The sequence below is a fragment of the Chenopodium quinoa genome, unplaced genomic scaffold (genome assembly GCF_001683475.1).
Source record: "Chenopodium quinoa cultivar QQ74 unplaced genomic scaffold, ASM168347v1, whole genome shotgun sequence".
NCBI lineage: Eukaryota > Viridiplantae > Streptophyta > Magnoliopsida > Caryophyllales > Amaranthaceae > Chenopodium > Chenopodium quinoa.
Window position 1 is genome coordinate 5,014,271 of NW_018742205.1, and position 72,089 is coordinate 5,086,359.

A 72,089-nucleotide genomic window follows, 5' to 3' on the forward strand; every position below is an offset into this window, starting at 1 on the left:
TCTCCAGAATTTTTGGAAAGTTTGTACACAGCTCGGAGAGGCTTTTCCCCTTGCTGCCGCGCCCTCTCTTCTTGCTCGGAGAGCCCTCTCCAGGCCTTCTCCCAACCTTCTCCAGCAACTTGGGCATTTTGAACAAAGCATCAGAGAGGCCTCTCTAGGGCTTTTCCTAGCCAACTCTAGAGATCTTGGGGAGGATTTTGATTTGCTAGAGAGCTCTCTCCGGGGCTTCTCCGAGGCTTTTCTAGAAGACGAAGGAGCATAGATGGTTTGAGGGGGGGCTTTGAGAGCCCTCTCGAAGGCCTCTCTTATGGCTCCATAGCGCTTGACTTCTCGAGGCTCGTGAACGGCTTCCCGAACTTCCCTCTTCTTTCGATTTCCACCTCTTTAGCCTACAAAACACAAGAAATACTCCAAACGTAGTACAAATAGGCAAATAAGAGGGGAATACGAAGGGATTAGCGTAATGATCGAAAAAAACGGGGAAAACCGAGCGAACTAGGCTTAAACAAGCGACAAGCGTAGGGGAATGACATGGAATTGAGGCCTAAATAGTGGCATAAATGCCACTTATCATTCATCAAAATTGACAAGTTGGCCATGAGTAGGACTTCACATATACAAGTACTATTCAAGATAGTTCTCCTTAAAGAAAAAACTTTTATAATATCTGCAAATATGCTACTACATTACTGTTATATGCAAGTTATTTGTGAACAATATATTCAATGAAATCGTTTCATGGCTTATATTGTGTAATTAAAATCTTAATCAAATTGGATTTTATGGATTAATATATATTTATATACGAGTATTTGTTTCTTTTTGAATATTTTAATTTTTAGAGATGACTCTTGTGAAGTTGTGAGAGAGTGTTTATGCCAAAAATCTCCTAAAGAGACAATATTTGGTTGGGATGCCGATAACTAGATTAAAAGAGATGTGAAATGTAAACAATAGAGATAAAAAGAAGATAGACACCATATGGTGATGCGAAAAGCCCCAATGAAGGTGAGTAAAAATCGCGGGTGGCTACTTGTCCACCAATTCAATATGATACGGGCGTTATAGCCATTATTGATACAAATACAATGATTATTCGGGCACCTAAGGCCAAAGATAGTAAAGAAATACATAAGGACAAGAGATTAAGTATACATTAAAGCTGTTGAGAAGAAGTATAAACGTTGGGTTGATCATTGTAGCTTGTAGAATAATCGGATGGGACATGTCGTTGCTTAGATCATCGAATGGAGCCTCATGACGTATCTTTTGATGATGTATTTTGTAGTGTATTGAATGTGGGTGTTTATATTTGGAATATGGTGTGAATCCTCTGCCTTTATGGCTGGTCGTTGCCCCCCTTTTATAGGCCTTTCGATGGTATAAATCGGTTGAGGAAGATAAGGGTGACTTCCTTGATTCTAGGAAGTAGTTGGTTGACTTCAAGACTTGGTCCCTTGATGAATGTAGACTGATTTAGGCTTCATATTCATGATAACAACTTCCTTGACTGGTTAAAGGCTGGTAGAAATGCTCTCCTTATTTATAGGAACCACTAGTGACAACCTTTACTTGTTCCATAGCTTTCTAGCGTCGCACTACGAGACGCATCCTGTTCGAACGTCGGGCGTCGGCATTGTGCGTCATCTTCTGACGTTGTCTGACGGTGTCACGTCAGAGGTCACTGGAGGTCGTCGGAGGTCAATGGAGGTCGACGGAGGTCACTATAGTTGTCGGGCGTCAAGTATTGACGCCCGTCACTGAGGTGCGTCATCACTAAGATGCGTCATTGACGTCAATTGTTGCTTGGACATGGACACTAGTCTCCTTGGCATTCTCCACCTAATTCAACCTTGAACACCAAGACTCATCTAACACGCGACTGTCTTGGTAATAGGACAACCCTTCGGACTTCACTTTGTGCCGTGGGAATTACGCCCATAACAGCGAGTTTTACATACAACGAAGTATATCTTATGCAATACCATACAAATTATACGGTACTACAGGATAGACAACATTGTAATTTACGGATAATGAATTGAATGTAATACACCCACCACACACTAAACGTATGTAAACAATTTCTCATTTTCGGAGATTCTGAACAAAATCATAACTAATAAAATTTATCAACTTGAATAAATCAATGTAGCTCTAAGATTATTGAAGACTATGCAATAATCTTACCTTGACGCCTCCTTTATTTACATAGCCAAAAAAAAAAAAAAAAAAAAAAAAAAAAAAAAAAAAAAAAAACAATCGATTACAAATAGAAAAGGAATGGAAAAAAAAAAGTCACTACTTTAATTTGTTATACACACTTTTGCTTCTTTAAACCCAATCTTTGTTTATCCAAATCATACTCAATATAGAAATTTTGTTGTTGATAATTACCCAATATCATACCCGGCCCAACGTGCACACTAGGCCCATCTAAGCTTGCATCGGTAACAATAGTTAAGCACCAAACTCCCAAATCACTAACATACGAGAAGTAATTATCCACTGGCATTAACATCTTTGCTCCACCCTTGTAGTGAAATACGAGCTTCGGGAACGAAACATTTCGTGCTTCCTTAATTTCGTAGCAAAGCCCTAAACCCGATAAGGCCTCCGCGTTGTGTGCCCGCTTGTTATGGGTTATTCACTTATTTGTGTAACCAACTCTTACAGCTCAAACAACGGTTGCTCCATAAAAGTAAGGGTAGACGTAGAGTGCACTATGGTACCCCCGTTCCCAGTGCGGCTGGGGACAAGATACTTGTATGATGACTTAACACGTTTTTTACATACAGTAATTTTTCTTAAGTTGACACAGTAATACTCATTGTAGGGGGTCTTAGTAGGGTTTTTATAGTTGCTTGTTAAAGAAATTTTAACGGCCAGTGATTTCAGGGGCTATTTTCAGAGTAATTTGTGATATGAATGGAGATAGCCTGCAGTTATGGTTGACAGTGCTGCAGTGGTTGCAGGGAGCGAAGGGAAATTGGTTCTGCACTGTAATTTTCTCTATTTTTTGTTCTTTTTCGTATTCAATTAATTTACAAATTTTTTGATTCTATAATTGTATTGTTCTAATTATTGCTCTTTTTTTTTTACTTTTTATTTTGGTGATTTTGTTCACAATTGCTTTTTATGAAATAGATTTTCTGAAATTCGATTAACTATGTTGAAATTCATGAATGATCCTGAATTCCTTATGCTTTACATTTGATATTTGTTGAGCTATTGAGTATGGGGTTTATAATGGGTATGCTGTGAATAAATGCACATAAATTCATTCTCTACCAAATCGAATGATAGGAAATTATAATGTTTTTTATGTAATATCTCATTTAATTTTTATTTTTTTTTTGAATAAACAGAATTTCCAGAGGCTAGCAATGAGGAATCTTCATAGAAGGTGAAAGAGTTGGAGTTGAAGCTGGAAGAAGTGACAACAAAGTTAGCAGCAGAGAAAGTGAAGGTCCCTTATTCTTAAAATTTTTGTTGTTTTTTAAGAAGGTCCCTTGTTTTCAAAAGGAATTGTAAGATATTTTTTTGCTAATTGTGATAGTTTTATGTAGGTTGCTAAGCTCACTGTTGAGAATGATAAGGAATACCACCTGATCCACCTTATTCGATCACTCAAAGAGGCTGATCTCAAGTTGGAGCGATTGATTACCAAATAGGTGGGCTGTATTGATTTACGAGTTTATTAGATCATACTATTAGTATGAATCTAAAAGGCATCTATCAAGCCGTATTGAAATTATTATTATTATTTTTTTTTTTTTTTTTTTTTAAACTGAAAGTGTAACATTACAGGCATTTATTAATAAAATCTCTAATTCTATATTTGTACATATATCTATTTAAGTCTTTGTGTATCATTTTAATGTGCAATTTTGACATTTTTAATAGTGCAAATAAATGTTTTGATCATATTTTTTGTGATTGAATTGCAGTGATTTGGACATTATTTATTAATTGGGGTTAATGGTATAACCGCTGCAAATCAAATGAACATCGTTTTAGGATATAAACTAGTGTTTAGTCCGGGCGATATCCCGGATTATACGTTATATATTATTGTATTATAATTTTCATGTATTATACTTATGTAGATGAATTTGACAGGCCTTTTGCCCCCGGATGTATAAGGTAATAGTTACATTGAATACATATTGAGTTTATTTTTTGAGTATCTTTTTTTAAAAAAAAACTGAGCCTTGTGCTTTTTACTTATATAAATTTTTTTTTATATATTGATAACATGGTTGATAATTGGCTTAGATGGTTAAATTGGTATCCTTGTTATAAGAGGTTGAGTGTTTGATTCTTCTTAACCTTATGTTTTTATATGGAGTAATGTTGGTTTCTTCGGTGACGTGGCGTAATAGTTAAGATTATTAAAGATGACGTGGCATCATGAGATGTTGGGAAGCTGATGTAGCGTAGTTAAGAAGAGTCTACGTCGCACATCGACGTTTTTAGGAACGTAAAACGTCTTTTAATATATTAGTATAGATTAAACAAAATTATTAAAACAATTAGGAAAAAATGACTTGCTTCACATAACCTGTTAAGGATTTGTTTTAAATCAACACTAGTTTAGGTCCCGTATAATGTACGGTATTACTAATTTCTTTAAAGAATAATAAAGAACTTACTTCAACCACTCATTATAAAAATAAATGTAAATTTTAAGGAAATCATCTAAGCTGTATGGATTAAAAGTACCAAAACTTATCGATCAGTTCACTTAATTATGTTGTCATTGTAAAAGTTTTATTTTCCATGGTTCCAGTTTAAACAATTGACAATCTTTATTTTAGAAAAAGATAACGAATTACTGACAAATGACGATAAAGTAATTCAATAATATAACAAAAGTAAATAAATAAGAGAATCCATTTTTGTATTACGTAAAATAAGATAATCCTTTTCAATTTTATTATTATTATTACTACTCCGTACGTATTACAATATAGAACCAAATTATTTAGGTATAGAAGGTACAGTTAAGTACTCTTATTTTAGTTACTTACGAAGTATATGTTAGTGTGCTGTCAATTAGCAAACTTTTTATTGTCATCATCTTTTATGTAAAACGGTCATTGAAACCAAATAATCTAATCATTCATTTAATATATAATAAACCCAATTTTATTCAAACAAAAATAAAATATAACAAACCCAATTGCCTTAATTACCCTTAGTTTTTTTCACCTTCATTAATATTTGCTTGTATATTACCATAATACACATTGTCATTTGGCTATTTATACATATCCTTACATTTTTGTCATTTATCTTATTAGTTTTATTTTTTCCTGCGGTTAACATATTATCTTATACACTATGCAATATCCATATATCTACAGGTTGAAGATTACCTGATGGGTACACCATTTTTGCAATTTAGAAGGTGTTTCGGTTGAAAACAATGGGACCTTGCCGAAGGTCCACTGAAATGGAGAAGACTGGATTCGATCCAAGCTGTGTTGGGCCGAAGGTTTCCTGCACAGTGAACACACGTAAACTAGCCTCGGGGGTATTTCCGAGGAAGGCCCCTCCGATGCTAAAGTCAGTACAATGTGTAAAAAGGAAGACACTATGCAAGAGAGTTTGTAGCTTGAGGCTTTTGTGGAGTATTTCTCAATGCAAGAATGAGCATATGAATTGGATTAATCAGTGTATGAGATAACGTATGTGATGTCTTCTTGAATGTGTTAATATGAGGGCTTTTATACCTCATCATACTTGGAGAGGTTGGGCTTTAGCCCAATTGGCTTACTTTGTGGGCTGACTTTTGACTTTTGAGCAATTGGAGAGTTGAACCTTGACCTTGGGCTTTTAATTGGATCATTTAGTGCTCAGGCCCAATTTTGACTAAATTGGACCCAAACAGAAGGGATAAATGATTGTTGTAACTTTTGTATATACTCCGTAGACCATATAACTTACACATTTGACAATATAACTTATTATAAATGACAATATAGCTTGTGACAAATGACATTATAGGTTACCTAATAGGTAATGTATTTTTGCAATTTAGAAGCAAATGACAATATATTTTATCCAAAATGACAGTATAAGACATACAAATGCCATTATACCTCTACACATTCAGGTTTTATTTTGGAAAACCGGTTACAGAGACAAAGGAGGGAAATTTGATTTTAATTTCCCTTCTCTTTAAAATTGTCAAGTTTGCAATCCGTGTATTGTAATGTGATTAGATGTTGTAAAGAATACTCAAATTTTATTGGTTAATAAAAATTCACATGGATTGGTCTTCAGCATTATGCCTTATTTTAATTCACATGGATTGGCCCCTTATTAACTTATTAAAAGTAAAACGACAATATAAATAATATAATGACATTATAATTTATAAATATGACAATATATATATATTATAAAAACTTATAACATTCATAATATAACCCAAATATAATTTACAATAGTTGACAGTATAATTTTAATACTTTACTTTATAAATGTAACTGCTGACAATATAATTTACAGAAATATAGTTATAATTTCAACGAATGGAGTACATTTTAATTTCAACGAATGGATTAAAGTTATAGTTATAATTTAAATGACCACTTAGTTTGCTTTAAATGACAATATATATGTGTTATATAGTGAAATAAAATAAAAATTGACAATATTATAAGGGTAGAGATAAAATAAGAGTATTATCTGATTCAACAAATGAATGTAAGATGTAGTTCAAAGAACACTATTTTGTGGTGTAATTGACAATATAATTAAGAAATTTGATGAATTTTGTTACATTTAATTCGTGTAGGTTAGAGTGTTCCATTTGCTGATGTAAATCATATTCTTAGAAGTATAATTATATTATTCTTCTTTATGTGAAGCTACTCATTATTCCAAAATTGTTTAATAAATTCCTTTGAACTATACCCTTTTACGATGCTCATAAATTAAATCTTCTTTATAAATATATTTTGAAGCATAAACAACTTTGGTTTACCTTTTGTTGTTGATTGAATGACCGAAAATTATACTTACCTTCGTTTTTTATAGTTGACACGTATTTCTCTTTAGGAAGTTTACTTTTAGTTGACACGTTTCCTTTTTGTGTAAGTTTTATACCTTATATTTACTAGTGTCCCCAGTTGCTTTATCATTCTCTCTCCTCTCCTTAATATGTGTGCCTTAATTGAAGGTGTCAACTAAATAGAAACGGAGGAACTAGTTCAAATGACAACGTTGTTATGAGTACTCAAAAATAAAGACAAAAACCAACATTCCTAAAACTAGGTGAAGCAGATCCTGGTATTCCCAAATGCTCATTTATGACTCCACCTGAAAATAGTCAACACTGCTTACCATTAGGGTAAACAGAGCGAACCAAAATAAATAGGAAAAAGGGATTAGTAAAATATGCTAAGTGTGATTAGTGCAAGATAATGTAAACTCAATTTATTAGCAAACATGCTTTTAAAATTAATTCCAATAATTAATCTAATAATTCCAAAACTCATGATTCAAAACCAATTTTCAATATTCTCAAACAATTCCAATAACTCAATAATTCAATAAAAACGATTTATAAAACCAATTTCTTTTTTTAAATTCCAATTCCTCACCCAAGTGTGCACGCCCCCAAAGTTAGTGTCCTTATGTAGAAGGCTATCCTTGAGGAAAGACTAGGTCATACAAATTCCATAGCCTTATCAACCAAATCCGCATAGTGGGATTAATATAATCATGCTTGCAAAGCTTTAATAAATAATTCAATAATTCTCATGAAATTCCTCTTTTGAATAAAATCAAACTTTATAATAGAATAACTCAAAAACTTCTTTTGTATTCAATTCAACAAGCTTTTAAATCAAACCTTTTTAAAAACTCTTTAAATCAATCCAACATACTTTTAAAAACCAAATTCCTTTAAACATAATAAATAGTTTCAAACCATTCAAAACAAGATAAAAATCCGTTCTCAAACATATTTGTTAAAACATGAATTCTCAAGGTTAATTTATAAATCATAATTCAAAATAATTTAATTAAAATCACACAAACATGCTTATTCATTCAACAATTTCGAAAATATCTAGCCACCTAAATGTACCTTGATTCCGAATATCAATCAACAGTTCGCACTTTCAAAGTTCAATCACGAATACACCTTGCAATTAATATAACCATAAGGTTATCACAACATCTTTAGACATAAACCCGAATCTAATGTGCATGGACTATAAAACTCTTTTAAAAATAATACTTTAATATAAAATTATAACTTTGAAATAAGTATTTATATTTTAGAAAACTAACCATGAAGAAAATAATGGAATAGGATTAAGGAAAATTGGATTTGCGTTGGAAAGAATAGGCAGAACTTGCAAATGCTATAACTCCTTCAATATAACTTCGAATTGGGTGATTCTTGAGCCTAACCTCAAGGAGTTTTCGAGAGAAATAATCTGCTGTGAAATAGAAAAACCCCAAAATTGACCAAAAGTGCCCGAAAATTGGCTCCAAAGGTATACAAGCTGATTTTCTTTTAGAAAAGAGGAGAAGAAAAGTAGGAAAAGGTTGAGGAAAAGAAGAGTAAGAGAGAAGAAGAGAATTGGGTTTTGTTGTGAAGAACATGAGAGGTATGAGAGGGTATTTATAGGCTCATGAATGAAAGAATTAATGCAAGATTTTGTAAGAAAAATTATGGTAATTTTGGTTTAAGGCATTACTTGGGAAAAGGAGTTTAAGAATTAAGGAAGGTTTTGTTTATGGTGATTAAGAAATAAAGAATTAAGGTAAGTAGCTTGATCATGAAATGGAAGGTGGCAAGTAAGCTTGCTTGGAGAATAATCAAGGAAGATTTAAGGCAAATAAATTCCATGATCAAACCTTAATGAGATGGAAAATAGGAATTAATTAAAGAAATAAGGAATTTAAGGAAGATAACTAAAATACAAAACTACCAAAATAATTAATCCAAAATTATCATGAAGTGGCCGAAAATATTGAGCCTTCCTAAGCTCATATTTTCGGACCTCATAGCTTGAATTTAGGAAATATCTTGCTAGATTTTAAGGATTAAAAATAATTGTGTAAATAATATATTTTGTACAAAATAATTAATTAGAAAAAATACCAACTAATCACTAATTAATTTAACTAAGAAAATCAGATTTTCTTCACTAAGAAAATCCGAAAATCCTAGCTAATTAACTTAGGATAATTCGGCCCTTTTAAATAAATAGGAAAATATAATTTTTGCTTAATTGAAATATCTAAATTATATATATAATCCAGTTTTTGAAATAAAATAAATGGATAATAAATCTTATCCAAAATCCAAAATAATAATTGAGTTTTGAAAATGTTGTTGTCGCCAAAATTCAAATATCATTTTGGCTCTAAAATTCAAATAGTAAAATTCAAATATGCAATCCATATTGAAAGCCAATTCCAACAAGTTCACATTTATAGCCCAATCAATTTGGACTGTGAGGATCCTCAGATTTTTGCTTCTATTTTATTTTCTTGTCAAAAGAAAAAAAGGCACATTTCATGAGGGATAATAAAAAGTTAGAAACTTACATAAGTCATCGATCTTTTCTTGATTCTCACCTATAATAAGTCTAAATTTAACTTATTTACGAAGGTGTGAAACATTTTTTTTTTTGACTTTAAAGATAAATTTGACGTTTATCTTATTAACGTAACCAAACTTTTAACCATTCATTCCAAAACAGAAAAGACTTCTAATAACTTAACCATTACCGTCAGGGTAATCAACTAGATTAATTAATTGGTTTAAATCTTAAGGGGTGGTACTTAAGAAGTTGTTGGGATCAAATTCTGTCTATTTACATAATTCATCAATTACGTTAACTGGTTTAAATCTTAATCTAATTGGATTTTATGGATTAATATATATTTATATACGAGTATTTGTTTCCTTTTGTATATTTTAAACTTTTAGAGATTACGACTTGTGAAGTTGTGAGAGAGTTTTACATATGGCGAAGTATTTCTTATTCAGTACCATACACATGCGGTATTACATGATAGACAACATTGTAATTTACGGATAATGAACTGAATGTAGTACACCACGCACTAAACGTATATAAACAATTTCTCATTTTCGGAGATTCTGAACAAAATCATAACTAATAAAATTTATCAACTTGAATAAATCAATGTAGCTCTAAGATTATTGAAGACTATGCAATAATCTTACCTTAACGCCTCCTTTATTTACATAGCCAAAAAAAAAAAAAAAAAAAAAAAAAAAACAATCGATTACAAATAGAAAAGGAATGGAAAAAAAAAAAAGTCACTACTTTAATTTGTTATACACACTTTTGCTTCTTTAAACCCAATCTTTGTTTATCCAAATCATACTCAATATAGAAATTTTGTTGTTGATAATTACCCAATATCATACCCGGCCCAACGTGCACACTAGGCCCATCTAAGCTTGCATCGGTAACAATAGTTAAGCACCAAACTCCCAAATCACTAACATACGAGAAGTAATTATCCACTGGCATTAACATCTTTGCTCCACCCTTGTAGTGAAATACGAGCTTCGGGAACGAAACATTTCGTGCTTCCTTAATTTCGTAGCAAAGCCCTAAACCCGAAAAGGCCTCCGCATCGTGTGCCCGCTTGTAATGGGTTATTTGTGCAGCTAGCTCTTTCACGAGCGACTCAAACAACGGTTGCTCCATAAAAGTAAGGGTAGACCCAGAGTCCACTATGGTACCCCCGTCCCCACTACGGCTGGGGACAAGATACTTGTATGGTAACTTAACATGTTTTTTACCTACGGTAATTTTTCTTAAGTTGACATAGTAATACTCATTGTAAGGGGCCTTAGTAGGGTTTTTATAAAATGGTGTGTACTCAATTTTACCACCTTTAACCTCGCTGGCAATTGGGATTTTTTCCCCTTTGCTTGCGAGATACAACTTACTGTTTCTTGAACCGTCATTAAACTTATGAGATATAAGACAGTAAGAGAACTTTCCAAGTTTGAGCTGGCTCGGGAGAGACGTAGGGGCTCTCCCGAACCCGCCAATCCCGGTCCCTGCCGGTTGTTGTATCGACAATAGGGAGCAACCTAGGAGGAAGTCACGGACCGGCTTGCCAGGCAAGTCAAGCGTCTCCGAAATAGCAACCCCACTGGTGGCACCCTTCCCATACTGAAGAACATAGCTCGGGCAACCCCGGGAGCAGTTCGAGCCGCATCCCGGTCCACACCGGGCTGCCTCATCCGCATCAAAGATCCACCCGCATTTCGGGTTTCGACACCCTATGACACGAGTAGAGGAGGATAACTTTGGCTGAAAAGGTTCAACTTTAGAGGAAGTGCAATTAGCACAAGCATACTTTGACGTGCAAGGGACCCAAAGGAGGCTGCTACCGGTGTCGAAAATGAGCGGCATTCTCTGCGGTGGCGTACCGAATGAGAGGTAAACGGAGTAGCCACCGTAGCTACGAGCATATAGAGGGATGCTAGTAGCTCCATGTAGAGCACTAGTAGTAGATGATGTATTTTTGTGGGGGTGTTTGAGGTGCCGAGCTCTTTCGATGGCGGTTTTAACAACGTCGGAGGTGAAATCCCATCGATTCGACGACGATTTTGATGTAGGAATAGGAGAAAGATTGAGATTAATTGTGCTTGAAGAAGGTAAGATGATTAGGGAGGAGAGGCAGAGGAAAAAACAGAGGAAGAGAGAGGCCATAGTTTTATTCTATCCTAGTTGATGTCTTTGTATTTTAGAATAGGAAAAATAATTAGGATTATATTATAGTAGTATGTAAAAAGTTTGTGTGTATGATATTTGGTGTGAAATGTGGGGAAGTGAGATTTGTTTTTATGTGTACGTTTGGTTTGCATAATATAAGAGGTTGAGGGACCAAGACAAAACAAATCAACGATTTTTTTCGGTGGAGTATGATTTCATGAAAGTAAGTAATCAGGGAGAGATTTGTGGAATTAATGAATAGTAATCTTTCCGTCTCATAATATAGGGGACATTAGACTTTTTCCATTATTTATGTATTAGTTTTGGCCATAATTTTTAACTAATATAATAAAAACATATTTTATTATAAAATACGTTGTTAGATAGGTATTAATATAAAGTTTTATAATATAATTTTTAAAATAATTTTTATTAATATTTAATTATATAAAAATAAAGTCAAACTAGTGTCTTGACATATGTACAAAGTTGACTGTATTAGATATTTTAGAACAGAAGTATCTTAATTTTTAAAATTTATATAAACGTTCAATAATAATAATAATAATAATTAAGAATTCCGTACTAAGTAAGAGTTTAATCTTGTCGTGTTTATAAATTAATTCTATTTTGGAAAATGTTTCTTAACTAAATCACATGCAATTATGGATAAAGCCTTTTGGGATTGGTTATTTTATCATGAAAGTTTTGGTTGATAAAACTTTAAAGGTTAGATTTGATGGTGACTTTAATCATGTAATTACAAAGGTGGGAGTTGTTATTATATTTATTTGGTTGCCTGCGATGTCAAAAATAAAGTGTAGTTTACACTTTTTTTTTTTAGAAAAAAAAAAAAGAAAGGTAATTTTAATTCTATCTAAAAAAAAATGTAAAGTATAAATAAATAAATTAAAAAGTTGTTTAAAAAAAAAAAAAAAAAGAAGTAAACATAGTAAAATGATGAGTCAATGTAGCCGTTTGAGTAACGTTTGGCCGGTTGGCCCCGACTAGCTAGAATTATTAGATTGCAACTTTACTTTTAGTTGATATTAGCTGTAATGACTTTTTTATACATTCTTCGCAAAAGCAAAATTGATTGGGAGAAAGTTTGCAAGGAACATTAGGTTAAATCATCACTCTCTCCGGTTTTTTTTTAATGCATTACTTTGACTTTTATATTATTCACATGTTTAACTTAATTTTTTACAATTATAAAATAAATAAATGTTATTATATAATATATCATTAGATTCATCACAATGTCTACTTTCATGATATAATTTTGTTACAATTAAATATATTAATAGTCAAAGTTATATTGGCAAATATACCGATTAAAGTTATGCATTAAAAAAAAAAATCGAGGGAGTATTATTCATGTAGTCCTAATAAATTAAATTAGGTGTGGTTTAGAAGGCCATGTGAACGTGGGGAGATGAGTATGTATGATTGTAGTCTAAATTTGATTTTCGAAGATCTTTGTGACTTTTAACCTTTTAGCATGTTGCCATGTTATATGATTATATATCTAATCATTGAATTTATTATTATTTTTATTATTTACAATAAAACGATTGAAGTTAAATGACCTAATTACGTCGTGATAGAGAACATTGTAAGAAAGTAGACTATAAATTTAGAATATTATTTTTGTGAATATTTACTATGTAATATGCTATTATGATGTCATTCAACAGCTCACTGGTAAATCTAGGGATATTTCATTGCACTTTTAGGATCGAACACTTTTGCTGCTACTCTGTAGTGTTATGACTTGGTCAAAACGCTAATCGCCAGTTCAAACAGAGCCATAATCAATGAAATACACTTCAATTTAAAGAGTTTCACAAAATCTAATAATTTGAAGAAAAAAAAAATCCTTTATTTCATTTCTTGTAACTTGAAAAGGTAAGCTGCGGTGACTACGGCTATTTAGTTCTCACTTTAAAATAAGGAGTAATCGTTACAGTGTACTTGCTTTATCAAAGAAGGATGGTGAGGAGCTGAGAAGCATGGTTGATGTACAAGTATAAGCAATGTGCCAACTAGATTTAAATGAAAGATATTGGTTAATGCACACAATAGCACGTACTTGTTAAAAGTGCAGTGTATAAAATAATTGGTTACGAATAACGAATAGAATTATTTGATTACATTACTAGCTGACCAACTCATCATCAATAAAAGCTAGAAAACATTAGGTTTTTTTTTTTTAAAATGCATGATATAATTACGTATGCATTAATAATATTACTCGCATAAAACAAATCATCAAATTTGTAAACCTCATCAGATCCAACCCCATATAGCCTATTTGATATCACATTAATTGTCATCTTATGTGATTTACAGAAATAAAAATTAATCACTCCTAAATATTTTCTTTATAATAAAGCACAATAATGGTGGTTGATTACATGCTTCAATAATAAATTAATAATGCTTGTGAAGTGAAATACAATGGAATGCATAACATTGCAGTTTGTAAGACTAAGAGAAAGATACAAATATTCGTAGTACAGTACATAATTGGCCCAAATATACAGAAAATACAAATGGTTAGGTGCAGACAAACCGAAAACTGATTGGGTTGTTTACGGCCCGTCCATTAGTAGTCGGCGTTTACGTACATGCCGAACAAAGTTCACGTGAAATTGGGAAACCAACATACTATTATTGTATAATTTTTCACAAATTCACATTACCTATGTGACCAAATAAAATCAAAATCATGTTATTCATTTATATATGTTTCATCTTTCGATCATGGGTCACTTAGCAAGTAACTATTAGTCTATTACGGATATATATCCATTTAGGGAAATTACAACTATTTCTATGCTACCTTAGCAACTTCGTTCTCACAAAAGATGGATTGTGGATATATTATTTTTGTTTCTTATTACGTGCAACAAAAGAGTATTATTTGTGAGATATAAAATATTTTTTTGTTGCACATAAAAAAACGGAGGTAGTATAACGTGAGATGTATGCTACACTCAAAACAATACAAGATGTATATTGTTGCTAAACTACTTGTCAGTACTATTGTACTCTTAATTTGTAACGTTTCAATAATAAGTAAGGAAATGCAGTGACAAAGTTTGTATCTCACAACTAAGAGGTTGTGGGATCAAACCCACTAATGACACTTCGGAGTGGGGAGTTCCTTACCCTTTTCCCCCATTTTCAAAGTGCCTAACCTGTTAATCAGGTCAGTAGGCCCCTCTCCTTACCAATCCAAAAAAAAAAAAAAAAAAAAAGGCTAAGGAAATGCCTAGGACAAGTTGTTTTTTGCTGCATGTTGCATGTATCATCTTTGTTAAACATTTCGTTTTTTCAAACTTGGGTAGGGGTTTTATGGAGACAAACTCCTTTCTTTGCGGGGAATTAAGATGAAATAGATGAAATGTGTGGGGAAAATTCTACAATAGTCATCCTTAAAATGACTATCGCTATTATTAATTCTTATTAGTCGATTTTTGATTTATTTTTATGCTTGGTCAAACTTCTTTTTTTAATTCATCTTTTTATTTTTGAAAATTAAGTTCCTGATTTTTCAAAAATCTTTTTTATTATTTTCATAATTATGTTATTAAAATTAGTTTTTTAATAAAATCAAGATTAATGATTAATTTAAGAAAATAAAAATCAAAATATTGTTTCTTTGTTGTTCTTCAATATTCTACAATGTTCTTCATCCATGGAAAAAAATAACCATCATCATCTTAATTTTTGTCTCGTAAATACACTCGCACATCAATGAATATTGAAAATATGCATCGATTTGCATAATATATGCGAAGTTTGAATTTGTTCAAAATTGGGGTTTATATGTGAATCTAAGTTATTTTTTATCCTAAAACAATATATATGTTAATTAGACAATCACAATCAATTGATACAAAATCAACCATTATATGGATGCAAAAATAGAAAATTATAAATTTTTCAAAAATCTGGGTTTGTGAGGAAAATCAAAGAAGACATTCGCTATATTTGTCTTGGAATACCGTTTGATCCGAAAAAAAGAAGGTGAAATTTTAATTTTTGTTTGTGTATACGGCATTAACCCAAATGCTAATAGAGCATTACCTGTAAAACACAAATTTATTGTTTATCTGTCTACGTATAGCCATATATTATTTTGGATTAGTGTTATAAGAAGTATGTTACATTGATTTCTTTGTATATAGTTTGTTACTATTGTTACCCAATGGTTAGGTACTACAGAGTTTTTTTTTTTTTTTTTTTTTGACACGATACAAAGTTTTTTTTTTTTTTTATTAGTTTAGTTTTTGTTTATAATTTATAGTTTACATTTTATCATTTCATGTGTCACAATTTCATAAAAAACGGAGGACATCGCTGTTGTATGTTACGGAGTACGTATTGATTGAATTCCTATATAATACGTTCGATATTATAAAGGAATAATTTAAAATATTTGGACGAGAAAAAAAAACAATTTGTATGGGATAACTTATGTATCATTTAGTAACAAATAATATCTTTTTCCTAAAAATAAGCAATCAACAACAAATTATCATCATATAGGCAGTATTCTTTAAATATAGGTCTTAAATCTAACATTTGCTATTTTTAATCTAAATTTCAATTTTGACTTAGTTGCTTTAATTTTTTAATTTTTTTTTCTTTTTCTTTTTTTTTTTACATAAATTGGTTTGAATTTCAAATTACCAAAAAAAAAACAAAAATAACTGTCCAAATCTATTTTGGTTAAAATTGATTTTAACTGAGTACATATTATATCTTAAATTAGCTATTTTAATATATGAAATTACCAATAAGACTATAAGAGGTTGGCAGCCTAAACTAAATCTGATATACCAATTAAAATTTAACAAAGTAGATATTTGGTCATCAAAAAAGTTAAGCAAGCAAGTCAAATATGTTACTCCGTATTATTTATCACCTAAGCTATCCCCTATCAATACATTTCCTTTTTTATTAGAAGAGAATCAAAGCTTTTTTCAATTCCTAAACATTGAAATAATCTTTCTAAAATTAAAAGATATTGAGTTCAAAATCTTTTTTAAAATAATTATACAAGATTCTCTTAAATCTTTGTCTAGTTTAGCATAAATTAATTGGCAACGTAGTGTAGTACACTCTAATAATTGGCTATGTGCAAAACAATATATGGTCGTAGACAAATAAATAAACAATTGTGTTACAGTCTTACAAGTAATGTCCTATTAATATAATAGTTAGGTTAATTCCTTATACACAAACACCTATCACAAGAATATTTTTTTTGGATCAAACAGGTTTTTGAAAACAAAATTTACTCCATTCTCCAATTTGTCTCATGAACCAAGATTTTCGAAAATTTGATAATTTATATTCTCGCATACATATAATATAATCGTTGATTTTGCATCCTTTGATTGTGATAGTCCAATCAACATATAATGTTTATTCTAGGATTAAAACCCTGATTTCGAACAACTCAAATTTTGCATATAATATGTAGATCGATACATATATTCAATCTTTATTGATGTGCAATTGTATTTAAGGAATTAAGGGACAAAGATTATGATGGTGGTTATTTTCATCCATTAATGAAGAACATTGAAGAACAATAATTTTGATTTTAAATTTCTTAATTCAATCTTTATTTTTTATTTTAATTAAATAATCATGAAAATAAAAATAGATTTAAATAATCATGAAAATAAAAATAGATTTGCGAAAATCAGAAAATAATTATCAAAAATAAAAAATGAATTAAAGAAAAAGAAAAAAATAAAAAAAAAAGAGTTTGACCAACATAAAAAAAATAAAATAAAAAAATCAACCAATAAGAATTAAGAATAATGTTGAATGACCAATGTAGAATCATCCGAATGTGTGTATATGTTGAAAATTCTACAATATTCACCCTTAAAACAACTATCACTATACTTGATTTTCATTAGTCAATTTTTTATTTTTTTTAATTGGTCAAACTTCTTAAAAATGATTTCCTTTTTAAAATTAAATCGCAAATCGGAGAAGACAATTGCCATTTTTGTTTTCGTAAAAAAAAGAATTTTTAGAAAACAATTTCATTTTTTAAAAGTTTGAAAAGCCAAAAAAAAAAAAACACCGACCAATGAAAATTAAGTATGATGCTAATCATTTTATGGATGATTACTTTTGAAACATGCGTTTAAATGATCCTTCCAATTAAAGCGGCAACTCATCAAACCAAGAAGACGCCAACTTTAACGACAAAGCATAAGTTATACAAAAGTGGACCTGGTGCAGTGGTGCATACGACTATACAAGTTCTGCAATTTGTGTTTAGAATTTGGTTGAAATTAATTGAGTTAAAAATTGCTTTTAGATTAGTACTCAAACACTCAGTTAATCAATTAAAATTGTTTCACTTCATTGTATTACTATAAAATGACCTACATTACTCTTCAACAAAGGAGGGTAATTAAGGAGGTATTAAAAAAAATTTAACAAAAAATACGAAGTATAAAGATTTTAACATTCCCGCAAAATCTCCAATCTTTTGGTCATTATCATTTACTCCGTATGTCACAATATTGTCACTCCATGTACATGACTGAATTTGGCGGTACCGTGTAGAATTTACCCGCGTTAGATTAAACTGCCTCGACCATGCATAGTTTGTGTTGTTGTGACTAATTTGTTCATTTAATTTTTTTGCTATTAATTTCATTATGTAAACTAAGTTTATGCCTAAGTAAAAAATAAAAGGAAAAATTAACATAAATAATTCCAACAATTGACCGCCTTCTCATTTTAATCCCAACAACACTTTAACTCAAGATAATCCTAACTATTAACTTAATTACCCTTCTCACATTAGTCTCCATGTTTGGATAATCTATTAAACAGGTTAAAAGCATAATGTGTCACTTTAAGATTGGTTTGCTTTTAAAATAATAATACAAAAAAAAAAAAAAAACAAAAAAAAAAATCTTCTTCCCTAACCTCTCTCCCTTCCCTATATTCCTGCCCTCCATAGCCTCCATACTCTACAAAACTGCCTCCGCCCCCACAAAACCGTTCATCTCCTTGAATTAACAGCAAAATACAACCCCTCAAAAACTTAAAATATTAAGAAAAAAGGCAAGTTGCGGAGTTAGGAATTGCAACATCGCGGTGTAGTTGCCATTAAAGGTTAGCTAGAGAAAATGGGTCGGACCTTTTTTAGTCTTCTTTTTGGTCAAATTAGGCTAGGAAATGAACAAAAATTACATACTTTTGCTTTGATTATCACATTTCAGGAGTTGTTAAATCCTAATCTAATCCTTAAATTCAAATCAACATTGCAGGCAGAAAAATCGAAAATTCCATCAATTGCACTATCACAACTTAATTGGTAGAATAAATCTAAATTTTTTTACTTTAAATTCAGTAGATTTCCAATTTTTGAGAAGCAGAGGAGAAACAGGGGATTAAATTGCATATGAAATCACATTGCAGACTTCGTTGCTTTTGATCTTCAAGAAGTTAGATGGAATTTGGAATGGTATTGTTTTGATAGTAATTGTGCAATATCGCAGATGTTTCCCTTTAACTTTAGAAGTGGGCATCCAAAGCAATTAACTATGAAGTACGGAGTAGTATGCAAGAGAAGGGGTTGATTGGGCCGCCGTTGGAGTGCAATGGCAGTGCTAAGGTTATGGAAATGGTGGAGGGAGAAAGAAAGGGTGAAATGTACAGAAGAGGAGGAGGACTAAAAATGTTAATCGATATCATAGATACCCGGTAAGAGAGACTATTTTAAGAAGGGCACCTAATAGTTGGGATTATTTTAGATTAAATGATAGTTGAAATTAATTTGAGAAAGACATTAATAGTTTGGATTATTTTTGTTAATTTTTCTAAAATAAAATACTGTAAAAAGTTCATAATATTTCATTTGAATGATGATAGGCTAATAGTTAGGGGTGGGACTTTTCTAACCGAACCGTGAAACCGCCCGTTACTGAACCGAACCATCACGGACCGATCCATTTATAAACCGATAAATTTAAATCGAAAACCGAACTGAACCGTTCAATATCAAACCGAAACCGAATCGAACCGCTCAATGTCAACCCGTTACGGACCGTAAACCGATAACAAACCAAACTGCTCAAATCCGAACCGAAACGAAACCGAACCGAATGGTTTATAAACCCGTTAATGACCCGAACTGTTTATAAACCGAAACCGTTTAAACCGTAAAAAAACCGTTTAAACCGAACCATTTGTAACCCGCTAACCGTTTAAACCGACCCGTTTATGAACCGAAACCGTTTAAACCGCAGGAGAAACTGTATAAACCGAACCGTTATAATCCGCTAACCGTCTAAACTGAACTGTCATAACCCGTTAAACCGTTAAAATCGAACTGTTTTCGAATCGCAACCTGTTTAAACTGATCCGATTACAAATTGCTTAATTCAAATTGAATTATTTACAACCTGAATGGTTAAATAGTAAATACAATTAATGTTAATAAATGTAGATCTAATCAAACGGCTTAGGTTTATACAAAGGTTTATATCACCTAGATCTAGTCCAACGGCATTATTAATATCGTTTTAGATTACTTATTTATTTTAATTAATATCAAATGTAACATACTAGTATTATTATATATTTATATATATACTTTAATTTAACAAAGGTAACAATAAATATAAATTTTAAAATAAATGCAATAAACATTACTAAATGTAGATCTAATTAAACAACTTAGGTTTATACAACGGTTTATATCAAATAGCTCTTGTAATCGTCTGGTTATTTCTGAGCTTAGTGTAGAATTTGATATGGTAACTGAACATATGTAGTCTAGGCGTCTAGCACATTATCATCTTCCTCTTCCTCAGAATCATTGTACTTTAATCTCTCTTCAATGCTCATGTTTCGGGTTGAATCAAATTCTCAAAAGTACAATTACAAATCTCCTAGACTATCAATACTATGGAGTTACAATTTCCAATCAGTCAATCACAATTCACATTTATACCACACCATTCAATTTTAAATTTGACCAAGTTACAATATCATTCGATTGTTAACAACTTAATAATTTGAAAATTCGAAAGACCCATTTGCCTAAGAAGAAATTAGACCAATTCACAATAAAATCCAATATTATCATGACCAAGTTTTAACCAAACCTCAAATAAGCCCAATTTCAATCAATCCCAAATACAGGAAGAAAACAAACAATTAAAACATTATTCCATAATATACAAATTAAACCATTCTTTAGCCACAATTATTTCATAACACTACCACAAATCCAGCAGATAAATAGCATTAAAATTAGAGTAATATCAACAAGCAATTAAAAAAAGTCACCATTTTCATTGATTAAAATTCACAATACATATACCAATACATAATGAAACTACTATCACTACTACCCAGATTAGATTTCAGATTTATCAACTGAAACATCATCAAACTATTATTACCATTATCACAAAACACTAACCCTAGAAATTCAAATTCAATCAAAACCCCCAATTAATCCCTCTCACCACGAATCCTTCGGGCAAGCTGAATACCCTTAAGCATAATAGTAACCCTCTTAGCGTGAATCGCACAAAGGTTAGTATCCTCAAACAGACCAACCAAGTACGCCTCAGCAGCCTCCTGAAGAGCGGCAACAACAGAGCTCTGGAAACGAAGATCAGCCTTGAAATCCTGAGAAATTTCTCTGACAAGCCTCTGGAATGGAAGCTTCCTGATGAGAAGCTCAGTGCTCTTCACTCCGTGATCTCACAAAGCGCAATGGTTCCAGGTCTGAAATGGTGAGGCTTCTTCACTCCACCGGTGGCTGGGGCTGACTTACGGGCTGCCTTGGTGGCGAGTTGCTTCCTTGGGGCCTTTCCACCGGTGGATTTTCTTGTGGTTTGCTTGGTTCGTGCCATTGTTGATGTTAAGAGAGAAAGTGAAGGTTTTAGAGAGAGAAAGTTTGGGGTTGCAGAAAATGATAGATGATAAGATGAAGGGTGGAGTGAGAATGTGAGTGATTTGGGAGGGAGAAAGAGAGCGGTTATTTATAGGGAGGTGGTTTTGAAAATCGAGGTTTTGAGGGAAAGGATGTGGAGCGTTGATTTGGGGGTATAATCGACGGTTTTAGTTAGATTTGGAGTTGGGCACACGGATTACGGATTTGGGGGCTAGTTATTGGCGGTAAAGTGGTTTAAAAGGAAATTCAAAGGATTTGGTTTGGCGGGAAGTAGAATTGGAAGGAGGGGAGGTGAAATTTTAGAGAGAGAAGTGTAATTGTGCAAGTAAAACGGCTGATAAGAGTAATAGCTCATAATGGGTTTGTAAGTTATAAATTGTAACACCTTGAAAATCGTGCACGCATTGCGTGTGCTTCAGAACTTGTAAGTTATAAATTGTAAGAAATGCAAATGTTTCAAAATTGAAATTGATTCAATACGACATAGAAAATGACTTAATGTATATCAATATTTGACATCTCTATACGTATACATATCTGTGAGTCTGTGACTGTATATGTAATAAACTAATAACTTAATAAAATAATAAGTAATAATACTAATAACTAATAAAGTAATGAAATCTAAGTCTAACCATTGTTTCTCATGGGTATTCAATCTAACCGTTGTATATTTGACTATTTGTACATTAATATTGAATAATGATTTCATCACCACTTTAGTGATTTCGTGATTTCGTCCATTTAACTTATCAAGTTGTTTGAGTTAGTAATCTAAATAAAGTAACAAACTAAATAACGAATCCATTTAATCTCGTGTAACTTATAATCTATAACAAATGCAATGTTTGGAAATGGAAATTGATTCAATACGATATTGTTAATGTATATGTAATTATGTATTAATTATTTAATTATTATGTATATCATATCGTACAAATGTACGGTTGGTATCATTATCATACTATCATTGCCTCATTGAATCATTGGTATGTACGTATAATCGATAAACATATCTGATTATTAAAACTTAAAAGTTTAAAACACTTGTTGATCGATCTAATTGAGTACTTGTACTTCCTTAATTATCGATTTATCGTATTCTAAGTATCAACTCATTAAATCATGGTCATGACGCGATCTTTAAAACAATCATGAATTCATGACCCAAACCGCTTATAAACCGAACCGGCATGATCCGAACCGTTCATTAACCGAACCGACATTGGACTGTGTAAACCCTCCCCTAAACCGACCCATTTCAAACCGAACCAGCATGATCCGTACCGTTTATAAACCGAACCAACATTGACCCGGGTAAACCTGCCCCTAAACCGACCCGTTTCAAACCGAACCGGCATGATCCAAACCGTTTGTAAACCGAATCGACATCAACCCGGGTAAACCCGCCCCCTAAACCGACCCGTTTCAAACTGAACCGGCATGAACCGAATTGTTTATAAACCGACCCGCTTATGACCCAAACCGAATTTAAACCGTAAAGAAATAAACCGAAACCGAACCGACCCGTGACTAACCCAAACCGAATTGAACCGACCCGTCAGCTAAATCAAACCGTTTCAACCCGAACCGCTCCAAACCGAAACCGACTCGCACCTAGGTCAAACCGAACCGCCAAACCGAAGTCCCACCCCTACTAATAGTTGATATTTATTCACTAGGGCATGATTATGAATAAAAGTAGGGCCTAGACTTTATTATGATAAATTGGAATTATTGAGAAATACAAAATTACAAGGTGAAAGGGAGTCAGATGGTCCCTTCTTTGCAACATATATATTTGGTCACGAAGGAGCATCTATTGTTCATCAAGTCTAAGCTCAATTTCAGGAAAATTGATTTTGGCATACCTTTAATTGATTTTGGCACACCCCTATGTGAGAAGAGCATAGAAAACTGTGTTGTCACATTGAGGTGTGCCAAAATCATGTCCCCAACTTCAGCTTTTGGAGTTGCCTTCATTTTTAGCTGCATTATTATTAGTGAGCCCATGCAATGGACTAAGCTGAGAAAATATCGTATTGCCTTCTTCCTCTCATGTACACATGATAGAATGGTAAGAAAAAACGTTCTGATCAATAGAACGATACATAATTTAACCTAACACGGCCAGACACGGGTGTGTCTTCAGTGTGTGGGCAAGACTCCTTCGAAATAACAGGGGAGAATTATTGAAAGGATTATAAGCAACTAAGGTTGTATGATTCAATCTTTACTAATAGACCAAGTATTACTTCATGTACTTGGTATTGTTTTCTTGCTATATATTGTACAGAGTAACTTAGATCTATTGCATTGGTGATCTTATTTCATACTTCGTATATAAGTATATAACAAATGAATCACCTCCTTCAACGCTATATGCTAACAATCATACTATACTACTATGTATCAATGTACGAGACTTTATAATTACTATATTAGCATGAAATTATTTAGTACAATATACGAAGTATTTGATAGATTTTGCAATATTCTAGTCATCCCCCAGACTCCCCTTAATAAAAATAGCTCAAAATAAAGCCTTTAAAGGTACTCAGAAAATGCAAAGAAAAAAAAGAAGCTATTTATTGCATATTTGTCACAGTTGAAAAACTCCTCAAAAACTGGTAACTTTAGCCTGATTTGATTTTAGGGGGTGTTTGGTATGGAGTTAGTATAGGAAACGGAATGGAAATAAACTAGGAGGGGAAAAGGTAACAAAAAGTGTTACCCTTACTAGTTGTTTGGTACATCAAAGGAAACGGAAACAATTATCACCATTCCATTTCCTCTTGTTTGGTATAACAAACGAAAATGAAAAATAAGAATGAATAATATAATATTGTCTATGCTACATTTTTTTATGGTAAAAAAAAGATTAAAAAAAAATAAAATAACCTGTATTGCATATATATATATATATATAGCAAAGTTGACACTCATTAATTATCCAAACATTGACTAATAATAAAATAACCTATATTGCTCAAGTTGCATATGTTCAACAAAAAAACAAAGACATTGCTCAAGTTGCTACTTCTTCTTAAGAAGATCAATTGCATATTGTTTTTTCATATTAAATGGTGCTTGATAGAAGATGCGAAGCTTATGTTCTTCCGCCATGAGAATAGTAGCAACCTCTAAAGCTTCGGATGGAGAAATGCCATCTAACTTCATCACCTCGTCCAATACCTTGTTCACCTTTTCATCCATTCTTTGCTCCCTTTCTTCCGCTTTAGACCATGCACTAGCCATAGTCCCGAGATTAACATTGATATTTTCAAATATCTTCCCAAAATTGTTGGAACAATCATGGAGGGAGGCCACCAAATCATCATCATCATTCCTACACAAACTCTTCAAATTTACCTTGTTCTTTCCTTTCACCTTAGTCTCCTTCGCCTTTATAGAGGGTTTTCCGGATTGAGTAGTAGAATCACTTGCGGAAGAATGAATTGTAGAAGCCTTCACTTTGCCATTTTTGAAGGAGTTATATGATCATCCTCTATCTTCATGGGGCGTTTTCCGGATTGACTTGTAGAAGAATAAGTGTCCGAATGAGTAGAATTCACATCATCTTCTTCATCACTCTCGACATTGAATGGTTGCTTATCAATCTCTTGACCCATTTCTTCTATAGCATCAACAAACGACTCACTTGCATCTCCGGTAGCTTTGTCTTTTGCGTATATCTCCGCAAGAGTTTCATAGTGAATGAATGGAACTCCAAACAACCCTTTAGCTTTCTTATGAGTCTGCCATATAAGAGAATGCAACAAGTCAAAACATGAAAATCAGAACTGAACCAGGCAACTGTTAATCACAGAAAATAAAACCACAAAAAATATAATAGAAACAATCATCAACAATAATCACCACAGTCCAAAGCAGACTGCAATACAACACACAAAGCACCAGCACCCCTTACCCCAAGAAACAGCCCCAGCAAAGAAGATTACATAAAAAGTCATTCTGCCCAAGCTTCTTTTGCACTTATAACCACTAGCTATTGTGTAGCCTTTTAGCATCATCAATCCATATATCACCACAAGAACCAGATTTCATAATATCTCTTATTCTCCACACTTGCTTCCAATTCCAGCTTGCATTCTTAGGACACTTGAATCTCTTCCAGGTTTTTTTTTAATCCATGAATAATCTGCAGAAAATTTGACAGCACTTCCCCTAAAACAGACATATATCTAATTTTTAACCTCGTAAAAACCTGCACAAAAGACCAGCCATGCTTCATACATGGCAACACAAAGAAACCAGGTATAGATTTAAAGCAAGATGAGCATTTGTAGCAGTACATAATTCATATATAAACTGTCCAGCACCTACCCCTCTCCCCTATCACCTATTCCCCTCCCTGCCCCCTTCCATTACACACACTGCTTCTCTCCCTGTCCAGCAGCAGTTCATACCTTCACCCATTCATACCTTTACACACAACTGTCCAGCAGAGCAGCAGTTCTAAAGTGTAATTGAAAAAAATGAACAAAAAAGAATGAAATAGCAGTTCATACCTTCACCCATTCATCGTACACGACCTTGTCTACTTGCAACAATTTCTTCTCATCATCCCATCCAAATCCCGAGGTGGATAGCATTTCTGCAAATGCACTATATTTCTCCGACCAATGCTTGATCCTCGACTCAATGTGGGGAACTGCTCTCAAGCCACAATTAGGAAGTACACCATTGATCATCTCTTCCAACTTATTCATGTAACCATTCTTAAACCCATTATCACACTTCCACTTCGGATCGCAACTCAACTCATGCAAATATCTTATTAGAACCGCATCTTCTTCATACGTCCAATACCTTTTATTTTTACCTCTTCCTCGATTGCTAGCCTCCATCCTAAACAAATTAGAAATAACATAAGGCAGATTAGAAATAACAGTAGGCAAATTAGAAATAAAAAGAACAGAAGGCAGATGACCATGTCTATAATATAATCGAAGGTAAAAAAAATCATACATTTTTTGCTGTTGACCATGTCTACCTCTCGCCCTCCAATCATTAAACATATCTTGGGCTAATTTGTTTCTAAAATTGGTCCAATGATCCGAAGTAGCAACACTTGTAATAAATTCCCTTTCATCATCGGAATCACTTTCGGAATCATCATCGGATTCATTCAATTCATCTTCGTTTATATCATCCGTAGGCATGAATTTTCTAATTAGATTATGCAATAAGCAACAAGCCATCACGATACGTCCATGAGTTCTTATAGGGAAAAATTAAGGACTTCTAAGAATACTCCATCTTCCTTTAAGTAGGCCAAAACATCTCTCAATCACATTTCGCGCCCTAGCATGTTTCATGTTATAGAACTCCTCGGCACTTTTGGGTTGTCGATCCGTCCATTCTTTTAAATGGTATCTTTGACCTCTATATGGAGCAAGAAAACCCTCACAATTCGTATATCCCGCATCAACCAAATAATAATTACCTTCAAAGTTATTAAAGGAAAGGATTACTACCTACCAAAACTAACAAAACTTATACACTCACAAAAGAATGAGCTTCACTTACCTCGAGGTACCCTAAAACCGTTTGGTCTAGAGAGAGCATTGCGAAGTACACGCATATCATGGGCCGAACCTTCCCAACCAGGAAGAACATAAATAAATTGCAAATTGGGTGCACAAACACCCAATACATTCATAGCAATTGTTCCTTTTCTTGTTCTATATTTTGGTCGTTCTTGTGAAGGCACATTTACATTAATGTAAGTCCCATCTAATGCCCCTAAACAATTCTACAAAAATAAGAAAAAATATTACTTACATACAATCAAAAATAAGAAAATCCTAGAAAAACTTAGGGGTTTAAAAAAGACCAATACCTTGAAAAATTTCCACCTTTCATCTTCACAATCATTTAATATTGGTGTGGGATTGTAAAGTAATACTTCGTGTAATTTGAGAAGAGCCCTTAGACAAAGGTGAAATTGTCGGCTCACGGTTTCTCCACTTCTAAAGAATTATTGTCCAATAGACCTATTCTTCTTGTGGTGAGCCAACGTGTATAAAAACATGGCTACGATCTCTTGAAGTGACATGTTTTTTGTTCCACTCAAACCACCAATGTCTCTAAGCATATCACAAATAATATTGAAAGTTCTTCTATTAACGCGAAGCTCACTCTTGCATTTCACATCACTCTCTTTATAAAGCCCTCTCAAAACTAACATTCGTAGCAACTTTTTGTTTCTTTTTCTTTCTTTCAATTGAACACCCTTTATTGTAACAACACACATCATATGCCACATCCAATACATCATCAAAATAATAATAACCATTGAAATAACTAGTTGTATTTGTTTTAGCTTTTTCTTCCTTGAGGAACGCATAAGTCAGGGCATTGTAGAAATCTTGAAAAACTAGTCCAAAAAATATACAATAGTATCAATATATTACCCATCAAAAACCATTAAAATACAAGAAACAAATACATCATCGATCAACATAATCTGATTTTTGGCCGGATGGAGCAATAACATACATGAGGTAATCGTCTGCGATAGAAAACTAGAAAATGATTTTATTTATTATATAATAAGCACGCAATTACAACATATAAGAGGTTGAATATATATAATAAGCACGCAATATCCTCTATCAATTAGATAGAAATAATTTGGTGTGTTAACAGCAATCAATACCAATTAGACATTCGTTTAAGAATTTATAAATTAATCTACCCAAGCCAACCCCTGTCCCCCATATAATAAAGGAAAAAAAGTCATAACCAATATCATTTAGTTCATACATACGAATTATACATTATTAATCAAGTAGATGGCTTGATGGTATGATGTTTAAATGAAAGTTCAATAAAATTGGAGATTTAATAGTAGAAAAACTACTGCATTTGACTCTTTCCGAAAAACAAAAATAAAAAAACAAAAAAAATTGACAGCTATTATGAATATCCAAATACTGCACAAATCGGATGAAATCATTCGTCATCCCATTGTCGCATTACTCACTTGATACCGATACGTTTCCAGGCGTTCCAGGTAAAATATACTACCATCCTTAACTTCAAAACTCACCCAAAAACCACCATCACCATGACATTCACTTACCCAATCAAAAACACCACCGATCCTCACCACCAGAAACCCCATCCACCTCTCATAAGTTCACCTCCAACCCTTGAACCCGATAAACAGCAAAACAACAGCAATCAACAAAGAATGTTCCACCAATCACGCAGATTAGCAAATAAAACATAGTAATTATATCAATATCTAGTTAATCAACAAAGAATGCTCCACCAATCACGCAGATTAGCAAATACAACATTGTAATTATATCTAAATCAGAGTCATGTATATTGTCGAGCGAGTATAGCAATAATCAACAATTATAGCAATAATAGAAATAATAGCAATATATAATTATATACTATCAAATTCAGAAGAAAATCAACAAAAGATAAAAAAAAAATTCAATCGAACAAGCAAGTAAATAATTCAAACCAGAAACGGCAAAATTGATATTGCATGGACCCTAGAAATTGAACGAGAGAAATGAAGATAGCAAACCTGATATTTGCAGTAGAAAATTGAAAATTTAGGAGCAAGATCTGGAGAATTGCAGCTTTCCTTGTAGAATCGTCTAGCAAGATCTAGAGATTTGCAGTAGAAAATCGAGCGAGCGAAGAGGAGGGAGAAGAGTTTTCTGTATTTTTTGTGTTAAAGGAAGGAAAGAGAATCTGTTTCCTCACTCATTACGGCGGAAACAATTGGGTGGAAATGGTTACCACTTACTAACGGTTTGTGTTACTTTAGTCCGTTAACCAAACACAATGTAACGGAAACACTAACATGATTCCGTTTCCACCCCTTTAAAAAACCTATACCAAACACCCCCTTAATGTAAACTAGTGTTTACCCCAAGCGATATTTCGAGTCAATACGTTAAATATTCTTGTATTATAATTTTCATGTACGCTATTATATTTTGTATAGATGAATTTGACCCTTTTGTGTTCATAGTAATATTAATTACTTTATTTTTAGATTTAGTCTTAAAAAAAAAAATTTGTCTTCTAGTCAATATCTATAGCTTGAAGTACGTATTATTTAACAAATAGCATATGCAAAAGTACAAAAAAATACTCTTATGGTCTACATTAACTATATTTAATAAGAATAAATAAGCACAATTATTAGGTAACAAAGATGGTATGATTTCTTATTTATTTAATTTTCTAATAAGACCCAAGTTCAATTTTTAACATAATCATTTTTTAATTGACGTATATCATTCATATTTCTAATTGGGTGATGTGGCATCCTTTTGATGGAAGAGAGGGGTGACATTCTTGATTAGAAACGCTTTTTAATACTTCATATATAGTATAGATAAGCAATGAAATATAAGTTTTATAAGGTTAATAGAGTTACTATACTCATTTAAAGGGAGTAAAATTTGTTATGGACTGTTTACAATAATAATAAATGTGACTTTCTTATAAAGTAAAACTGTAAAAATAATTATCAAGTCACATGCTCTTAACTTTTTTCAAAGGTAATTTGATCTAATAATTATTAATATAATCTATAAAAGATAAATACTTGGTATGAACTTTTCAGTTTTTCTTATAGAGATACAGAGAATTGGGGAGAACATAAACATTTACTATATGAACACTGACATCTGGTTTCCCTAAAGTACATACGTACAAAGAAACAAAGTTTTAACGAGGGCCAGGAGGTATCTTACATCTATATCAATATCAATATCAATATCAATATCAATACTTAAATATCAAAAAGCATTTTTAAAACGCTTAAATAAGGACTTAAACTCGAGACCAACAAGTTTTAAATTACAAGTCTTATCATTTTAATTATTTATTTATTGTGTTTTTCTACGCAACAAAATTTTTATTTAACTTATACTTCCTCCGTTTTTTTTAGTTGACACCATTTGACTTTTACACTATTCACTAACTATACTTTGACTAACTTTTGTGATTTATAGCTATGATAAAACATAGTCAAGTGGGATCTTGTTTGAATCGTCTCAATGTTTATTTTTATAAAAATCTACTTCTTATAATTTTTACAATGTCGTGATTTAGAGATATTAAGCGTTAAAATAGTGCATTGGCAAGCGTGAAAAGAGAAATGTGTCAATTAAAAAAAACGGAGGAAGTATAAGATAATAGGTGTTGTTTGGTTGGAGGTAAAAAACATGGAAAATTCTATTTCCTAGGAAATGGATATAGTATGTGTTGTTTAGTCGACACAAATTTATCAAAGTGGGGGAAATGGAAATTCCAAGGAAAGTTTCAATTCCCATGAAACATGGGAATTCACTTACCAACCCTCCCTTGGTAAGTCACAATTCCCATGATTATTGTGGGGCCCACTTGCATAATTATCACTAATAATTTATTCTCTTTCTTTCTCTCTCCAAATTTGTTAACTTAAGTAAAAAATTATCTAGTTAACTAATAAAACATAAGAAAACAATTCCTAGGAAATCAAAGTTCCTATGTTATCAACCAAACAAACTTCAGTTAATTCCTACGAAATGGACAAGGGAACTCATTTCCCATGTCAATCAAACAAAACCTAGTGTTTTATATATTGTACTATTTGTTTCCATTATGTAATGATGATAGGCCGTTGTCGAGCCTACCAAAGATAAGTCCTATCTTGGTTTCACTAACTAATAGCAAGGGTAAGAAAGGGTCGAACCCAAGAGAGGCGTTGAATCATCTACCGAGATATTACCGTTAAATAAGCTAAATGAAGTCGATATTTGGTTTGGTCTTAAGTAACTTATACTAGTTCAATTCAACTAAAGTTAAGAGGAGATTAACAATATTTAGAGGAATCTAGGGCTCGGGTTATACCACTCGATCAACTTCATCACAAGTCACAATTATCATGCAACAAGCAAGGTGAATTAAGGGGATAAAATAGGGGAAGTCATCTAAGACACCCAACTAATCTCTCAAGCGAGAGGGATTACTTGAATCATGACTACAACCTACTCTCGTGGTTACAAAGCATAAAACAAGTGTTAAAGAATAAGCACGATGACATAAACATTCCCTTGACTGGAAATTCCTATTCTCATGGCATTTCAAGTTAATTAAGCATAAGGGAGCTAACTCAGGTTCATCTCTCGATCCTTCGTTGAGAAAGCTTGGATAAATAGTCCTAACATTGGCCAAATGCAAGAACTAACAATGAAACCACTTAAGCTCAACTAATTAACACCCCACAATCACCAAATTATTACATGCAACAAGTTATTAGTGACTACATTGAGGGTTTTACCCAAACCCTAGAAAATTAGACTACTCACAATCCATGGAAGTTAAAGCAATTAAAGATTTCAAGCAACTCATGAATAGATTCAAACTAAGAACAAAGCTAATTAACAATCTAAGCATACAAGAATTAAGCAAGTAATTAACAACTAAGATGAGGGAAAATAGAAGAGTAAGGAAAGAGAATGTTACAAGAAGCTTCAAACTTTAACAACAATGGTGGAATCTTGTCTTCTACAATGATTGAAATTGAGTTTTCCGAGCTAATAATTAAAATCTAACTAATGATTTGAGAGTTTTAATGTTCTAAGATTACAAACTAAGAGAAAAGCTCTAAAAATTTGAATATCCGTACAAGGGGAGCTAAGGGGGTATATATATTACCCTCTAAACAAAAATGACGGAGAAAACGAGAAGAGAGCCTGGAAACAGGCTTGCATGGACGTGCCAAATTTGGCACGGACATACGGAAGGGTGAAAAAGAGGGCAGTAAATACTGTCAAGAATCGAGCAGTTCTGCACGGACATGCAGCTTTTGGCACGGACATGCGGCCTTGCATGGACGTGCCATTTTGTTGCACGTCCATGCTGAATTCCTTACCTAGACAGCTTAACTTTGGGAGGCTGTAACTTCTTCGTTTCTTGCCGGAACTAGACTTGTGACCAATCGTTGGAAAGCTCTTGAGACGAAATTTAATCTCCAATTTGAATTACTTTAAAAGGCTAAGTAGATCAAAAGTTATGGTCAGTTGAAATTGACACTTAGGCAAACGACCCTTCAAGGCTCTCCAAAAACTTTTCATTTCTCTTTAAGGCACTCATCCTTCTTCCTCCATGGCTCAATCAACCAAGCTTTCCCTTCTCCTTGATTACTCATGCTTGATCACATTCATAGTGCTAAAGATAGCTATATTACATCAAAAACACAAACAACCCGTGAAGCATTGGTGGTACAAAATTTGCATAAAAATAGGATAAAAAATGAACTTTGATGCCGAATAATAACGAAAACAAGGTTCAAAAGTACCCTAAAATCATACCAAATAACAAGTTATCAAATCTCCCCAAGCTAAGGTTTTGCTCGTCCTCGAGCAAACAATAATGTCAAACCAAAGAAGGGAAATAACTTGCTAAATCGAAACAAGGAGGGGAAACAAGGAAGATGCACATAAACAAAAATCCACATGGTAGTAACCACAATCACTTTTAGCGCAAGTGAGAAGCAATTTAAACCTCTTAGTCGCCCTAGAGGACGAGTTTTTATCTCGTGAGGGTTTCCAATGAGCTTACCCCACAACTCATACAATCCACAATACATCATCAAAAATCACACGATTTCAATTTTCTTTTTCGCCCAAGTCAACTCATCGGGATATGAGACACAAGAAAGACAAGTGAGAGACTTTTAAGGATTACCAATCATACAAGGGTACACATGAGTTGGGGGTAAAGAAAGAAATTAAACAAGATTGCACTAGGACACTTACTTAAGCTTCTTACTAGTTCATTAGAGCACATCTAGCTATTTCAAGGTTTTAACAAGCTCTCTTTCGGTTATAAAGTTGCAAAATACAAGTTCACCTCCCAAGATGCGCGTAGACACCCCTTAACTACACTCTATTTCGAGACTTTTACAATACATAAGTAAAAAGAAAATGTGTGGGAGGCAACCACAAATTGACCTCTAAAGAAAAAGAATAATTTTGGGATTTTTCGAGACTTTTTCTTCTTTGATATTTCCTTTTTTTTTTTTCTTTTTCATTTCAATGCTCTAGCCTTTTTTAACTGTGAGCGACTCTTTTTTTTTTTTTATTGATAACTTGTGGCTTATTATGCCACTTATTTCATACATTACACGCACAAACAAGTCTCTAATAAAGCTTTGTTTCGAGGAGAGTGGGAAACACATCAAGGGCACAAGGGACCACAAATTAACTCAAACATATCCTACTTCGAGCAAATTAAGTAATGTCCTAGACTAGACGTGCAATTGAGCATTCATCGGCTTTTATTTCATATACACTTGTGCAATCAAGGTTAATAAATTTCTTGATGACCCTAACTCTTGCATTTTTAGAAAAAAAAACTAACTACTCATCACTCAAGAGTCAAACAAGGGAATCACATAAGAATCGTCATTTGATTTTCATCCTTGGACTCTTTCAATTTTTTTAATTTTTTTTTCAATTTTTTTTCCTTGTTTTTAAGGAAAGAATACACCACTAAACTAAGCATAAAAGGAAAAACAAAACTACACAACTAACTAGAGAGAGAAAAAAAAAGTATTCACATGATAGAGGATTTGGATTGAGGGTATTGGATTTCAAGGGAGCAAATTTGAATTCAAGGGTTTTGGATGTTAGGGAAAATGAACAAACAACATGCACAAACAAAACAAACCAACATGTTAAAAGGCATGTAAATGACTCCCCTCCAAGCTATCATGAACATTGTCCCCAATATTAGACTCTTGAAGCACATAAAGGGGAAGGAGAGGTAGAAGCCGAGAAGCTCGAATGTGAGCAAAGGCTTGCTCTGTTCTGGGAGCACCTGCCTCCCATTGATCCCACTCTGGCTCAGCCGCACCACCCGGGGTGCGAGCTTGAAATGGGCTTGGATGAAAGAGTAGCAGAGTCAGCCCCAACCAAGGGAGTGGTTACGTCCATTATGTCCTCCCTTATTCCTGACATGCTATGGTGCCCCATGGTGGGTAGGAGCGGCCTTTGCCAGCCACTAGAGCAAGCAGAGTTATGAAAACTTTGACTCTCTTCCAGGTACACCCGTCGTACTCTATCAATTATTTCATTGGTATTAATTTTGATTGCGATAGCCCGGCGTGCTATATTTTCGACCATTCCTTATAGGCCCAAATATTTGGCCTTTCGTTGATGGATCGTTTCCTCGACTCGTTGCGAGCGCGAGAGGATGTATAGAGTCTGACACCTGCCCGATGCTGGAAGGTTGGAAGGAAAAGTACTCAATTGTATGGGCCACCTTGGGAGCTTGTTCCTCCCGGATGAAATGTTGATACATACCTCGAAACTCACGCAACTCCGTTCAAAGTCCTTTGAAACTCGTCCTCATGGTGTCAAAGGCTTTTGTCATGTCCTCGTTGGACTTTCGAACGGTCTCAAATTGGGTTTGTAGTTGCCCAAATCCGAGTTGTAGGTTGGCCATTTGTTGCTCATGAATAAGAAAGCTTTCCAGCATTTGGTATTGGTAGTCTTCTTGTTGTTGAGATTGTTGTTGAAAAGGGTGCTGGAATGGTGGTTGTTGTTGTTGTTGAAATTGTTGTTGTTGTTGCTCTTGTTTCTCACCTCCTTGGGCTTGGTCATCTTCTCCACCTGGAATCCACCCAAAATCCGACTCAAAAATCCAATTCTCGGGGTTGTAAAGGACCGTGGCTTCCGAGTTGGGCAAAGTTTCATAGGGGCGCCTACTTACCAACCATTTGTAGGTCTTAGCCCCTTCTTTTTCCTCCAACCAATACATAGCCTTGAGGGAGCGGATGTCTAGTCTCGTTGGTCCGGGAACAATCTCCAAATCTGCAAAATTAAGATCAAGAAAAGCAGCAATAATAGTGATCATCCCCCCAATTGTTATCACTCCACTCCCCGTGGTTACGTCATCTAGGTGGTCTACAAGCCAAGCCCCTAGATTCAACCTTTCGTCACCCTCACTCAAGTGCCAAAGAAAAAGCAACTCACGGTTAGAAACTACACCCAAACTATCTTCCCTAGCAAAAATAGTGTTAGCTATTAGGAGTTGGGATAGTCTAAAGGCAGGGTGTACTATGGCCGTGGCCTTGTCGGTCCTAGGTCTCTAGTAAATAGGCCGGTGATTTTTCTCCAAAAAGATTACAGGTTATGCTTTCGGGAAGGCGTATCCCTAGGTCCGAATTTGCCATCCGTTGGCCACCCAAATGCTTGGTTTACTTGTTCTATGGTCATCTTGTGATGGGTGTTCATCAATTGGAAGGTCATATATTGAGGGTTGTTGCGGTTATCTCGGTGGACAAATAGTGAGGATAGAAATTCTAAGGTAAGCCGTTTGTAGGTGTTAGCATGCATTTCTAACCAATTTGGAACACCGGGTTGAAAGAATAGTTATCTAACATCATTCTCTACACCTAAGACTTCGACTACCTACCTCATGGTTGTAAAATTTAGTTGGCCGGATTTGTCTCCTACTAATTCTTAGGTAGTTGTTCATGAAATCGGAATTATTAAAGACAATATCTAAGGTATCTACTTGTGGTGGTTCGACGGTGGGTGGAGGTGGAGGGTTCCTAAGTCTAGCGGAGAAGGTGTTTCTTGGTTGGTTCATCCTAGACATGATCAATTTTTTTTTTTTTTCAAAAACACTTCAAACAAGCACAACACCCAATAAACAAAGACTCGAAACACACAAGGCTCTAAGTCTTCCACCTAACCAACACACAATAAGAACAAGTCCGAAAATTTACCAACAACACATTTACAATGTTAAAACAATCCAACACCAATATTATCAACAATTCAAACAAACAACCACCTTAGTGTCAAAATTAACCCATCCAAACTTACTACTTATACTATGAAGAACCTATTACCAACAATTATTTCAACGCTCACAATTCACCAATTTTTTTTCAATTTTGATACTACTAAACCAACAAAAATCACAAATATTCAACAAAATGTCAATAATTTCAACAATTACTACTCAAAATATCAACCAACAAGCACTTAAAATAGATAGGAAGAGCTTGATATTAGAAAGATTATAACGAGAATGTCGTGGGTGTAAAACCCGCAAGTGAACCTTACTAGTACTCCTTGTTGATTGAAGTACCTTGTTCACCCAATTTGCTTAAAAATTCAAAATTCAAGGAACCCACCAAATCAATTTTGAAAGTTAGGGTTTGAGGGAATTTTGAGATTTTGGGATTTTAATGGTGAAAAGGGGTAGTAATTTGTTAAGAATGTTGAAAGAGAGTGTGAGATTGTAGTTTAGAGTAGGAATTTGAGTGAAACATGGAGTTTTAAGGGAGGTAAAAAAAGGTTGGAAAATAGTAGTAGTAGTATGGGGTATGGAGGAGGAAGGAGGAGAACATGTAGAGTGAGAAAGAGGAGTGAGAATCGGTGGGGGAGGGGGGGCTGTATGTGAGGGTTTATTATTATTATTATTATTATTATTATTTTTATAAGAAGCTAGAGTCGTGTTGTACTACTGCTGAAACCAGGTCCGCATGGACGTGCGGAAAGTCGCACGGACATGCCAAATTTGGCATGGACGAGGGTCCAAAACTTGGCAGTAGCTACTGTCTTGATTTCGAGCATTCTACACGTCCGTGTAGAGCACCAGACCTGCACTTCTCTGTTTTTTTTTATTTATTTAATGAGTATATATATACATATTATATATTTCCCATATTATTATCATTATTATTGGAATTATATCCTCCCAAAAATCTTTTCTCACTTCTCCTTTTATCAATTATACCTACAAGAATAATAAAAGACAAAGGTTAGTAAAAATTTAAAATAAGGGGAGTGAAATAATAGTCTAAGGTGAGAAACTCGGGTTGCCTCCAGGAAACACTTCTTTAACGTCACTAGCTTGACGACATTGCGGGATTAACGTGAATGAGGAACATCAAATTCATCAAGGTGAACAACTTTGGCCTCTTTATGCACAAAACCATCAAAGATGACTTTAGTCTTTGGCCATTACTTTGAATGGTTCACCATTTTCATTGGAGATTTCGATTGCACCATATGGAAACACCCTTTTAACGGTAAAAGACCCACTCCATCTTGATTTTAGCTTACCCGGAAATAACTTTAACCGGGAATTAAATAACAAGACTTTGTTACCTTCCTTGAACTCTCTTTTGTTGATATGCTTGTCATGCCAAGCCTTGGTCTTTTCCTTGTAGATCCGTGCACTTTCATATGCATCCAATCTTAGCTCTTCCAAAGCGTGGAGGTCAAGCAACCTCTTTTCACCGGCACCTTGAAGGTCAAAGTTCAAGGTTTTAATAGCCCAATGAGCACGATGCTCAAGTTCTACCGGCAAATGACATGATTTCCCATATACAAGCTTGTAAGGTGTGGTGCCAATGGGAGTCTTGAATGCGGTGTGGTAGGCCCATAGAGCATCATCTAGTTTCGTAGACCAATCCTTTCTAGACCTATCCACCGTCTTCTCTAAGATCATTTTTATCTCAAGGTTTGAAATCTTGGCTTGACCACTTGTTTGTGCGTGGTAAGCCAATGACACCTTGTGTCTCACACCGTACTTTTCAAGGAGAGCTTGGAAGGACCGCTTTGCAAAATGCGAACCTCCATCACTAATGACGGCGCGTGGCACCCCAAACCTTGGGAAAATGACTTTCTTGAATAGCTTGACCACTACCTTAGCATCATTAGTAGGAGATGCAACCGCTTCTACCCACTTTGACACGTAATCGACGGCCACAAGAATGAATTTATTCCCAAAAGAGGTCGGGAAAGGCCCCACAAAATCTATGCCCCATACATCGAATATCTCCAACTCAAGAATGTTGTTCAAGGGCATTTCACTTATTTTTAATACATTACCGGTTCTTTGACACGGTCACAAGCCTTCACTACGCCCCACACATCTTTGAACATTATAGGCCAATAGAAACCACATTGCAAGATTTTCACCAAAGTTTTGTTAGCACTAATATGCCCTCCACAAGGTAAGGAGTGACACATTGTGATAACACATTCAATCTCATCATTCGGGACACACCTTCTAAAAAGGCCATCAACACCTTGTTTAAATAGCAAGGGGTCGTCCCAAAAGTATTGGCGAATATCATGAAGAAACTTCTTTTTTTGTTGATAGGTGAGGTCGGGAGGAAGAATAGAGCAAGACAAATAATTTGCAATGTCCGCAAACCATGGTGCCGGCGCTTTAAGGATAGCAAATAGTTGATCATCCAGAAATGAATCATCAATTGGTACGTTATCAAGATCACGTTCAAAGATAGGCAACTATGAAAGATGATCGGCCACCACATTTTCGGCACCCTTTTTGTCTCTAATCTCAATGTCATAATCTTGTAAGAGCAAGACCCACCGAATCAATCTTGGCTTAGGTTCCTTCTTGGACAAGAGGTACTTCAAGGCCGAATGATCGGTGAAGACTATGACCTTAGAGCCCAACAAGTAGGACCTAAACTTCTCAATTGCATGAACAATGGCTAGAAACTCCTTTTTCGTGGTTATGTAATTTCTTTGTGCCTCATCCAATGTTTTTCCAGTATAAAGATAACATGGAGCTTCTTGTCCTTCCTTTGCCCAAGAACGGACCCAACGACAAAATCCGAAGCATCACACATGAGCTCGAAAAGAAGCTTCCAATTAGGGGGTTGAATGATAGGGGCCGAAATCAACGCCTCCTTCAACCTATCAAAGGCTAGCAAACAATCATTAGTAAACACAAAAGGGGCATCCTTTACCAATAATTGAGTGAGCGGCTTTGCAATTTTTGAAAAATCCTTTATGAACCGGTGGTAAAAACTCGCGTGTCCAAGAAAGCTCCTTATCCCCTTCACATTTGTGGGGGGTGGGAGGCGCTCAACTACCTTAATTTTGGCACAATCTACTTCAATGCCCCTACTAGAAATCACATGACCAAGAACAATGCCCTCCTCTACCATGAAATGACATTTTTCCCAATTCAAAACTAAGTTCACTTCTTGACATCTTTGTAACACTTTAATCAAATTCGAAAGACAAGTGTCAAAACATGAACCAAAAACAGAAAAGTCATCCATGAATACCTCGATTGATGATTCAAGCATGTCGGAAAAGATAGACATCATACACCTTTGAAATGTGGAAGGTGCATTACAAAGTCCAAATGGCATCCTTCGATATGCAAAGGTGCCAAATGGACATGTGAATATAGTCTTTTCTTGGTCCTCGGGTTGGATTGGGATTTGGAAGAATCCCGAGTATTCATCCAAGAAGCAATAATGACTATGTGATGCTAGTCTTTCCAATATTTGATCTATGAAGGGGAGTGGGAAGTGGTCTTTTCGGGTGGATTTATTCAATTTTCGATAATCAATGCACATCCTCCACCTGGTGACCGACCTTGTAGAAATGGTCTCACCCTTATCATTTTTGATGATGGTCATGCCTCCCTTTTTAGGCACAACTGGAACCGGGCTAACCCACTTACTATCAAAGATAGGGTAGATTATGCCTGCTTCAAGAAGTTTCAAAACTTCTTTTTTCACCACTTCCTTCATGTTTTGATTGAGCCTTCTTTGGTGCTCAATCGAGAAAGCATGATCATCATCAAGTAAAATTTTATGCATGTATATGGTGGGACTTATCCCCTTAATGTCATCAATTTTGTACCCAATGACATCTCTATACTCCCTTAAAACAACTAGAAGTTTCCCAAGAGAGGTGTCATCGAGCTTAGCATTGACAATAACGGGATAACTCTCACTATCATCAAGAAAAGCTTATTTAAGTAGAGGGGGAAGGGGTTTAAGTTCAACCTTAGGAGGAGGTGTAGTCCTCTCCTCTTTTGCTTCAACATTAAGCACTTCAAATTTCATCACATCGTGGATCAAAGGTTGGTTGAGCAATAGATCATACCCCTTTGCTTCTTCACCCTCCTCAACTAAGCCTCCCATTAGGGTAGCTTGTAAAGGATCTCTTTCATACAATCTTTCTCGGAACTCTTCTAAGTCCCTCTCCAATGTGTCAATTCTATGAACCTCATCAATCAATGGCTTTTTCAAAGTTTGTGAGAATGAAAATGAAATTTTCTCATCTCCCACATTCAAAGTCAATCTTCCTTCCTTCATATCAATCACCACCCCCGCGGTGTTAAAAAATGGTCTCCCCAAAATGAGGGGTACTCTTGTATCTTCTTCTATCTCCATTACCACAAAATCACATGGCACAAATACTCTTCCAAATTGAACCGGCACATCTTCAAGAGTTCCCAAAGGTAGCCTAATCGTGCGGTCGGCTAGTTGTAAGGACATTTTAGTTGGCTTCAAGTCTCCAACATTCAAGCTCTTTGCAATAGAATAGGGCATCAAGCTCACACTTGCCCCAAGATCACACAAAGCATCCATGTCTTCCAAATCTACAATCTTCACGGGTATTGCATAGCTACCGGGGTCACCAAGCTTTTGGGGAAGCTTGTTTTGAATGATTGCATTCACCTCCTTTAGGAAGGGAGATGGTTGCACTCTCTTCAAGACTACTCTTGTTGGATAGAAGATACTTCAAGAATTTTGCATAGTTAGGCATTTGTGACATAGAGTGAAGAAAGGGAATGTTCACTTGAAGTCCTCTCAAGACTTCAAGAAATTTTTTAAACTTTTCATTCAACTTCTTCTCCACAATTCTATGAGGAAATGGAATGGGGGGCTTATATACTCTCATGGGGGGCTTTTCTATTCTTTCTTCATCTTCCTCATCTTTCCTTGTGGCTTCCTCATCACTCTTTTGTTGCTCTTTTCTCTCAACTTCAACAACCTCATTCTCAATATCATCCCCACTTCTCACCACAACTCCCTCATCTCTCTTTTGTGGCTCCTCTTCACTCATAACCGGACCTTCATAACCTCTTCCCGATCTCAAAGTATTAGCCTTAGCTTGCTCCTTTGGGTTCACTACCGTTGAGCTTGGAAAGTGACCTCTAGGATTGGAGGATGAACTTCCAACTTGTTGTGCAATTTGAGCCAATTGGCTCTCAAATATCTTATTGTGCGCTTGAAGTTGTTGGATGTTTGCTTTCATATCCGCATTGTTCCTTACTTGTTGTGTCATGAAAGTTTCAAGGACGGATTCAAGGCTAGTCTTTTGAGGAGGTGGAGGAGGAGGAGGAGTGGGTTGGTTATATTGTGGTCTTTGTTGGTTTTGATCCCTTTAGTTAAGATGGCGATATGGAGATTGTTGGTTTTGAGAATGGGGTTGGTTGTAGTGGTTTTGTGGGGGGCCTTGGTTGTGTTGCTTCTATCCCTTGTTTTGTTGGGGTTTCCAACTTTGGTTGTAGGATTGGGAGTATTGCTCATTTCTTTTCCCAAGTGCCGCCGCTTGCTCTTGATTTGTTGAGTTGCAATAAGAGGACAAGTGATCGTTTCCTCCACAAGTCTCACAAGACATGGCTTGTGAATAGGAGCTTGGGGGTGTGAGGTTGGCTTAATCCAGCTTGTGAGCTAGCATATCAAACTTTGATGCAATAAGATTTATTGCACTAAGATCATGGATTCCACCCTTCTTTGTTTGAGGTTGCCTTCGATCACCTCCATATGCATAATGCTTGGCCACTTCTTCTATCATTTTATATGCATCGTCCACCGATAGCTTTTAAGGCTACCACCGGCCCCAAAATCAAGGTTTGCCCTTGAAATAGGAGTAAGATCGTCATCGAAGCTTTGTACAGTGATCCATGATGTAAAACCATGGAGGAGGCATTTCCTTGTGTAATCTTTGAAACGCTCCCAAGCTTCACTCAATGTTTCATCAATGTCTTGATTGAAATTGCTAATCTTTTTTCTTAATTCGGCGGTCTTTTCCGGAGGAAAATACTTTCCAAGAAAGGCTCTAGTGACTTCGTCCCATGTACTCAATGATCCCTCTTCAACCGTTCTCAAACAATGCTTTGCTTTATCACGGAGGGAGAATTGAAACATGTGCATACAGATGAACTCTTCTGAAATGTTGTTTTGCTTGATGGTTCTACACAACTCAAGAAAGTTGTCCAAATGAGCAAAAGGAAACTCATGAGAACTACCTACGAATTGATCGCTTTGAATCATGCGGATGAGTTGAGGTGAAAGCTCAAAGTTGTTTGCATTTGTGGTGGGGAGACAATAGGCCACTCCGAAGTTGGAAAGCGTTGGGGTGGTCATAGTCTCTTAACAAAGGTTGTGGAGGGGGATTATCTCCCATGTTGTCTTCGTTGGTTCCAAAAACCTCTTCCGGATTAGAATTCGAATAAACAATGGAAAACTCCGGCGCGCCTTGTAAAAGTCTCCTCACGTTTCTCAAAGTCTTGTTTAGCTCTGGGTCAACAGGAATAAGCGGTGATTGCTTACTCTTCCGTGTTATGCATAGTCAAACAAAGCTAAAGAAAATGTTAGCAATGACTATCACAAGTTAAACACACAAAAAGAAAAATAAATGAGAAAACTATGATACACATGAACACATTTAGTCTCATTTAGCAATAGTACATTTAATGTGACTTTGAGAAATCCTATCTTGGTCTCACTAACTAATAGCAAGGGTAAGAAAGGGTTGAACCCAAGAGAGACGTTGAATCATCCACCGAGATATTACTATTAAATAAGCTAAATGAAGTCGATATTGGTTTGGTCTTAAGTAAATTCTACTAGTTCAATTCAACTAAAGCTAAGAGGAGATTAACAATATTTAGAGGAATCTAGGGCTCGGGTTATACCACTCAACTTCATCATAAATCACAATTAGCATGCAACAAGCAAGGTGAATTAAGGGGATAAAATAGGGGAAGTCATCTAAGGCACCCAACTACTCTCTCAAGCGAAAGGGATTACTTGAATCATGAATACAACCTACTCTCGTGGTTGCAAAGCATAAAACAAGTTTTAAAGAATAATCACGATGACATAAACATTCCCTTGACTGGAACTTCCTATTCTCATGGCATTTCAAGTCAATTAAGCACAAGGGAGCTAACTCGGGTTCATCTCTCGATCCTTCGTTGAGAAAGCTTGGATAAATAGTCCTAACATTGGCCAAATGCAAGAACTAACAATGAAACCACTTAAGCTTAACTAATTAACACCCCACAATCACCAAATTATTACATGCAGCAAGTTAAATTATTAGTGACTAAATTGAGGGTTTTACCCAAGCCCTAGAAAATTAGACTACTCATAATCCATGAAAGTTAAAGCAATTAAAGATTTCAAGCAACTCATGAATAGATTCAAACTAAGAACAAAGCTAATTAACAATCTAAGCATACAAGAATTAAGCAAGTAATTAACAACTAAGATGAGGGAAAATAGAAGAGTAAGGAAAGAGAATGTTACTAGAAGCTTCAAACTTTAACAAAAATGGTGGAATCTTGTCTTCTACAATGATTGAAATTGAGTTTTCCGAGCTAATAATTAAAATCTAACTAATGATTTGAGAGTTTTAATGTTCTAAGATTACAAACTAAGAGAAAAGCTCTAAAAATTTGAATATCCATACAAGGGGAGCCAAGGGGGTATATATATTACCCTCTAAACAAAAAGGACGGAGAAAACGAGAAGAGAGCCCGGAAACAGGCTTGCATGGACGTGCCAAATTTGGCACGGACGTGCAAGGCTCTGAACGGACGTGCCGAATTTGGCACGGACGTTTGGAAGGGTGAAAAAGTGGGCAGTAACTACTGTCAAGAATCCAGCAGGTCTGCACGGATATGCAACTTTCGGACATGCGGCCTTGCACGGACGTGCCATTTTGTTACACGTCCGTGCAGAATTCCTTGCCTAGACAGTTTAACTGCGGGGGGCTTTAACTTATTTGTTTTTTGTCGTAAATGGACTTGTGACGAGTTGTTGGAAAGCTCTTGAGACTAACTTTAATCTCCAATTTGAATCACTTTAAAAGGTTGAGTAGATCAAAAGTTATAGTCAGTTGAAGTTGACACTTATGCAAACGACCCTTCAAGGCTCTCCAAAAGTTTTTCATTTCTCTTAAAGGCACTCATTCTTCTTCCTCCATGGATCAATCAACCAAGATTGCCCTTCTCCTTGCTCACTCATGCTTGATCACATTCATAGTGCTAAAGATAGCTATATTACATCAAAAACACAAACAACCCGTGAAGCATGGGTTGTACAACATTTGCATAAAAATAGGATAAATAATGAACTTTGATCGATGCCGAATAATAACGAAAACAAGGTTCAAAAGTTCCCTAAAATCATACCAACTAACAATTTATCAAATGATCATAAGACAATTTAACAGCTTAAATTTTGATTTTGATCAAACTCTGTATTATTTTTTTATTTGATGAAAAATAATAATTTTATTTTTCTATTAAAGAGTCGATAGTTGTTGATGTTTTTAAATCATAACATATCATATATTGAAAATGGTTCTCAATACAAATCTTTTTTCAAGTTATGAAATTTCAAGATGTTGATCAAGACATTAAGAAAAAACAGTCGAACATGATTAGCAAATAACAAGTACAAACTAGCAATTCGGGGCATCACCCGGTGCCACACACTAGTTAATAATGGAAAGGTGATTAAATGATACTATTACTAACAATTTATTTGCATATACTCTCAAAATGATCAAGCATCGTTGCAATAATAATAATAATAATAATGATATCCATACATACATATCATGTTCGATATGAAGTTTTTATTTTTAATTTTTGTACATGGAGAAAATTATAGTTCTACTATTGCTAGGTCATTCCCTTCAAGCTAATAAGTTCATATAGGTTGGGGTGGGAGTGGTTAAGAAAAACCCTTTCCAAAAAGACTTTAGTGCATAAATCCAAATTTGTAATATCTCGATCTTAAGGTAGGAATTCTATCACTACATCAAGCATCATTGGTTATAATATGTTGCGAAAATTCATAATTTATTGTAAGAGTTGGGTATGAATTGAGTTGACACAATTTGAAGATGACTGGTATAGACACAAACTCGCTATAAAACCCAATATGGCATGAGTTATGGACCGACAAAAGGGACCTAGTAGCACAACATGTGGGCAAGTTGTGCATGAGCTGTTTACATAAATCATTACGAGTCGTCATAATATGAATCTTTATTTTCTTGTTTAGCCATGTTTCATGTGAGCATAAGGTTTGCTGAGACAACACGTGTGCTTGCACAATCCGACCCGTATTCTTTTTGCCACTAATCAAATTATCAATGTACTCCCTCCGTCCCAATATATTGTTCCTGTTTGTGTTTTTTCACGGTATTTAATAAATGGGAGGAGAAAGTAAATGAAGTACATAAAAAACGTGAAAAGTACAATTATAGACACAAGTTAGGGAAGAAAAAGTGAATGAAGTACATAAAATAGGTGAAAACTGAAAACTGCAATTATAGATAAAAGTTAGAGAGAGTAAGTGGGAAAAAGTACAAAGCATGTAAAAAATTAAAGGGCAATTTAGGAAGTACAATGAATAAAGTTAAAAAAATGGGACAGAGAGAATAGTATTTTTTTAAAAATTTAATTTAATTAATATTTTTCCTTGGATTATGAAATACAAATTCAAATGTTTCAACGAGGGACAGGAGTGGTTGTGTATAATTTTCCAATATAAAAACCAAAAGAAAAATGAAAAAAAAAAAAAAAAAGTTGACAGTTACCTATTTCTGTTATTTTCGCACCAGAAATTGCAATTGCAATTGCATCATTGCATGTATTCACAATCAAACGCCACTTTCATCTGCACAGTTACTCAATTTCACTGCAGCGTCCTCGATCATGTTGCGGTCATTTTGGCGCCCCATTGATCGCTTCTCTCTCCAACACTTCCGGTAACTTTCTTTCTCCAATTTTCAAATTTTTGTTTGTTTGTTTGTTTGTTTGATTGAAATCGATTATCCTTTAAGAGGTGAATTATTCTGTTTACAAAAATTTTGTTGATTGATTAGGTTTAGGGTTCATATTATCAATTCAATAGATCACTATGATTAATTAGTTTAGCTTACCTACTGAACAGAAAAGAAATAAAATTAGGGTTTTGGGTGATTAATTTTCAATGAAGGTTGAAATTTGTAAAATTTGAGATTAGTTTTAAAATGTGCTTAAATTATGCTACTTTAATTGCATATAGACTACTATTAGCTTAGTTGGTTTGCGTACTGATTCATTTCGTTAACAATTGAATGTCGGAACTCGAGTATTGACAAATAAGAGTGTATTAACTACTTGTAATGCAAGGCCTGTAATAATTGGAGTTCCTAGTACAATGGAATAACATTGGAAAGTAGAGAGTTGCTTTCGACTTTCGAGGTTGTTGTGTAATTACTCCAAAGGTGGGAGAGTTGTGGCGTTGTGCTAAGGTTGGATGCTATTGATGCAAATGAGTGATATTGTTTGATGGAAGGAATAATTAGGATTCTAGTGAATATATGCCTATTGGGGTCTAGGAGATGTATTAATTCTGTATAGATGTAGATATATAAGACGGTGATGTTTGGACGGAGAGAAATGGATGTATTGTATCGGGATAATTCTCGCTAAAAAGAAGAAGATTCTTGAGCTGAGGCTCCAGAGAGGTCTTTTAAGTCATGGAAGCATTGTTGGTCTGATTTGCCTGATTTTGCGAGGCTGCTCCATCATCTGCATGCTTTGGTGCTACTTTGTGAAAAGCCATTATAAAATGGCTTTTAGAAACTGCAGAACAACACCTATCAAGGCCATTGTGTGCTAATGAATTTTCCTTTACCATAAATTATTAAATGCATTATTATATGTATTGATATTTTTGAGATTCACACTGATAAACCTTTTGATTTATTTATAAGTCAAGCCAAACTTTTAGATTCTCTTATCAATATGAGGTGTGTTTTAACTGGAAAGTTTATTAGAGACATTGAAGAGACTGTTTTTAAAACACTTGATTTTCAATGGTCAAGACATGAAGTTGATTTTTCTGATATGTCAATTCATTCTGGGGCAGCCTTGAGCATCATGAAATTTTGTATATGCAACTTTACCACAGTTGACAACTTACTACAGTTATGATGCAACAAGAATGTACTATTCTTGAGCCTATATATGTCACAAAATTGATGTGAAGATTGCATTTCTAGGTTTATCTATTTTTTTTTCAATAATTTTGCATAAGGTCATAGTCATATAGTTTTTGCTGGTATGATTGGAGATGTTAATGCTTAAAGTTGACATAGTGTGATCACAAAATTTCAAATGCGGTATTTTTATTTAGAGAAAAAGACAGAAATAAAATGACCCTCTATTTTCTTATGTTTTATTGTTATCTCTCAAGGTTTAATTTCAACTATGAATCTCTTCAACATGTAATTTGTTTTTACAGCACAAAGAGAACTTATTACAATTCTAATTTATTAATACAAGAATAAACTTATTTTTTTTAGAGTTTCCTAGATAAATTTTCAGAGGAATTCATGGTTAGAGCCCAATTTGGATTAGCAAATATGTCAAAACAGTAGTAATTAATCATCCATTCTGTACCAACTTGTCACCCAAATGACTACCTGTAAGAGACTGGTACAATTAGAATGAAGTTACTTTTGACTCATCCCCATGGCAGTGAAGGCTGAACAGGTTGCCACTTTACTCCCACACACGTGTATTTTGGACTATGGACTATTATCATTTGAGGAGCGTGAGTGATAGGAAGTTCTCTTTATAAGCGATAGAAAAGCCTGATTTGTCTTGACATAAGTCAGTTGGCTTTTCTTGGGTGGCTTATGGATTCAAGGTCATGGGTGATTTTCTTTGCTAATTTAGTTTTAAAAATATAAAGTGATTACAAGAAGGTATATGAGCTTACTATTTATATTGCAATTGATTGGTTTGATTTTTCTTCTTGTTTATGGACTTTGTCAAGATTTGGTCTTTCATTAGGGAATAACCCTCATAGATTTATAGTTTTGATTTTGAGATCCGTTTTAGTAGAAGTTAGATGAGTGCAAATGTTTTAATGTACTTTTTCTAGTTTTTACCATTTTAAACTCCAAGATTGATGTAAGCAGGAGGTTACAGAGGTTTATGAACTTTCTTGTAGCCTAGGGAAGGCTTTTTGTGAGCTGGGAGTGCATTTGTAAGTCTAGGGAAGAAGGAAGTTTGGGTTTTGGAACATCTCCTTTGCATCATCTTTGACAAGCTTTCTCTTTGGCATAAACTGTTTAGGAGAAGGTATATTTTTCAAAGAAATGGGTAGGATTCACTAGCATGGGTTTTGGGTAGAATCCAAGATTGGAATGAAGGAACTCATTTTTTTTGGTTGGACTATATGTCGAGGGAACAGTCTTTTATCCTTTTTCTTCATCTCTATTAGTGATGGTGAGTGGAGTATGTTTTTTTTGAACTTCCATGCTGGGTGGAATTTTCACAAGTGATTTTCATAAGTGGGAGTTAACCAACTTGTTGAACAACCTTAAGACTATTTTCTTGTGGACTTTAAAGGCAGAAAAGCTAGCTGGCTAATTGCTAATTTTCTAGATTTGTTTATTTCAGTTAAAGCCACGACCAAAATATGTTTAACATGTCTTTTTCTGTACATTTATATCTTATTATTTGGAATGCTTAGCTTCCATAGTGGGTGACAATATACAGTATATGTAGCTTAGTAGTTTGTAGAAGTCTAGTACTTCCGAGTTCTTTTGGTTTCAAGGCCAAGCTAATGGATTGACAGTGAACCTCTTGATCTTGCATTTGTAGTTTGTCCTCCTTATCTCTTGCAAAGCCTTCAAGTGTAACTTTTTTTTTTTTTTTTTTTTTTTTCATCTAAGGGGTTATCCTGTATTAGAGGTGTCCACCGTGCGAGTCGTGCGAGCTGGGTTAGGGTTAGGTGGGTCGCGGGTTGGGGTTTCATGACACACGGCACGACACACGTAGGGTAGGGTGGGCCGGGTCGTGGGTTGGGTTGGAGAAGTTGGACACACCAGGGTTAGGTTCGTGGGTTAGACGAGTCGTGGGTGGGTCGAGCTGGGTTTGTGGGTTAGACGGATCGTGGGTGGGTCGAGCTGGGTTTGTGGGTTAGACGGGTCATGGGTGGGTCGAGCTAGGTTCGTGGGTTAGACGGGTCAAGGTGGGTTAGTGAGTTAGGGTGGGTCGAAGGGTGGGTTAGTGGGTTAGGGTCGGGTGGGTTTGTGGGTTAGGTGGGTTAGGGTCGGGTGGGTTAGTGGGTTAGGGTCGGGTGGGTTTGTGGGTTAGGGTCGGGTGGGTTCGTGGGTTAGGGTCGGGTGGGTTGTGTGGTGTTTTAATTTTTACAAAATTAACAATTTGATGGCTTGCTCTTAATTAAGATGCCTACGTATCCTTATATTATAAAATAAGGAATCAAAGCCAGCGTAGTTCTTATATTGTACTTCTTTTGAAATTTGGGGGGGGGGGCTTGGACCTATCTTTAGAAAACTAAAATTTAATTTTGCAATTAAATTGTAATTTTCGAAAAATAAGTTGCCTACGTATCCCGAAAGAATCAAAGCCCACGTAGTTCTTAGCGTACCTGATTTAGACTTTTCTAGCCACCCATGTTTGTTGCATCATCATCCCCGGAAGCTGCATCATCCGTTGACGACTCCAATATCATCACAGGATCATCTTCATCGTCTTCGTCTTCCTTTAAACCTTGAGTTCTTCTTTCAGCTTGATCCCAATCTTTCTTACAAACACAAATTTGAATGCTTTCCGGAGTTAAGCGAGATCTTTTTTCATCTAACACTCTTCTACCTGCACTAAAAGCAGACTCGGAAGCAACAGATGAAGAGGGAACTGCAAGTATATCTTTTGCAATTCTCGCCAATATAGGAAAACTTTTTTTATGTTCTTGCCACCATTTTATAATTTGAAAGTTGTTGTTGGTCTCATGTTGATATGACAAATAATCATTAATAGCAAGTGTTGAAGAAGATGATGATGAGAATGATGTAGATGCTTTGTGTTTTTTTTTCATAACTTTATCAAGAAAACCAAATCTAGAATCGGAAGTGCTAGTAGTAGTTGGTGTTGCCAAATCAAAACCATAAATAGATGCATAATGATCATAAAGGTCTCCCAAAACAGATTTGCATTTGTTAATATATTCACTAACATCATAATCGATACTTAAACTTGTATAATAAAATTCTAAAAGATTTTCCAAACCTTCAGCTTTGACACCGGGGTCAAGAATAGCAGCAATTCCATAAATGATTGGAAATTCACTAAAATAAGTATGCCACTTACGTTTCATGCTATCAAGAACGGGACGAAGTCCATCAATCTTCATATGCTCTTCGATGGTGTGAACAACTTTAACACACTCAATTATGACTAAATGAACGTTAGGCTCATAAATATAAGAGAAAATATGAGTTGCACTATCAAAAGCATTTAAAACATCACGAACAAAAGAAGCATTAGTCAAATGACTTTCGGTTATTAACTCAGTAGGATCAACACGAGTCTCATTGTAAAGTTGGGTCAAAATATCACGATACTTTATAGCATCACTCAACAACTTGAAAGTAGAATTCCAACGGGTAGGGGTATCAATAGACCATTGTCTTTTCTTAAGACCTCTCTCTTTACACATAGCTATGTACTTTCTTCTAACTGACTGAGTAATCCTAATCCATTTTATAACTGTTCTAATTGGGTTTAGCAATGGTTGCAACTCAGCGAGACCCTCTTGAACAGACAAATTCAAAATATGAGCACAACATCTAACATGCAAGAGACTACCACCCAACAACAAATTCAACTCGGAGTCATTTTTCAAATAGTCAATACACTTTGTGTTTGCAGTTGCATTATCAAGAGACAAAGAAAAAACTTTATTATTCAAGTGAAATTCTTTTAAACAATCCAAAATACGAACTTTGATGTTAAAACCGGTATGCCTTTCTTCCATAGCTTGAAAACATAGTATACGTTTTTGAATAAACCAATCATCATCCACCCAATGAGCAGTAATGCAAAGAAAAGGTTCGCCAAAACTAGAAGTCCATGTATCACTTGTAAAACTAACACGACCATCAAAAGTACGAAATAATTCAATCAAACCACTCCTATACTTATAATAAGAAGTTTGTGTATAACGTCTTAGGGTATTTCGGGGGACACGAGTAAATGCAGGTTGTAATGCAACTTTATTAAAATGCTCAACGTTTGCATTTTCACCGTAACTAAAAGGGTATTCATTAGCAATAACTAAAGTACTCATTTCATCAATCATTCTATCTTTATTATAAATGAAAGGTGTACCTCCGCCGGGTTGGTTCATGTATCCACCCAATTGTGTTTGGACGCCACCCCCCGAAGGACGGGGGCCATTTTCGAACAAGTCGTGTTTATTTTGCAAATGCCGACTCAAGGTTCCGGTTCCATCTCCCGTTTTCCAATTATATGACTTGACATTTGCACCTAGCGCCTTGCAAACTAGGCATGTACACGTGAACCTCTTTGGTTGACCAGGTTGCCATCCCGGGGGTGTGACCTCAACTCGTTCAAAATGTTTCCACACCCAAGAAAAATGTGCTCGACCTCTACTTTCACCGCCACCACCTTTCATAAATCAAATTATTAAAATTAATTTTTAAATGCTATTCATGAAAATAAGCTTTTAAATTTTAAATATTTTAATTATACTTATTTAAACGCATTTTTCATGGTAATTAACTAATTGTAAATCATAGAAAATTGGAAACTAAACTAACTTTATAATCATTAATAATAGTTTTTTTAAATATTCATAACAATAAAAATTTAATTAGAAATTACCTTGAGATGAAGGTTGAGATGTTGGTTGCGATGGAGGTGGCATAGTTGAACTTGATGATTGGTGGGACTCGTGGGAGAAATGTTGTGGTGGAGACGTTTGAATATTTTGCCTATCTCCTAAACCATAATCTCCATATTCATTGACAAATTGGTTTAAATTTTCCGTATTAATTTCATACGAAAAATTTGCACCACCACTCCTTTGGCTACCACTTCGACCACCACTTTGACTCCTTCCCATTCCTCCTCTTGAGCTCATTTTTTTTTTGTATGATTACTAATTATAATATGGAGAAGAACTTTTTTTTTTTAGAATCTTAAGAATACTAATAATAATATTAAGGAGATTTTTTTTAACAAAAATATAACTCTATATAACACTTGAGAATTTGAGAACAATAAGAATTTTTAAGTAAGAGAGAAAGAAAGCTTGAATTTGTGTGGAAATTTGAGTGAAATGGAATTGGTATTTATAGGAAAAATAGAATGGATGATCATACACTTAAAAAACTAGCCGTTAGATACAAAAAACTAGTCGTTTTTTTTTTTAAAATGGATGTTAGGCCGTGCGGGCCGTGCGGGTCGTGCGAATTGTGCGGGCTGTGCGGGCCGTGCGGGTTGTGCGGGCCGTGCGGGTTGTGCCGGCCGTGCGGGTTGGGTGGGTCATGCGTGCGGGTTGGGTGGGTCATGCGTGCGGGTTAGGTGGGTTGGCTCGTGCGGGTTGGGTGGGTCATTCGTGCGGGTGGGCCGTGCGGGCTGGGTTGTGCCAGGTGGGTCGGGTTAGGTGGGTTCACGGGGTAGGTGTGTCGAATTAAATGAGTCAAAACGGGTTGTGCGATTTGGGTCGAATCAAACGGGTTAAACTGAGCTGGGTTGAAATGGGTTGTGTCGAAAATTTTGGACCCACGACACAACCCGGATTAAATCCGAGCTGTGCCGGGCTGAAACCGGGTCGGACCCACGTGACCCACCAGCCGTGCGAGTTAGGGTGGGCTGGGTCCAACCCGGCCCACTGGCCACCTCTACCTGTATATATGAGGTTTAAGAGATATGAGGAGAACATTTTTTGTTGAGCTATCTATATGGATGATTTGATTGGAAATGGATAATAGGAGTTCTGTGGTCTATTTTCCTCTTTGGAAGCCTTTTTGGACTGGTTATTTCTTTTAGCTTATTTCCACACTCACAAGGCTTTTGTTGGGTGTGATAAGAATTTTCTTTCTTCTCCGCTTTTTTGCTTGAGCTTGGCATACTTTTGTTACCTCGTATTTTTTTTTCCTTGTATTAGTGTATCTTTATCTGTTAAAAAATTATTTGTAGAGAGGCAATAAATTTTCCAAAATGATTTATGAAATTATGGCTGATTGTTTGGTGAGTGGTAAATAGAGGTTTGCTGATTAAGCTGGAAGGTTGACTCTGGGTTAGAACTTACCAATGTACAGTCACTTATTTCAACCTTTCAGGCAGTTACATGGAGTTTGGGATGTTAGATAAAAAAAATGTAACAGTAATGTTGCCCGTTCTGCAAATAGCTACTACCTCTGTTTCATATTTTTTGCAACTTTGGGGTATTATTTGTGAGATATAAAATATTCTAAAGTTGCAAAAAATATGAAACGGAGGTAGTAGATTCTTTGTTTTGGCTTCTTTCAACAGGTTTTTTGCATTTGTTATTTTTCGTCCTTGAGAATAGGTTGTATAAATATACTTGTTTGCTACAACTTATCAAATACCGCGAAAATTTTAAAAATCTGAGGTGACATTATGATGTACACTTGTACAGCATATAAAGCTAAACTTTTTATATTTAAAAGTGCTGTAATGACTTCTTGAGTATTTTCTGGAGTAATGCATCCATCTTTCTCTTGAATTCTTGATTAGTCATTTACAGTAAATCTAATTGTCTTTTTTGAACCTTGGTTCTCAGGTATATCATCAATGAATTGCAGGGAATTGAAGTCGTTCATACATTTAATAGGGTATACATCTCGCACTGCTTCTGTTTGACGGTTCTCTGTTGAACTATTAGATTTTGTACTTAACACTATGATTTAATGTCACAGATACTGTGGCTTTGGAGACAATAGTCTGATATTGTATATTAATTTTTTCCAGGAAACAGTTGTGGACATTTTCAAACTATTGTAGAAAAATTTACGTATGGTGATAGGCATGACCCATCAATCTTCGAGTAAGAGTTTGTCCTTTTTGTTTCTTAAATGTTTTTTTTGGTAATATGCATTATGATACCTGTTCTAATAATTTCAAAAAAAAAAAAAAAATTCCCAGATGTTTCATGGAACATCAAGTGTTAGCTGAGTTCATCCGCATGCTCAAGATTAGTAGGGATACCAATGACAGGCTTGAGGCAAAGGTGCTTCAGTACCTGAGCATAATGATACAAAATCTACACAGTGAACATGCATTTGGTAAGGATCTTCTATAATTCACATGCATTTGGTTTCCCTTAGCTCTCATTACCTCCTCTTGCTGTGTGGGCATGGCATGTATGTCTTTTCCTCATTTTTTTCTCTTAGAGGCATTGTAGTTAACATTTTCCAACTCCGATTCCCATTTTACTTCTAACACTGACCTCATTACTGGTACTCCTTAATTTTTTAATCAGTTATATGTTTGTCTTTTGTATGACACTGACTACTGCATTAGCAGTTGGCATATCAGCAACATCATCACACATGAGTACGAGTTTCATGTCAGTGATATATCTTTGTACTGTGTCATTTATGAGGTCAAAATCTTTTATTTCCTAGCCTTGTTTAGGCAATCTTACCTTCATTAATAATGCTTATCGGCACGAGTAGTTGTTGAAATTGATAGAATCCAGATACAACAGAGAGACTGATATGCTTTGGATCTTGTGGCTTACCTTGCTTTAAATCTGAATCAGGGATGTGAGTGGGAAGCAGAAGTGCAGAACAAAGACACCATCTGTCTTCTCTAAAAGTCCAAGAGGTAAATACTACTTATAGGAATATTATGCTCTTTTTAATTGAAATGAAAAATACATTCAAATAAATTTTGATTCCCTTTTTATCAAAATCTGTGAGCTACATGCTCATATAGGTGTGTTGTTCATTATCTTATATGTTCTCTTGTCTGGTTGAAGCAATAAATGTGGCTTTTAAACTTTGTTATGGCGTGTGAGAGGACTGTAATAGACTAACTTTAGCAGGGGCACTTTGGGAAGTCTAGTTTTATTAGGTTAGTAGTGTTTAGCCTTAGTATAAATAGAGGGAAGAAAGGAGGTAGGCAGAATTTTGGTGTAAACCCATGAGAGAGTTATGGCCTAAAGCCATTGATAGAGAGTTGTGAGCTAAACTCACTTGGAGCTTGATAGGCTAAACCAATCTTTTGTAATCCTTTTTCCATTATCAATCAAAATATAAAGCTTTCACCTTTATTAATCCTTAGTAATTTAATAATATTTACAATCAGAAAATCAGTCCATTACAGTTGGTATTAGAGTGTTACGGTCTACAACCATGGTTACCTCTGTATCACAACGGCTAAATGGCCTCGAAGAGAAGGTTCAAGTTGTGGAAGAAAGATTGATGCTTTAATTAACAGAACACGAATTACACAGAAGATAGGTTTAGCCTATCAAGCTCCAAGTGATTTTAGCTCACAACTCTCTATCAACGGCTTTAGGCCATAACTCTCTCATGGGTTTACACCAAGATGCTGCCTACCTTCTTCTTTCTTCCCTCTCTTTATTTATACTAAGGGTAAAAACTACTAACCTAATAACACTAGACTACCAATATTGCCCCTCCTTATGTTAGTCTATTACAAGGACTTCTTTTAGTTCCTTATTTACCTGTTATATACTTTTTGTGTGGTCGACTATTTATTATAGATTGGTGATGAGACAATACTGATTCTTGTAACAAATTTGTTCATGGTTTTTACTGCAGGGTGCTTTTACATAATTCCTCTATATACTTAAGCCCTTAAATTTGCACACCATGGGGAGAAGATCATTTAGACAGCCATACATTCTCTTACTCTAAGCATATAATGGTACAATTTTTTTTCCCTTTTTCCGTTCTCCTCTCTTTCCTGGGGAATGAAGTTCATATAAATGAAGATTTTAATATTTTGCAACAGTCCATGCAGTTAGTGATGATATGATCTATCATTTCTGACAACACCTCCAGTATCGAGTACTTCTCTGACTTGGTTCTCAAATTGGGGTATATTCTTTTTCTGTGTATATTAGATTTATAATCATTCACAGGCTGTTGGATGTAATTTTATTTTATTTTATGTGGGATAATAGGGGATGTTAGTTTGTTCGGACACAGGAACAATTACTTTTCTGGTAAGAGGACAGACTTGATATCTATTATAGTCTTTATAGATAAGTTCTTGGACGACCTTTACTACATTAAGGACATACTTTGTCTTGTTAAATCTCATTTGAACACTATGGTCATTCATAAGCTCCTAGGTTTGCTGGTGGTGCCCATAATGATCCTGTATCCCGTTGCAGTTGGAAAAAAATAATGTAAGAGAACTTCTTACATATTCAGATATTCAGGATTATGTCATAGCTATGAAGAACTTTGATGTTGTTCATGTGGATTGTGGAACACTGGAATATTTTACAATAGACGGATCTGTAATCTGTATTAAATCACTTTTCATGCTTTATGTACTCCGTAGTAATTTTTGAAAAGAAAGTGCTGTTGTCTAATGTCAAGACAAATCCATGAGGCAAAAGGATAAGGCTGCATATGATATTAACTAGCTTACATGTTTTGATGTATGTAACATGTCATATTGGCAATTGCATTTTCACTGTGATGTGGGATTCCTAAATATATCTTTTGTCTGATCACAGGGTGTCAATATTTCTTCTGTCACTTATCGGTATCTACTTTCTTGTCTACTTCAAGTGGTTGTAAAGAAGGATATGTTGGATTCTGTGGCCAGTCTGAATCTGAATCCTCATGTGGCATTGGGTCTTATGATTGGTACTGAGGACTATGCTGTTGATAGCACTCAAGTTAAGCCATCTTCTGATCAGCTTAACAGTATTAAGAAATTTTTAAACTCCAGTCTCGAATCTCAGTATGATGACGAAGAATTTGGGGTTATCTTGGAGCCCAAGTTATCAGCTCACTGTTTAACAAGTTTTCAGTGGGACAGTGAGCACGAGAGGAAGATAGCATAACATGACTAGTTTATTTCAGCATTATATACTTTTTAAATGTACAGTTTTCAAAAGGGCAGAGGTATAGGACAGGGAGATTGTGCATGCTGCTCAGCGTTGCCAGTTTAGCTTCTTGTCCTCAGGCTGCTGTTGCTTGCAGGGCCGTGTATTACATAGTGAATGTGTTTGGTAGTTTATGCCTTGATTGATAGTGGATTATGCATTCTGTCAGTATAGGAGTAAGTACTTTTGATTTTAAACTATAGTTTGGTAAACCTTCATTATCTTTCTCTTGTTGGGTTTTTTTTGCATTTCGAAGTGGAATGCTCCTCTCTGGAGGTTGTGACTTGTGAGACGGGTTTTCATCATAATTATAGTTGTTATCACTGTTTTGGACCTTTTAGTCGGCAATTGCAGATTTGCAGGAGTGTATTTTGCTGTGGTGTCTTGTAATTGGTCTCGGTTGATACAAGATAGATTTAGTCATTATTTTGTCTGTATATGTGTTGTAGGTTATACTGGCCAATACATAATGGTCATGTATGGATTGTAAAAGTTTTGGCTTTTCACTGAAGCCATAATTTCATACCAGTTGATATATTGGAAGGTTGAGGGGGATTTCGCTTTTAGAACTGGAAAATAACAATAGTGGTGAAGGCATTAATGGTTTGGAACTGGTGGTTGATTAAGAGGTTGCTGCTGAGGGTTTTGGTGCTGCATTGCATATTTGCATTCTTGCTGCTCTGCTGTCCGTTGTTTTTTTTTTCCAAAATTTAAAGCATTTTAAAATGATACGTCTACGATGGAAATTCGAAAGCATTATAGGAGGTGAGTGATGAATAAGTCACCATTCCCTGAAAAAAAAAAGAAAAAAAAAAAGAAAGAAGACGAACGAGTCACTATTTTAAGTGATTTTGATTCTATCTTAACTGGAGTGATTATGTTTTATGAGTGACAAAATGCCTAAATTTTGTCCTTTTACACATTTTTTTGGATTAGAGGAAATGGAGAGAATGGAAGGAAAGGGAAATAGAGGGATATATTGTCTTTCATTTGGATAACAAATGAGAAAAGAAGAGAATTGGATGGAAAAAATAAAAATTAAATAATGAAAGAATTAAATTGTAAGAAATTGATGTCCTGGTATGAGTAGTATCATTCTTATCATTAAAAAAAGTCTCTTTTTAGTGCAGGAATAGAATAATGTACCCTCTATAGCTAGCTCAAAAGGCAAAAAATAGAACTTACTCCTGTTCGATTGAAGTCAGACCAATCATGTCTGCATTTTGATTTGAGTAGTCGTCAACTCCATCAAACATGAGAGTTTGCACAAAATGATATCTGTTTTTCTTCCAATATCATCAACTTGCAACCTTGTTGTAGAACATTAATATGTTTCAATCAAACTATGGGATCTGTGCAGGTTTAGCACATACAACATATATATGCCTGAATATAAAAGATATTCTTAATTCGTTTTTGTGAGGTGACATATAAAAGCAGACTCCAAATAATAAACCAACACATATTATATCATTATATCATATAACCATACACATTTGCAATTGTAGAAAAGTAATGATGCAACATAACCTCCAACACGATCTCATCTAAAATCAAGCAAAAGCTCAAAAGTCAACTACAAGTTCACTTACATCCAATTCACAAGGCCCCAAATACCCTTAGCCCACCAAAATTCAAGATCCTTTGGATTGACAATTATCTATTAACTATTGCTAAAATAAAACGTTGCTGACGTTATCACTGTCCACATGACATTCTCACAATAATTTTTTTCCCGCCTAAATGCAAGGATGATGTCATTTTTGATGTGTGTGTGTGTGTGTGCAGGTACCATATTTAACAATTTTGATATTTAAATATTAGAAAATTCTACATTACAACTACCACCTATCAATTTATCCTAAAAAAATAAAACAATTGTAAATAGCACACTAATAAATGCACTCCTACATTGAAATATGTATTAGGCGACATTAAACAGGTATTATATCATAATTTTGATGAAAATCTAAAATTTTAAAATTACAAATATTTTTGTACAAGGTGCATAATTCTTAAATGTACAAATTATAAAAATAGATTTTTTATAAACTTACATCGCACGAGTTCCAACCTAATTGGGTTAACAAAAGAAAAAGTTTTAAGATTATAAATGAATTTAAGTTCATAAATCTTGATTTTTTTCACCTTCTTAAGCTTGAACAAAGAGAGAGCGAGTTGTGCTGGAAAAAGATACGCAAATCTATTAATCATATTATCACCTTTCATGTAATTCCACTTTTGGTTGAATTTGTCTGAAGAGACGCAACCTTGTAAATCCGATTCTTAGCGTCAGTGGATACCAACTTTCTTTAAAAGAAGCATTTAATTCGGAATCAAACAGATTGAATTTTCCTTCAATTGAAATATTTATTTGTAATTGCAATCCTTAATTTATGTGCTATATTTATGTGCTGCAAAATCTTTAAACAGTGATAACACAACCAACCAACCTCTTCAAAATTCTTACAAGAACATGCTATTGTATTTTCACCACTGTTATATGTAATCTTCTGCCTACTTGATTCATCATACTCAATCTGTACCTCATAAAAATAAAAATTTCCTATTATAGAATGAAGAGAGGTTAAGCACCCAATTGAGTACATGTATTATGTTTCAAAATATCTTAATATTGTCTGTGTATAGACTTCTGATGCATGTCTCAGTAATCCAAAATTGGAAAACTTAAACTTGGCTTAGAATTTGAACTTTTGAAATCAGCATCAGACTCGTTTTTTCTCAACCTGCATACTATTTGAGTGAATATTTTGAAGAAGTCTGTTAGGCTTGTGTTTTTGTTTGCTTTAAATCCCACTGTATTATTCGTACTTTCACTTCTTTGTGAAGATAAGATACTAGCAGAAAAGAAGTCCTTACTCAAAGTCGTACATCATTTCTCCCTCAAATTATATAACCTTTTGAACCATTCATTCTTTTCAAGCTTGTATCTGACAATCATATCATCCCAGCATGTCTGAAATTCAATAGTAACTTGTTAATATGTTACTGGTTCATGTACAGGGATTTGTTGAAAGCATCTTTGAATGATGTATCTCTTTTAATAAAAAATTATTATTTGAAATACTTACAATATGAAGAAATAATAATTTGTTTAACTTTAAATTTTATAACATGGAATGATGATAAACATTTTTTTAAGTAATTTATCAATACACATAATTATGTGTCAGATTGTACTTCGTGATATTTACGTAGTTATAGCTAATTTTTTATTTTATAAATAATTTCACGTTATTTGTTGATACATATATAATTTCATGTAATTATATTCGTATTACAACACATTTTTGTCAATACAAATTCTCCAAAAGGCGGTTGTATGTTAAATTATTGTAAAACGGGTTAATATTTTCATCCCGAGGTCTAAAACCCCTATTACGCATGCAATATTGCAATACGTATACGGGATCTCCTCCACTCTTTTCCGTGACACGATAGTCACATCCATCTAGATCGTCATAACTTAGGACAAATTCTTTCCTAACCAACACCCCATAAGCCCGTAAATTATACAGAGATGAGGCCAACCAGCATTAACCTACACATGTGTGGAAAAAAAGAGATGAAGTTGCAGCAGCAAATGAAACTCAAACAGACAAATACATGTGCTACAATTGCAGCAAAAAAAATGGCAAAGAAGGAAGAGGAAGAATTAATATCTCCTACAATTGCAGCAGAGAAAATGGCACAGCAGGCCAAGCTTAAGACTGTTGCTAAGAAGTAAGAAGTCATGTTTCTAAAAAGGAACTTTTGTCGATATAATTTGTAATGATTTTTAAAAATTTTAATATGGTACTTTTGCACTTTTATAATAGGAAAAATTGTCAAAAATAATACAAAATTTCACCAATCCGTTAAAAACAAGTCAAACTTTTGATTTTTTCAGAATAATACAAACTTTAAGAGGCATCCACTTTAAGCGAGATATTTAACCTACAACCTAAATAACCGGTTAACTTTTTTTTGATAAATTCAATTAAGAAATTAATTAATTGCTAATTAAAAATTTAACCACAATTAATTAACAATTAAAATAATTTTAAAAATCATTCAAAAAAAAAATAATTAAAAAAAACCATCCCATAATAACCACCAGCAACCCCTCCTCCCTCACCACCAGCAGTCCCTCCTCTCCCCCAAACCCGGCGGCGCCAACCCAGCCACCTTGTCGGCCCTACCTTGCCGTCGTCCTCCCCCTTCTCCAAACCACCAACAACGAAATCCCCTCCCACCCCCACAAAAAACCACGAAACTACCCCCTCCTCCGTCCCTGAAAATTTGAAATCCTTAACCATCCCTTCCCCATCCCGAAACCCTAGCCTTTAGGGTTTTGGGGATGGTGTAAGCGGCAGTTGGAGGTTTTCGGTAGTGAAAGAGGAGGATATTGTGGGTTTTTTGTGATGAGTGGGAGTCGGGAAGGGGAGAGGGAGGAGGTACGGATGTAGGAGTCGGGAAGGGGGGAGGGAAGAGGTAGGGATGCCCGGCAAGGGGTAGTGGGGTCGTCGGAGAGCTAAGCGCAGTGTAGGTGGCTAGTGCGCCGGCTGGAGGTCGCCGGAGAGCTGAGCGCCTTGATTAAGGGGTGGCTGTTTTTTTTTTTAATTATAATAATAATAAATATAATTTTATATTTCTTAAAAAATAAAAATATAAAATAAAGGAAAAATTGATTCTAATAAACCCACCTTTGGCCGGTTCGCTGCTTATAATCTCACCTTTATGGGGCATTCTCTTTTTAATAGTCCCTAACTTGTTAGTAACCGGTATAATGGGTTAACATGCCATGTGTCACTTTGTGATTCGTCGAAATATTTTTTTTTATTTCTTTAAAAAAAAAAAAATTTTAAATTTTTTTTTCCCCTTTCCTTCTTCCTTATGGTTTTCCTCTCCTTCCTCCATTTTTCCCGGTTAGGCAGCCCACCCCCCCACAACCAGCCACCCCCACTCACAAACCCGAAACAATAGAGCCAGCCATGCCCATCCTTGAAACAACCCACCCCAACCACCCCACCCCCGAAACACAAAACCCCAGCCACGCCCACCCTTGAAACAGCCTATCCCAGCCACCCGCAACCTCGAAACACCCCATCCGATCCGCAACCTATTCTTACCCCAAATTGATTCATTTCAGCCTTCCCACACCCCGAAACGCCGAGCCCCAACCTTCCCTAAGCCCTGAAAAATGCCACCCCAGCCCTCCCCACCACGAAAATTCCCACCCCAACAAAGGTGCCTCTTAGGTCTTCAAATTGGAGTATCAATTGAAGTTATTGGTGTCAAATTACTCAAATGGAGGCCGGAATCATGATTGTAGGTGGCCGAAATGCTGATTGCAATGATTTGGAGGTCGAATTGCTGTTGATTGGTGGCGGGTTGGAGTGTAGGGATTGTGAGTTGATTGGATGAATTGCGTGGGTGCTGGTTTGCTGGTGAAAAGGAGGTGTAGATGCTGGTGGCGTGACTGTTGGTGAGTCAGCAAGGTGTAGCGAGTTCAAAGGGATTGCGTGGTATGAGGGGTTGAATTGGTTAATTGCTGATGTTGGTGCCTGGTGGTTGGGGAAGGTGGGTGATGCACTGTTTCGTGGCCAAGGAATTAAAAAAAAAATATAAAAAAAAAAAAACTAACTTACCCAAACAACAGGGTACCGGTCATAAGGGATCATTAGAAGAGTATATCCCCCAAAGGTGGGATTATTAGGTAATAATCAAAAGGTGGGATTATTAGCAGCGAACCGGCCAAAGGTGGGATTATTACCAGCGAACCGGCCAAATGTGGGATTATTAGAATAAATTTTTCCTTAAATAAATTTTAAAAATCAAATTAAATTGTCAAACCAATCAGACAATGACACATGTCCCGTGTACCTATTAATCAAGTCACCAACTGGTCATTACTTGTTTAAAGCAGATGCCTCTCAAAGTTTGTATTATTCAGAAAAAATTGAAAGTTCGATTTGTTTTTAGCGGATGGGTGAAAGTTTGTATTATTTTTGACAATTTTTCCTTTATAATATTGCAATACTGCATTTTTATAATTGGGAGTTTTACATTTTTAAATTTTAAATTGTTATTTTTAACTGATATTAATTAAGGGTTTACTTAGGGTGGGGTTACTTAAGTGATACTATTATAAGGAGTTAATTATAGTGGATTGCTAAACATCGCCCGCAAATCTCCACATAAAGCCCGCAAACTTATATTGAAGTTACAATATTGCCCTTGACCTTAAAAAAAACACAACCTCAATAAAAATCAAAGTACGGGGATGTCGAGGCTCGTGGCGGCAAGGTGGTGGTGGCTCGTGGTGGCAAGGTGGTGGTGGCGCCAGGTCCGGCAGCCACCACCACCGGCCTGGCGTCTGGGCAGGACGCCCAGCCACGGTGAGTGGCGTTTGGGACAGGCGCCAATCACTGTGGCATTCTCTTCAATACTACATCGCCCGCAAATTACCATATAAAGCCCACAAATATGACTTGATGTGACCATTATGCCCATTTTCTAAAATTGAAATAATCTCGGTTTAAAAAATTTGGAGCCGTACTGGCTCGCCGGGGGAGACCGGAGGGCAGGCCGGAGATGCGGGGGACGCCGGAGGTACGTCGTCGTCGACGGAAAACGAGGTAAGTCACCGTTAAAATTCACGGTTTACCGTCGGAGTGGCTCCGGCGCCTAGGATGGACGCCCAAACCGTAGCCTGGACGTCCAAGCCAGACGCCAGAACCACCAGAGTGGCATCCAGCCCAGACGGCCAGACCACCAGACTGGCGTCCTGGCCAGGCGCCACTCTACTGGCTGAGGCGGACCTGCCAGGCGCCAGTCCAGTGGCTGTGGCAGTCCTGGCAGACGCCACCCTTATATATTATTTTTTTTTTTTCTTTTTTGATTTTGTTGTTGTTTTTTATTTATTTATTTTTTTAAAAAAAAAATCGAAAATGATTTTTTTAAAAAATTCGAAATGGGTTTTTTTAAAATTAATTTTGAAAATTCGAAATAGGTTTTTTAAAATTAAGTTTGAAAATTCGAAATGGTATATTTTTAAATTTAGTTTGAAAATTCGAATTGGGTTTTTATAAAAATTAAGTTTGATTATACATAATTATGCTTTTTTTTTGTGTTAATTCTGTGTAAATATAGAAATTAAATGTATTATCCGTTAAATGTATTTATTGTAATATATTATTGATGCAGGATTATGGTGGAGACGGAAATGATTACAGTGGGATATTTGGACATGATGGTCCATTCGAAGAAGCTCAACAGGCGATTGATTGGGCAAAACAGGTTGCAATTGCAGCTGGATTTTGCTTGGTAGTAGTAACTCATAAATCTCAACGGGATGGTAGAATGGATCGCATTTTGAGATGTGACCGTTATCGCAAAAGAGAAGAAAGAGATTTTCGTACAGCCACTCGGTTCGATACAAAGCGAAAAGGTTGTGGGTGTTAGTTCAGAGTAAAGGTTCGACAACTACGGAGTCGTGACGGTTGGGAAGTGATTGGTTACTTTAAATGGGGGTATCACAACCATGAGATGATAGTATATGAAGAGGGTCATCGACAGCTGAGCGGCTTAAGTCCTGCTGCGAAACTAGTTGTGAAAGAAATGAGTGATGCTCAAGTCAAGCCTGCTAAAATATTAGCATCTGTGTTAGAGAAATTTCCAGAAGACCATCCAAACCGAAGACACATCTACAACGTCAGACAGCAACTCAGGTTTGAACGGTCAGAGGGAAGGAAACCTATACAGCAGCTGCTACACCAGGCACAATCACGTGGTTACCTGTTCTGGTTTGATTCTGATGAAGATACAGCGGAGGTGACTCATCTTTTCCTTGTGCATCCTGATTGTGCTGATATGATCAAGTCTTGGCCATTTGTGATTTTGATCGACTCAACGTACAAGACAAACAAGTACAAGTTCCCACTGGTTGAGATCATGGGGATGACTCCAACGAACCAGAACTTTCTGATTGGTCATGCAATCATCAAGGATGAGACGGCTCCAAGTTATTATTGGGTGTTGGAGAAGCTGAGAAACTACATCGGGCCTAATGTTCATCCAACAGCCATCGTCAGCGACTGTGAGGGAGGTCTCTTTGCCCCCATAGCAGAGCTGTTTCCAGAATCGAACCACTTATTGTGCACATGGCACATCAACAACTGCGTGAAAGTGAAAGCCTACAACCTTTTCAACAAGAATTTGGAAATGGCAGAGAGATTGGTGAATGGTAAGTGGCGGAAGATCCTACAGGCTTCATCGGGCATGCCGGGGGAGGAGGGACAACCTGGACAAATCCAAGCTTGCGAAGACAACGCTGGGGCATGTACGCCTCGACGATCTCACGATACTGAATGAGTCCCGTGTACAGGGTCCTGGGTACCCTAACACTAGGGTTCAGGCCGAAAGGCATCCAGTTCACCTGCACATAGTTTTAAAATTTTAATAACATGAATATAATATGTGCAAATAATAAAATGTAGAAACAATTTATAAACGTTACCTCTAAGGGGGACAGCCTGTCCAGCAATAACCGTATCGATCGGAGGCGGTCAACGGACTTCTTCTCCGAGCGCGGACTCCACGCACAAGCACGCGGCATCCCCTCATCAATAGGAACCGGGTCACGATGTGGTCGCAATGCAGGAAAGTACTCGTATATCCAGGTCTGCAATAGAGTCAGACACCCAGTGATACCTGCCGCGTCAGCCCGACTCGCAAATCCTAGTTGGCGATACAAATACGCCAACGTAGCCGATCCCCAAGAAAACTGGCCTACACTGTCGGGGTCACACGCCTCTACTATGTCGCGTGGCCTGAGCTTGTTTCCGCCGCTCTTATCCGGAAACAAGGTACATCCGAGGAGTAGAAAAACATAAGCACTCAGCTGTGCGTCGTGCGTCCTACGTGCACTGGGGTACAAACACCGCTGCAACACGGATGCGATCTTCACACCGCCGTGTTCCCAAACACCAAGCGCCTCGGTGTACAGTGCAGCCCTGTCCACCGCCAACAACTCCGCCAGCAAATCTGCCTGATCCGCATCAGCCACAGCACAAAGTCGTTTACCCTCAATACGAATCCCCAGAATGGCCTCGACGTCATGTAACATGATCGTCATCTCACCGAACGGAAGGTGGAAAGAGTTTGTATCCGGCTTCCATCGCTCAATGAAAGTCGTGATCAGCGTACTGTCAATCTTATCGTGCATGGTGGCAGGAACGTGATTCACCCCAGTGCCCTCCAGTTGCTCGAACATCTCGTTCTCTGCCGGCCAAGCCTCAGCCCATGTACGCAAAAAGCTATAAGTCTTTTCCCGGGTATGACATTTCAACAACCCCGTAACTGAAGGTCTCTCCTGGTCCTCCCAAATATGGGCAGCTATGTGTCCTAGAAAGCTAGGAATCACACTCCCGTCAACAGGCCCACCGGACACCTTACTCCTAACAACCCAAGAATCATTAACGACCCTCGACCGTTTCCTACTTGCCCCAGATACAGTGGACGCAGATGATGTGCCAGATCTACTAACAAACCTACCACCCCTACCCTTACGCACCTCCACCATATGTGTCTCGTACATGTCATCAACCCTCTGACTGAATGGACCGTAATCATCATACGGTCCACTACCATCGTCCACATCCTCATCCTCATCCGCGCCCTCCTCTTGCTCCTCCTCTTGGTCACCCTCCTCAGCATCATCATCGTCATCGTCATCCTCATCCCGACGGTGGATCCGTTCTCTACGAGCCGAGGCCGAAATACCACGGGATCTAACATGTCTATGCCCCGACCTCTCCACTGAATAGCTTCTACTAAGAAGCTCTACATTCTTCCCCGCACCATGACGACGCAGTGAATTCTACAAAAAATTTACAAATATATAAACATACAAAAAATTATACGAAAAATAGCTACCACTACCCAAATCAAATAAATTAAAAACATACTAACAAATTAACATAATAAAGAAATTAACAAAACACTTAAATAAAAATAATAGAATAAAAAATACACTAAGAAAGGAAATAAAACCAACACATAAGAATATATATAAACATAAATAATTCATTCCCAATTAAAATAAATTAACTAACCAAAAACAATATCAATAATAAAAATTAAAATAAATTAACTAACCAAAAACAATATCAAATGAACAAAAAAAATGTACTAACAAATTGAAATTGAGAATAAAAATAAAAATGTACAAATAAAACAAACAAATAATTGTAAACAAAATATAAACATAGAAAAAATATAAACATAGAAAAAATAGTTATATTTTTAAAATGTACAAATAAAACAAACAAATAATTGTAAACAAAATATTAACATAGAAAAAATACAACAAAATTGATAAAATTTATAAAAATAAACAACAAAATATAAAAACAATTGAAAAAGATATTACACAAAAAAAAAAACAATATTTTAATACAAATATATAAAAAAAGGGGGGGGGGCGCCTTGGCTGGACGCCCAGCCGACGGTGGTGGCGCCAGCTGCAGACGCCGCAACCAGTGGGCTGGCATCTGGGCTGGACGCCATAGCCACGGCTGCGGCGCTTTGAATAAACGCCACAACCGTGGCTATGGCGTCCAGCCCAGGCGCCAGCCTACTGGTTGCGGCGTCTTCAGCTGGCGCCACCACCGCTGGCTGGGCGTCCGGCCAAGGCGCCCCTCCTCCGTCACGGCGGTTTTCCTTTTTTTTTTTTTAACAAATTGTACCTTGCCTCCTTGAGACCACCTTCCCTCCGCCGCCGCCGCCAATTCCTTGCCTTGCCGCCTCGACATTGCTGTTGTTTGAATTTTTTTTTTTTTTTTTGAGTTGTTGAAAGAAGATGAGCGATGAGATTGTGAGTGATGAGAGTGTGAGTGTTTTTTTTAGGTCAAGGGCAATATTGTCAAATCAAGTGGATTTTGTGGGCTTTATGTGGAGATTTGCGGGCGATGTTTAACAAATCCCTAATTCAAAGAGATCAAACCTACCTAAGAGCTGCTTCTAGGCACAAAGCATAATACAAAGAGATCAAACCTACCTAAGAATTTCAACTTCCTATTTATTTTGTCAATCAAACGACGCCTTAAATTGTTTCTTTACCTCAGCAACACTGGGCATGTATTTCCCTTGCTCCGTGATATTATTAAAGCAAGTAGGCAAAGTAACAAGGATGAGTTGGAGATCATTGTGGTGTATATTCCTTTTGATAATAACCATGATCCGCGGTTGTATCCTGAGTTTTTAAGCAGAGCGAGCGTTAGCGGTTTATATTCCATTGAAATGATTTTGTAAGATATAAAGGGGGAGTGAAATGCAATTTATAATTAATATATTTACGTATATGTTGTGCTAATAATTTTATCTGAGATTTAGTTTGTTGTTTGATTAATATTTTGATGTTTATAAAAAAAAAACCATATATAAATATCACTAAAGTAGCAACCACTGATATCATATTGTCCACGTGGCAGCTTTACAACAAAAAAGTTTCCGCCTAAATAAAATCTAACGTCATTTAATTTTTCTTTGGTTTCAATCCTTTCAAAGCCAGGAAATAAGTTGTACCCATCTTTTGGCATTGGGAAATGAAAACTGGAATCTAAATTTCTTATGACTATAGAATTTAGACTACACACTCTCTCAAAAAAAAGTTAAATTTTTATATTTCCAATCAATTCTTCAAACTTTGTTAGTTGATCAAATTACAAATTTAATTTCTTCTCATCTCAATTAATATATACTCTTTAATTTATTTATTTTCCTTCTATCACCAACTATCGACATCTAATGCATTTTTCTCTTATGCTTCATCGAACAAAATACTTTGTATGTATATATTTTTTTATTTTCCTTTATATATATCAAGTTTAAAATCATTTCTTACTTGCTTAAATTTTCATATTCAGTTTGCTCTTCTTCAAAATTAATATATTAAATTAGCATTTACAACTTATAGTTATATCTCTATAATTCCTCTCATATGAGATAATTAAGTAATAAGAATACATATAATATATACTCTATATTTCAACAAGGTTTTTAATGTCGTGCATCGATCGCACCGGGCTAATTTAGTTATAAATAACTCTTCACTCGACATTTGATCAAACTTAGCCTGCTGAAGAAACTCGGGTTTGGATAGATTTTTTGGGCCCAATAAAATTCTTAACTTAATAAATACACATACGTAAACTTTATTTCACTTATACTCCCTCCGTCCCATAATATAGTTCCTGTTTTTCTATTTTGGAAATCCAAAATGTTGTTCCTAATTCTATTTTTGGATAGTATGTAAAGACCCTTATATCTTCACTTTTTTTTTAACTTTATTCATTGTATTTCTTAAATTACCCTTAAATTTTGCACATGCCTTGTATTTTTTTTCACTTTCTCTCTATTTAAATTTTGTCTATAATTATACTTTTCACTTTTATTAATGTACTTTATTGACTTTCTCCTTCTATTTCTTAAATATTGTGTAAAAACACAAATAAGAACTATATTATGGGACGGAGGGAGTATATCAATTCTTTGGAAGCTCTCTTTCGATCAGTTCTTGTAGAAGGGTTTACAATAGTGGTAACTGGTAAGGGTTTATAAATTGAATTGATGGTTTATATGATCAATTTTTTAGCCGATTAACATGGATACTAAATTACTAATTGAATATAATATATGGTTTACCTAATGAATCTTGTAGCCGATTAAGTATGCACAAGAATTGAATTGATGGTTTATATAATGAGTTTTGTAGCCTACTAGATATGAATTGAATTAATGGTTTACATAATACATTTTGTAGTTAATTAACCATGAATACTTAATGAATTGCTGGTTTATATACTGAATTTTGTAGCCTAGATATAAATTAAATTGATTGGTTTATATAAAATCTTGTGGTCGATAAATGGAATTGATTGTTTATTATATAATGAAGGGTTTTTCTACACAGTAACTCTCTTAATTTCACTTTTCTACGTTGTTCCCTCTATATAGCGAATTACACACACTAGCCTACTCACTATGGATACGAATTGAATTGATGGGTTTATATAACAAATATTTATAGTCGATTAAGTATGGATTGAATTGATTGTTTATATGATGAATGTTGTAGCCTATTTAACTATGGATGTGATGATGATGATTCCGAAGAAGAAAAAGAGGAAGCAGAGGGTGTTGGTGCCTTCGAAAAAAAAAAAAAATCTGAATACCTAAAGGAGTGTGAGGAAGAGTTGAAGAAGCTTGGATGTGAAAATATGTTCGTCGAGGAGTGTAAGAAGCGTGGATATGATGATATGGCCATCGAGGAGTTGATAAATGAGAAAATTCAGGAGTTGAAGGTACTTAATATGGATATTGACACATTGAAGTTTTACTTGTTTCCTAATGATCCTAGGGTTCCTTTGTCCAGTGATCCTGTGCAGGAACTCGATGTATTGCAAGAATTAGATGGTACCACTACAGATGATATATTATGTGAAAAACTCCAACATGTTAATAGTGCTACAGATAAATTGGAAGAATTTATATTAGATGAATGTCAACGCACTAGATATCAGTTTAATACTGGCTATGACATTCAACTTGGCAAGTATGTTAATATCAAATCTGTCTTGTTCTCTTGTCCAGGCAATGTAAGGTTTTAATCGTATAAAACAAATACAATTTGTGGGAACAAAACCTAAAACCGGTGTATAATTTCAACTAATTATACAACCAAATCAATACAACTATGTATAATCAAACCAAGCACTTTTAATACAAAGAATTTCAGAAATTACAACATATTTAACTAGAATGAAAGATATATAACTTGCCTCACTTCCAAGCCTTCACAAAAGAACATGAACATGAGAATTGCAATGACCACGTGAGTCTCAAACCTTATACTTTGTCTTAGGCGTGTGAAATACTTTCCTAAAGAGATTAATTTCCCCCACAACGGTGCTTGGGTTTATACCGGAAATTCTCTTTGAGATACAAAAGACAACACTTCGTTTTTTTGCACTAAGAGACGAAATTAGATGAACAAATTCACAAAATTTGGCTAAATTGATAGAGATTTAGATGAAGAGATTGCAAGTTTCTTCAAATAAAGATGTGGAGAACCCCGGGAAAAACTGGAGAGGGAAAAAACGTATATATCATCTTCTCTTAATTTCACAATTAAAAGAACGACGGAAACCGTAAACTGCCATGGGCCGCGAGCGCGGCTGCTCGCGGCGGTTCATACCGCGGGCGCGAACAGGGTGAATAGAATTTCACTCTCTGGATTCTGGAGAAGGCTGGCCTCGCCCTTGGAGAGGGCGCGGCACATTCA

General features: G+C 35.4%; 2 protein-coding genes, 1 long non-coding RNA gene and 1 pseudogene across 7 annotated transcripts; 1 reads left to right on the forward strand and 3 right to left on the reverse strand.

Moving 5' to 3' along the window:
* Positions 1-10,155: 10,155 nt before the first annotated feature.
* On the reverse strand, positions 10,156-11,992 carry LOC110730256 (probable aspartyl protease At4g16563). Its single transcript, XM_021910045.1, has one exon. It carries the CDS (start codon positions 11,733-11,735, stop codon positions 10,338-10,340), a length of 1,398 nt encoding a protein of 465 aa, XP_021765737.1. The 5' UTR covers positions 11,736-11,992; the 3' UTR covers positions 10,156-10,337.
* Positions 11,993-20,771: 8,779 nt separating this feature from the next.
* Positions 20,772-22,194, reverse strand: LOC110730265 (annotated as a pseudogene).
* Positions 22,195-24,415: 2,221 nt separating this feature from the next.
* LOC110730274 lies at positions 24,416-27,562 on the reverse strand. The gene is made up of 3 exons (XM_021910067.1): positions 27,253-27,562; positions 26,232-27,169; positions 24,416-25,457 (listed from the first exon to the last, which is right to left on the reverse strand). Exons 2-3 carry the CDS (start codon positions 26,922-26,924, stop codon positions 25,170-25,172), a joined length of 981 nt encoding a protein of 326 aa, XP_021765759.1. The 5' UTR covers positions 26,925-27,169; positions 27,253-27,562; the 3' UTR covers positions 24,416-25,169.
* Positions 27,563-45,965: 18,403 nt separating this feature from the next.
* On the forward strand, positions 45,966-58,558 carry LOC110730284. 5 transcript variants are annotated; one of them, XR_002513017.1, is made up of 7 exons: positions 45,966-46,565; positions 54,431-54,482; positions 54,619-54,694; positions 54,793-54,932; positions 55,412-55,476; positions 56,439-57,031; positions 57,368-58,558. It is a non-coding gene; the product is annotated as an uncharacterized LOC110730284 (long non-coding RNA). The 5 variants fall into 5 exon arrangements; XR_002513020.1 differs by having other exon boundaries at positions 45,970-46,565; positions 56,439-56,717; positions 56,804-58,558; XR_002513021.1 differs by having other exon boundaries at positions 45,971-46,565; positions 56,439-56,717.
* Positions 58,559-72,089: the final 13,531 nt, after the last annotated feature.

Excerpts from the sequence above, each read along its gene's own strand:
- LOC110730256 (XM_021910045.1), bottom strand. The coding sequence starts at position 11,735 with ATGGCCTCTCTCTTCCTCTGTTTTTTCCTCTGCCTCTCCTCCCTAATC.
- LOC110730274 (XM_021910067.1), bottom strand. The coding sequence starts at position 26,924 with ATGGCTTGTTGCTTATTGCATAATCTAATTAGAAAATTCATGCCTACG. Across the intron at positions 25,458-26,231 it reads TGTACGATGAATGGGTGAAG|ACTCATAAGAAAGCTAAAGG; the intron begins GTATGAACTGCT and ends CTTATATGGCAG.